General features: G+C 44.4%; 1 protein-coding gene across 2 annotated transcripts; it reads right to left on the bottom strand.

Moving 5' to 3' along the window:
- Nucleotides 1-16,065: 16,065 nt before the first annotated feature.
- On the bottom strand, nt 16,066-50,957 carry LOC133628456 (transitional endoplasmic reticulum ATPase). Of its 2 annotated transcripts, none has more exons than XM_062016625.1 (17): nt 50,690-50,957; nt 40,587-40,698; nt 40,054-40,226; nt 35,558-35,700; nt 34,312-34,442; nt 31,660-31,791; nt 31,163-31,265; nt 27,136-27,269; nt 26,723-26,858; nt 25,904-26,016; nt 24,536-24,700; nt 24,306-24,428; nt 21,519-21,731; nt 19,496-19,804; nt 17,379-17,534; nt 16,907-17,061; nt 16,066-16,502 (listed from the first exon to the last, which is right to left on the bottom strand). In XM_062016625.1, the coding sequence occupies exons 1-17, from the start codon at nt 50,704-50,706 to the stop codon at nt 16,397-16,399; spliced, it is 2,421 nt and encodes an 806-aa protein (XP_061872609.1). In that variant the 5' UTR covers nt 50,707-50,957; the 3' UTR covers nt 16,066-16,396. The 2 variants fall into 2 exon arrangements, with proteins under 2 accessions (XP_061872609.1, XP_061872608.1); XM_062016624.1 differs by lacking the exon at nt 50,690-50,957 and adding an exon at nt 45,592-45,660.
- Between the last annotated feature and the right edge of the window lie 21,132 nt (nt 50,958-72,089).

Here is a 72,089-nt window from a genome sequence, read left to right on the forward strand (position 1 = left end):
GAGTTCAAGTGTATGCTGAAGCTGATGAGTTAAGAAGGCAGCACTATAAATGGAGACTACAAATTGGAAAGATCTTAGTACAGAAGGAGATGTTTGTGGAAAATTTAATCTTAGTAATTGCTGTTTAGAAATTGATGGTGAAGAAAACACTGTAAATGAGCTTGTAAAAGAAATGAAGAAAACTGCACATGTTCCAGTTCAGACTTGGAATGGAATTGATCTAGGAGGATTATGGGGGAAATGGGGGAACTTTATGAATATTATTTGGGATATTTGGAGGATTGTTAATAATTTCATGTTTAATACTAGACTAATACACTTGGTTATACAAGGAATGCAGATAACTGCAGTGCCTGTCGATCCAGAACCAGGAAAAGAGAAAACTAATTTCCTGATGATACTAAAGACAAAAGAAGATCAAGTATTGACTTGATTAAAAACCAAAACACGTATCAATATTATAAAAAAGAAGATAAGGGACTGTGAAATGTGTTCACCTGATTCGTATCAATGTGCCTTGTATAACCATAGGCTTAAGATGTATATAGTTCCCACTTTTTGCAAGACACCCATTTTTATTTTTTTTTCTTTTTCTGCAGCGGTTAGCTTAAGCCAGTTTTGTTGCTGGTCGCCTGATGCTGGGCAGAGGCAACCTGTCTGTCAGCATGACTCAGCACGGTTTGGTTATATTGGGCGCATGCGTAGGACATAGCTATGATTATGTATTAGCCTAGGAAATAAAAACCGAAATTGGGAGCTGTGCGGTGTGTGTCTTGGTTGAGCAGAGACTCCTGGCGCACCCAGCGCTGTTTGCTTGCCTTTATTCATTTAATAAATTGTATACTATAATTGTGCGAGAAATGCTGATGTTGTTTTTGCAGAATTAGAAAAGAAATTAAGACAAAGAATTGGTTTTTTTTCTGTTATCCATTTCTGTATAGTATTAATCAGCGAACTGGCCTTGTCCATTTCTGTGTACTGTAAATCAGTGAATTGGCCCTGGGACTGTTATCTGTTTCTGTGTAGCAACTAACATCTGTTTGTTTGAAGTGTTAATTAGAGTTTAAATCTTAGGACTGTGGGGGGAATCTACGATAGGATACAAAAACCAGACATCCTCTGGGGAGGATTTTTAGGCGCCTCGAGAAGTTGTAAATCTTGGAGTACCTAATCAATGGGGAAACAAGGGAGGGACCTTGCGGCCGGGATAGGGAATAAAAAGCCGAATATTGTATCTATCAGGTGTGCCTACTAGCTAGGACACCCGCTCTTGCAAGAACGCTTAATAAAAGTGCTTCACTGCAGAGTCTGACCTGAGTCTTTCGTGAGAAAGCTTGTTTTGTTTCTCACAATTGGAATTCTGTTTGGGACTAAATAATTTATAACACAGTCACCTACATATTCCCCCTTAACGCCACCAAAAACATCAGCAACATTGCAGGTGTCAGGGCCGCCAACCCGGAAGCCGAGCGCGCGCGCCGCTTCTCCTCTGCACATCCCCACCCTCCTGCCCTGTCTCGTCTCGCTGCCGTTTCAGAGGGAACCGTTGCAAATGAGCAGATAGCGCGCTTTACTAATACTGACGTGCCTTTACCACCCTTTGCTCCACTGACTCCGGTTGCAGCTTGCTCTAAGGAAGCTCCGGAGAGATGGGTGGAAGAAGTGAATAAGAAATTGCAACAATTACAGGAGAATATGGAAAAATGGAGACTAGAAACTGCTCCAGCAGCTCCAGTTCCTATGAGATCTTCAACAGCACTGCTACAACAGGAACCAGTTTTGCCTGAACCAGGACAAAAATGGAGAGAGATTGTTAAAGATGCTTTAATGGATTATGTTACCTGAGGTATTTCCTGTGATTATGGGGAATCAGAATCAACCACATCAGTTGGTAAATCTTGACTGGAAATTGTTACAAGAGCTTAAATAAGCAGTTTCTCAATATGATTTAAATTCTTCTTATACTCAAGGTTTTTTACAACACATATTCCTGGGTATGTTGTTAACTCCATCAGATACTAATCGTATAGTACAGTTATTGCTGTCGCCAGCTCAAAGACTTCATTTTCTTAATGACTGGGAGAATCTTTGTCACGAAGCATCCGTGGAAAAATTAAACTGGGAGCAAAATGATCCATTATTTGGTATAACGCATGAAATGTTGTTGGGAAGAGGTCCTTTTGAAAGTGAACAAGTACAGGCTAGGCTTGTTGTTCAGGCTTTGCAGCTGTCTCAATCATTAGCTTCAGAAGCATTGAAAAGTGTTCCAGATCTAGGGAAGAGAGTTCGGCCCTATATAGCATCATCCGCCAACAAGATAAGGAGCCATATGGGTCTTTTTTAAACAGGCTCACGGAAGCCTTGGAAAAACATCCAGACTTAGATAATGAAGTGAAAGAGAAACATTTTGTATCGCTGGCACTGGAGAATGCTAATTCACAATGCAAACGTATTCTTTATACATTGCCTAAATCTGCTACGCTTGCTGAGATGTTAGAAGCCTGCTCACAGGTAGGGTCTAATGAGGAACAAGCAGAGCTTTTAGCCAATGCTTTTGCTGCAGCAGTAAAGCCTTTAGTACAGCAAGGGCATGAAGGTAGAGGATTAAAGTGTTTTAAATGTGGAAAAATTGGTCACACTAAAGCTCAGTGTAAAAACAAAGCAAAAGTTTCAAACTTGACAGAAACAAGAAATACTGGCTTTGCAAGAAATTGTGATCGTTGTGAAAAGTTTGGTCACAAGGTAGGAGATTGTTTTTCAAGGTTTCACAGAGATGGCAGGGTGCAGACAAACTCGATAACCAGCACGACTGCCCCGCGCACCACGACACAAGTACAAGGTGCCTGGGTTGCCTCTCCTCCACAACCTCAGGGAGTGCAGGAGTGGACTTGGCAAAAACAATAGACATTACTATAGTAGATAATCAAGTTCATTGTATTCCATTTGAAATGAGAGGTCTGTTAGGGTATGGTTTATGTGCATTGCTACTTGGTCAGTTGTCAACATCGCAACAAGATATATTTGTATTGTCTGGGGTAATAGATGCAGACTTTGAAGGAGTCATTGGTATAATGGTGCAGACCCTATGTCTACCTGTGTCAATTAAAAAAGGGTCTAAAATTGCTCAGCTCATACTATTTAGATCTATGGTGCCAAATAAAGGAGAGAAACATAGAGGGAATGGAGGTTTTGAATCCTCAGATTCAAAAATCCTCCTGTTTGCAATGGATACTCGTAAATCAAAGCCTGAAGATCTGGTATTACTAACCAGTCCAGATCAACAGCAGTTAAAAATACAAATGATTTTGGACACTGAGGCAGATGTTACTATTGTACCAAAGTCTCTTTGGCCTGTGACATGGCCCTTGGACAATAAGGGTGGAGGAATTTTCGGAGTTGGAGGTATCCAATCAACTCAAATCAGTAAATCAGTTATTAGCTTCACAATGTCAAATGGTTCAATTGCTCAGACACAACCATATGTTTTTAATGTTAATATTGCCCTAGTTGGCCAGGATATATTGAGCTAGCTAGGAATGAGACTGACTAACCAGCATTTTTAGTTGCAGCCATTGGGGGATGGCCAATTGTTAAACTTCAATGGGAAACTGATACTCCTGTTTGGATTGGTCAGTGGTCGCTAACATCTGAAAAGCTGTCCAAAATTCACAGTTTAGTAGAAGATCAATCAGAGAGAGGACATATTGTTCCATCTACGAGTCCTTGGAATACGCGTATTTTTACTATTCCTAAGAAAAGTGGAAACTGGCGTTTGCTTCATGATTTAAGAGCCATTAATACTGTAATGAAAGACATGGGAGCCTTACAATCAGGGTTACCCTCACCAGTTATGCTACCTGAACATTGGGACTTATTGATAATTGATTTAAAGGATTGTTTTTTTTACAATTCCATTACATCCTGATGATTGTGGAAAAATTGCCTTTACAGTACCATTTGTGAACAAGCAGGAGCCAGCAAGACGTTATCCCTGGGTAGTGCTTCCCCAAGGGATGAAAAATTTGCCAACCATTTGCCAAATATATGCGGCTTGGGCATTGGCACCCATCAGGTGGAAACATTCTGATTGAATAATTTACCACTATATGGATGATATCCTTGTAGCAGCCCAAAATTTAGATGTGAATGTTGTTTTACCTTATTTACAGTCTGGGTTTAAAAAAATCTGGATTGCAGATTTCTTCTGAGAAAATTCAAAAACAAGCACCATGGTCCTACCTTGGTTGGATGATTACTGGTGCTCAAATTCAGTCACAAAAAATTCAGATCAAAACAGATATCAAAAACCTAGCAGATATCCAAAAACTGATGGGAGACATACAGTGGGTACATTCTCTGTGTGGAATTACTAATAAGGATTTAGAGCCACTTATGCCTCTACTGGGAAGCAGTACTTATGCAGATGATTCTCAAGCTTTGTCTCAGAAGCAACAGCTAGCACTACAATCTATTGCAAATAAGATATCTAGTACCACCGCAAGTCGTTTTACATCACATGTCCCTATAGAGCTCACGTTAATCAATGGGGGAAACGTAAAATACCCCTATGCCCTTATAGCTCAGTGGGTGGAAAGTGAACCTCAACTATTAAAAATTTTGGAATGGATATTTTTAGCTTCTCAAATGTCATAAATAGTTTTCACTAGATTGGAGGCGTTTGGTCTTTTGATAATGAAAGGTCGTACCAGAATTATTGAAATTGCTGGCAAAGACCCAGATCGAATTCTGTGTCCTTTAACTCAAGTATATTTAGACTGGGGATTTTGTAATAGTGAGGATTTACAGACTGCATTGGAAGAGTTTCAGGGAGCTATTTCAAATGTATATTATCCACATAAGTTTTATGCAATTTTGTAGAATCAAATTTTTGAGGAAGTTCCATATCGATCAGAAACTCCAGTTGAAGGCCTTACAGTCTTTACAGATGCAAGTAAAAATAATCACAAAGCAGCCATAACTTGACAGGAGTCAGAAAAATGATCATATACTTGAGGGACAGACTGGAGACTCTTTACAAACACTAGAATTAAAAGCAGTTGTATGGGTTTTTTCTACTTGGTCAAACATTCCAATTAACATTGTATCTGATTCTTTGTATGTTGTAGGGATTGTGCAACGCTTGGAGAAAGCTATACTAAAAGAAGTCAGCAATAAGGTTTTGTGCTAACTTTTATAATGCTTGTTATCATTACTTAATAACAGACAACATGTTTATTTTATAATGCATAGCAGGAGTCATTCAGGACTACCTGGAGGTCTAACACTCGGAAATGATTGAGCTGACAGGTTGGTAGCTCCAGTCTGGTCAAGTCCTGCGGTAGATTGTTTTACTCAAGCCCGGCAAGTTCATTCCTTTTTTCACCAAAATGCTAAAATGCTACACAAACAGTTTTGAATATCTCTTAATGATGCTGTTGGTATTGTACAGTCCTGTCCTGAATGCCAGAAAGCAGGAACAGGCATTGGAATCAACCCTCAAGGTCTTGGACCACTGCAATTATGGTAGATGGACGTTACTCATATTAATAAATTTGGTCGACTGAAACATGTGCATGTTACTATTGATACTTTTTCTGCTATGATATGGATTACAGCCCTGACAGGTGAATCTGCTAAACGTGATTAAACATTTGAGAGGCTGTTTTTCAGCAATGGGAGTACTTCAAGAAATAAAGACAGATAATGGCCCTGGATACGTCAGTCAGTGACTTCATTGCTTCTTACAACTCTGGGGACATAAAACAGATATTTCACATTCTCCAACAGGTCAGGCCATCATCAAGAGGAGCTATCACACAATTAAACAGATGCTTGAAAAACAAAAAAGGGGAGAAACTGGACTATGTCCTCATGACAGACTACTGAAGGTGATTTATGTACTGAATTTTTTGCAGTTGGCAGGAAACAGGGATGAACGGCCTGTGGTAGTACATGGACGAGCGTTGGCGTTGAGCTCGGGGAGAGAAAACACAGACTCTAAAATATTGGTTCAATATAAGGACTTGAAAACAGGTCAATGGAAAGGACCTGCAGAAGTACAATTAACAGGACAAGGTTATATGTGTGTCATTACAGATCAAGGACCACGGTGGATTCCAGCAAAATGGACAAAGCCATATCAATTGTGTAATGCAGAACTGAATGGCCAGAAGGACAGTGGAGACAACGCCTCTGAGGAGAATGCCTGCTGATCCATCCTCAATCCATTGCCTCAACGAGTGTAAAAACTCTTGGCTGTGATGCTGTTCATTTTGCTGTAAATGTGATGAAGAATAGTGGCTTTCTTACAGTGGAAACTTTCTAAGGTATTTTAGGTGTCAGGAATGAAACTTGAAAGAATAGAACATTTTGACATTGACAAGTCAGTGAAACATTAAAAAAAAAAAGGTTTGTGGTAAGTGGTTCGTGTTTTAGACTCATTGGTGAAGGATTGTTTTTTTTATCAGGAATAAAAAATGGATTTTGTCATACTACTGATGCTTCAAATGACTGTGGTAAATAGTTTTGGGCAATTTCAACAACCCAAGCAAAACATGTGGGTTACACTGGCCAAAGCAATCAATCAGTCTACAATATGTTCATCAATTTCCACTCCAGATAATCCTTTTTCTACCTGTTTGGTGGGAGTTCCATTAGATGTGGCACAATGGCCTGTACCAAATGTATTAAAACCAAATCCCTCAGTTAAGGGTAATGGCAAAGTTGACAACTGGGATTTGATCATTTCATGGCTGCCAAGAAGGACAACAGAGCCACAGGAGTTAGAATTATTGGAATCTATAAAGATGGATTTTTGCGTAATGTTTAATTTTACCAGCAATACCAAAAAATTTAGACAGAAGATCTTGGTCTAGTATTGTGCCTATACAGTTACCAAAGGGAATTTTTCTGATTTGTGGGGACTGGGCATAGCCTGAAATACCCTTGAGATCACAAAGGGGACCATGCAGTTTGGGACGACTGACGATCTTGATGCCTAATCACACAATGATTTGGAAACATCATCATCCAAAATGATTTGTGCATGCATTTACTAGCAAATGTGATGACCATGTTACCTTTGGTCTCCCTCAGCAATAATAGCAACCAGCATATTTGCTCCAGGTGTAGGAGTATCTGCTTTATTAAATCAGCTACACAAATTAGGATGCTGGCTTAGCAAACAAAGTAATCAAACCTCAAAAACATTAGAAGGCTTGATTAGTGATGTAAGTAGTATTAGACATGTAACACTGCAGAATAGAGCTGCTATTGATTTTTTTGCTTTTAGACCATGTTCATGGATGCGAGGATGTTGATGGAATGTGCTGCATGAACTTATCAGATCATTTGGAATCGATTCATGCCAGTATACATAAACTGAAAGAAGGAGTGTCCTACTTACAGATGTGAGATGGGTGGAGATGGTTAGACAATTTGATATCATCATGGGGAATACAAGGATGGTTAATGTCAATAGTTAAAATGGCCATGTTTATTTTGCTGATCATCGTAGTCATATTAATGATTGTACCTTTGATTTTGAAATGTGTAACTGTTATGATTGAAAAGGCTGTAAAAAGAGTCTGGCTGGTCCAAGAAGAAAAAGGGGGAATTATAGCAATGTACCTGAAGGAAAATGGACATGTGGCCCACCCAGACTTTAGTTATATGAAACTGTAAGCTGCATGAGGCTCAGACACAGGCCTCAGATGCAGGCCTCAGACTTTGGCTACATCAGACAGTGAATAGTGGGCCTGAAGAATACTCAAGGACGAGTTGCTTATTAGAATGTAGATATTAAGGCATCTGTGTGTGTGGGAAAGAAACTGTGTAAGCTTAGAATAGAAATGAGATAGAGAAGGAATTAGGGAAAGGAATGTAGAAACTGCTACTATCAAAATACTAACATAGTTAAGCTTAACAAATCATATTAGGCACGTGAACAGAGCATGATAGACTGAGCTATCCAATCATAATAGAATACATCATGTATTTAGAAAAGAATAACATATATAATGTGATTGAATGCTAAAATAAATGGCTTCTGCATTGATCATATTGATCTGATGCATCGTCCGTGAATCCCATCCCGCGAGGTGGTCCCTGCACTGTGCCTCATGCCACAGTCCGGAACACGATCCTGGGCCTTGTCCTAGACAAGTCCTATAGCGACACGGCAACCCAGAAAGGATCGAGTCAATGGTAAGCATTTCAAAAACAATCTTATAGATACCTAGGCAAAAGAGCATAGAATCATAGAATGGAGTCTATCACATCCTCTATCATGCACCAGCCTCTGGGAAAACTGAGCGATACAATGGGCTGTTAAAGACCACGGTGAGAGCAATGGGGTGTGGGATCTTCAAACATTGGGATATGCATCTAGCAAAGGCCACCTGGATAGTCAATACAATGAGATATGTCAATTGAGCTGGCCCTGCCCTATCAGAACTTCTACACACTGTAAAAGGGGATAAAGTCCCTGCAGTACTTATGAACAATCTGTTAGAAAAGACAGTTTGGGTCAATCCTGCCTCGGGCAAAGACAAACCCATCCAGGGGATTGTTTTTGCCCAAGGACCTGGATGCACTTGGTGGGTGATGCAGAAGAATGGGGAAGTTCGATGCATACCTCAGGGGGATTTGATTTTGGGTGAGGCTAGTCACTGAACTAAATGGTATTAGCTACTAAATAACCACCACTTTGTCATAAAGACCCAGGGCTTTGTCCCATTGCAAAGGCTGTATTCTTGTACTGGAGTGCCAGAGTCAGTTTCAATACAGGCACTTCAAGTAACAGCCTATGGATTTTGGGGTCTGATTTATGTTACTGTAAATCTGCTGTTCTGCCTTGTGTGTTTTCTGGCAACCCTTTGCCCTGAGCGTGCTCTTCAGAGAAGAGGTGATCTTATACAGAAGATGCACCCAGTGCTGAGACTAGAGAAGCTGAAGCAACAGGTTGGTATCATCTGAGCAGAAAACCTGAAAGACTGCTATGACAGATGGAGCCCTGAAGTCATGGACTAAATTGACTCAATGGCCCATGGACTAAGGGAATGATATCTGTATGTATATTTATGTATATATATCTCAATGACAGAAAGATGTTGATAAATCATTAGAATGTGTGTTATCTGAGCATGACGTAGATGGTATAGAATAAGGGGTGGATAATGTCCTGGGTTTGGCGGGGATAGGGTTAACTTTCAGCAGATGCCGAAAGGGGACTGTGACCAGGCCATTCAGTACCATGCTGACATCATGCTGGGGGTGGGGGGGCATAGGGTGCCTGCAAACTTCAGTTTCTCTTTGGGTGGGCTGTGGGCAATGAGCAGTTATACTGGGCATTGCTCGTTTTCTGTATCCCTTGGTTGTCATTATAATTCCTTGTTCTCTGTGTTGTTCTATTACATTGTCCTTATCTCAACCCACAAAGCTCTACAGTTTCCTCTTAATTCTCCTCCCCATCCTGCTCCCCATCAGCTGGGTTTAAACCACCACAAAGGGAAAACTCAAGTTTGCAGGTACGAGTCTGGTCCCTTCTTGTTTTTGTAGACAAGCCTGCTGTGGCTTAGGTACTGTACTTAGGTACTGTACTTAGGTACTGTATAGCACTGAGTGCCCTTCCCCACAGACAGAGAGCAGGGTCATGTGGAGAAAGGTGGTACCTTGCCTTGCTTTAGCCAAAACCATGTTTTCTTTTGTTCTGGCTTATCTAGATAAAGAACCAAATAAATTAAATATTCAGGCAGTGAGCAGAACCCAATGCATCCAGGCTGTCAGTCCTAGAGGTCACAGTGGGGCTGGATGCAACAGAGCCAGCAAGCTATGTGAAGGGGTGAGAAGAAGGGGAGATTACCCCAGTACAAGATGTGCCATTCACTGCCCCCCCTTTTAATAAATCCCAGCTGTGAGCTGCATTTAACATTATTTTTGGCAGTTGACAGTTGCTGTTCTTTTCAGACTGTGGATGCTGTCTTCTTCATGAGCTGATTTTTTTTTTTTTTAAGACAGATTTATGTTCTCAAATGCATTTAATAGAAATAAGCTCAATGGGCTAGACCTGGGATAGGGAAACATGAGCTCATTAGTGTGCCAGTGAGTCAGGTGAGCTTTGTGATGGCTCTGCATCCCATCTGGGGCTGTGACTGGGTGTACTGGAGGCAAGGGATCAGACAAATCTGAGTGCTCCTGGAGCAAATGCACCTCAAGTTAACCTGCAGACTCAGGAGCTGAATTTCCTCCATGGTGCAAAGTGTGGAGGCTTATTCCTATGGTGGCTGGATTCCCAGGCCACTCCAGAAATACTCGGGAGAGTCTGTCTTATTTATGGAGTCATGCATGTCATATCTCAGATATTTCCTTCTGTACATTCCCCCATCTGTAAAATTAACCCCTCCCTTTGGTCTCCTTTTTTTTCCAGAGTAAACACCCCCAGCTCCCTCAGCTGCTCCTCATAGCACTTGTTTTCCAGACCCTTCACCAGCTTCATTGTTCTTCTTTGGACATGTTCCAGGACCTCAGTGTCAGTGAGGGGCCCAGAACTGAACACAATATTTGAAGTGTGGCCTCACCAGCGCTGAGTACAGGGGGACAATCACCTCCTTGGTCCTGCTGGTCACACTGTTTCTGATACAAGCCAAGATGCCATTGGCCTTCTTGGCCACACTGCTGGCTCATGTTCATCTGGCTGTCATTTAACACCCCCAGGTCCTTTTCCCACCAATTTACCTCAGAAACAGCAAATCACATCCCCCTCTTCCTTTGCAGGGTGGTGGTGGGGGAGAATGGGAAGGCTATGACATCTCCCCCTGCCCCGTACCTGACTTGGAGGAGTGAGCACTTTCTGTGCCAGGCCCCTGCCTGGGAAGCTCAAGACTACTCCTGGCGATCCTCCCTCTCACTCCAGAAGCATTGTTAAGCAGTCCTCTCCCACAGCCTTTCTCTCTTGCTGAAAGCCTGCAGATGATCCTGCCCACATGTATACCAGAGCTGTCTGAGTTAGACAGAAAGTTTTTTGTGCTGCATTTCCACATCACATGGCTTGCCAATACAGGCTGGCTTGCAGCTGCCATGGCACTCACCTCCCTGGCTACTGCCAGGAGATGGGATATAATGCAGTGGCACCTAATGACACCAACTCTTGGATTTGCAATGGGGACTGGTGATGGGGGCCAGCCCATTTGGGACCTTGGCTTCCAGGAAAGCTCGTTGCTGTGCTGTGGCCACCACAGCTGTCCTGTGCTGGCATAACCTTTTGGGGGCTGTTGAGGGGCAGGGGGGACTAGATGTTGGCTTTGCTATGGACAGCATAGGCTCTGGAGGGTGACAGCTGATGAACCATGGTTGCATCTGATGATCCCAGCTGGATTTTTGGCAGCCAGAGGCCAGAGGGGGGGGCTAAATTTAACCTGTCTTGTTGCTATGAGTGGCCAGGTGCTCACAGATAGTGCCTCCTGGGGAGACCTGGGCTTGCACTGGTGGGCATCAATCATGCTGCTCATGGGCATCATCCAAATGGAGCCAAGTGGTTTAAGCCAGGGAGCAGCGGGGGGGTGATGGGTTGGTGGTGCAGAGGTGCGACTGGTAGGGATGCTTTTGGGTAGCAGCCCCAATGGCATGTTTGTGTGTGTATGTCCCCTTCTACTCATAGGCCTTTGTCATGGTTTTGTGTAGACACATTTCTGATGATGGGGAAGGGGCTGTAAAGATGGCTCCTATAAGAAGTTGCTCGAAACTCTCCCCAGCTCTGAGCTAGACCCACTTCTGGGGCTGAGCCAATTAAATGCCTCCATAATCACATTTTACGAAGAAGCCAGAAAAGGAGGGTTCTTCCTTTTCCTTCTTGTTCTATTCTTCCTTCTTTTCCATATGGTGGTGGTGCAAGGAGTTGGTAGAGAGAGAAAAAGCGGCCATGTGGACCCCAAGGTCAGTGAGGGAAGAGAGGAGGAGGTGTGCTGCAGCAGAGAACCCCCTGCATCCTGTGGAGAGGAGTGGTGAAGCAGGGATTTGTTTGTGCTGATCCCGTGTCAGGGCCAGTGACTATGCCCAGAGGAGGCTGTGTCTGATGGGAGGGACCCCATATTTGCAGAGGCCATAGCTGCTGGGAAGAACCCACGCCAGAGAAGTTTGTTAAGGACTGTGTCCCATGGGAAGGATCCTGTATTGGAACAGGGGAAGAATGCGAGGAGTCATCCTCATCTGAGAAGAGAGAAGCAGCAGAGCCCATCTGTGAGAGACTGACCACATTCCCCATTCCCTACCCCCCCTCCCCCCAGGCTGTTGAGGGGGGAGGAGGTAGAGATATCGGGAGCAGTGAGCTGAGCCTGGGAAGAAAGGAGGGATGGGGGAGAAAGATTTTAAAGTGCTGGTTGTATTTTTCTCATCATCCTGCCCTCTTTTTGCTTTTTTGTTCTGTTGTGTTTCTTTTAGGTAGTGGAATAAACTTTCCTTACTTTTCTCTCTAAGTCAAACAGTGGAGTCTGTTTTGTCTGGAACCATAATTGGCAGTGAGCCCTTGTCTCAATCCACAACATCCTTGGTTATCTTTTTTTTTTTTTCCTCCCATTTTGCTGGGGCCTCTGTCGTCCTAAGGAGGGTGGGGGTGAATGGGGATGGGGGGCATCGAGCAAGAGGCTGTCATGGTGCTTCATTGCTGGCTGGGCAAAACCACAACAGCATTATGCAGCTGCACTGTGAACATGCCCACTGTGAACATTCCCACTATCAAGGGACAAGTGATCTTGCTGACCTGCAATGATGTCATCAAGCTGGGGACACTGAAGAGAGTGCTGCCCTTCCTCAAGGTCCCCAGCCAGTGAGGAAACTTGATCATGGAGTTCAAAATCCACTTCCCAGACAGAATAGCTCCCCAGAGGAGACAGATCCTCAAACAGCACCTCCTATGCTCCTAGAGCCCCAGGACTCTTCCTCCAAGCAGTAATACTCAACACATATGCTGCAGCATCTGGCCTGCATAGAGCAGAAGTGCTAGAGCACTTTCAGATGCAAACATACACTCCTCCCTTCCCTTTCCCAAAATTACCATCCAATCTCCCCTAATCCCTCTTGGCCCATTTTCTACTCTAGCTCCTATCCTGGCCATCATGACTCTCCTGGACAACAAACTTATTTTTCCCTAGAGGTCCAGGCTTTCCCACCTCACACAAGCAAGCAGCCTGAGCCCTTTGCCTGTGGAGGTGCATCATGTTCTGTGGAGTTTTTTTGTCATCTACTTTTAAGGCCACTTTTCCCATGAGAGGCTGGCTTTGTCAGGGTTTGTCACAATGTAAATAGTACTCCACAGGATATCACATCCCCACTGTTATTTTTTAATTCTCCTCTTTGATAGTTGCTGCTGTTCGGGGTTAAGCTGTAGTGCCAAGGAGACTGTCCCATGTATATAGGGCAGAGGAATTGCTCCTGCCTGTGGTACTCCCCCCTAAGATGAACCATTTCTAACCTGGGACCACAGTACCAAGTCCAACCACAGTCTACTCTCCTGTGCTAAGCCTACAACAGAGCTTCAGCTGTGCCAAATGATGGAGTGCAAAGCACTTGGGGATGGTCCCATCCAGCCTCCAGCCCCTGCCCAGGGCTGGGGCTGTCCCTGCCGCCTGCACCCCCTGCCTGCAGAGCCCTAGCCAGCAAGGAGTGGGGAAAGGCCAGGGTGGAGCTTTCTTGTTCAGATGTGTTGGGTTTGCAGCGATGATGATTTCTGCTTTTTTTTTTAAATCTATATATACAGATATATTATATAAACTGCATAAGGGTTTTTCCTCTGCCTATTTTGGGGTTCCTGGAGTGGCACACTGTATGTGGGTGCATGCATATGTATATACCACAAGCCTGGGTAAAAAAGCAGAGCCAAGTGTGAGTAGAGCCATGTTTCTCATATTCAACCTTTGAGATTTTACTAAGAAAACTGCATGTGAATATATTTTTCTACAGAAATAATCCATTCAAGAGGTATTTCTGGGTGTTAGGATGGAGCTAGGCACAGCAGGAGGCAACTTGGCTTTGTTCTTAAATGCTATGTTTTTTTAAAAACCTTTGGATTTCCATGAGGAGAATTTTTATAGCTCTTACCTTTCTTGACTCACTCATGACATATTTGGTTTTTCCTGGGAAGGGCTCCTAGAGAGTGGGAGACACATTTGACTTAGCACCAATGAGAAAACTACCAAAATATTCCCCCCTACCAGGAATCCTTGAATTTTAAGAGGAAGCACTGAATGAAGGGCAAGCACAGGGCATCCATCAAGGCTAGGTATACAGCTGTACACTGTATCATACACAGCAGGGAAGGCAGTGGTGCCATGGCTCTGGCAGGAGGCAAGGAAAGCAGTTAGACACTGCTTAATTTAATGCCCGGATTGACCGAGGGTATGCCCCTGGTGCCCTCTCCTGGTCCCTGTGGAGTTGGACACTGATGGAGAAAGACAGGTGAGTGTGCAAATTGCTTTATTTTTCTTAGTTTCAGTGAGACCTGAATGCTTTATAGGTTAGTGGGTTTTTTTGCAATTTTTATGTCAGTATTGAGAGAAAAAATAAAATACTTTTTTTAAAAAAAAAAAAATCTCCTTGGTGAGTGTTGTGATGGGAGAGGATGCTGGGGGCTGTGCTCACCCTGGCCTGGGTGCAGGTAGGAGGGCTAGGGAAGGGGTTCAGCCCCCACCAGGAGCGAGGGCACCTCATCAGGGTTCTGCCTCCCCTTGGGGCTCCTAGGACACAGCTGAGAGATCAGGAGCCAGTATAGGAGGGGGCTGTGAATGGTGGGGTGGTGCAGCCAGAGATGGGATAGTGAAGCAGGAGGCTCCTTCCTTGCTGGTGGAGGCTGCATGACAGGGCTGGAGAGATGCTTGATGCCCAGCTCTTCTTGGTGAGGCCATGGGGCTGGGAAAGAGGCAGCCTACTACTGGGCATGTTGCACCTACTGGTACCAAGAAAAATGTTTGTCCATGATGCCAAACAGGAGCAGTTGCAAGGGCAGATGTGGGAAACAAGCAAACAAAACCACACAACCTCTGGGCATTATGCCTTGGGAAGGGCCTAGACAGACGCTGCTAAACCCTGCCCCAGGTGCTGGCCAAGAGAGGAGTGTGCCACAGGAAGGCTCTTGCCCCTCTAGTTACCAGGGGTTGCCCCTGGAAAAGGGCAGGGGCTGAGGCCAAATCCAGTCCCTAGTGGTGCCTGCTCTCCTAAGGCTGCTGAGGGTGTGATGGCCTAATCACAGTCCCTAGTCCCTGCAGGTGCTGATGTGGGGGACACCCTCAGCTACCCGGCAGGTTTTACACAGCTCCAGCACAAGACAGATGGTCTCAGCCCTCCCCTGGGTGCTGTCCCCACACAGAGCCATGTCCCAGAGGTGGTAGGGAAAAAATACGAGGGTTGGCAGCCCTCATGCTTGATTTAATGAGCATTTACACTTACAAGAGACACACACACCCTACCATCCCCTTCCCTGGCTTGTCCCAGCCTCTACAGCACACAGAAACCAGGAAGGAGCTGCTGAGAGTTTTCTGCACAGTCATGACCCCAAACAGGCAGGGAAGAAGAAATTCACCCACTATAAGAGCTGGGGAAGGCTTTTGAGAGTCCTGAGTCTGGGTGCACAACCTTCCCCGGTGGCTGAAAAAGGCTAGTTCCTGGTTCCCTCCCTGGCTGAAGCTGCCTCTCTTAGGATAGCACTGCTGAAGGAGTAGGACATAATGAAAGCAAAGCCAGCATCTGCATCCATCTTGCTTGGAGGAGCACGGAACAGCAGAGAGAAGTGTAGGCAGGGAAGCAGCATTGGAGTAAAGGTTTCCAGGTGCCAGTTATCCCAAAAAGGGCTGATGTGGTACAGGGGAAGTACCAGCACTCCCTGCTTGGCTCTCCTGGCCCCCAGGAGCCTGACTATGCAAGGGATAAGCCATCCTTAACCCTGCTGCCATAGAAGATGATGGCCAGAATTTTCTCATAAGCACACAATAGAGACAGTTCTGAAGTAGGACAGGACAGAACACCTGAGCAGGGGCTTACACGTCCTCCTACCACACAAAGGAATTACCAGGGTCTGGATAGAGTTTTAGGGGGATCTTTATTATTTTTGTGGGATTTTTTTTTTATATAGGCTAACATTATACTCTTTGCTAAAGCTGCTGATTCTGCCACAATTTCTGAGAAATTTTCTGTTCTAGTTAAAGTCAGTTCCCCTCCTTGTTAATTCATTATCTGCCTCCCCCCCAACACCAGTCTAGGTTTTTGTTTGCAGAAAACATTCCCCATACAAAGTCTGACGTGCAGCTACACTGTTCTGACTGAGGAATGAAGAAGTCAAGTTCATTGAACATTGGATATTTTCCTGTACAGCGTGGCCAGATCTGGAGTTTGGTCCACCAAGGACAGTGGGTTAACCATAAAGATCATCATCATTGTCTTCACTGTACACGTTACCCCCACTGCTGCCTCCTGTGCCTTGGCTCGGACCAGCACCACCCTGGTTACCCGATGGGAACCTGCAGAAGGGGAGAGAAGAGATGCTGTTCAAAAGCCTCCTTGCCGCTCAGCACCATCCCTTCCCTCCACACCAACACCCTGGTGCCAAGTAGGACAGGCAGAAGAAAGGGGATGAAACCTTATGGCAGGTCACGCAAGAGGCTTATTAGCTGTTGGATTTCACTTGTGTTAAAGAAAAAGAAATGGTTAATTGACTTCAGGAGCACAACAGAGTAGCTATATCTGACCTACAGTAAACCCTACACATGCCATGTGCTCAGCTGGCTGCTGTACACACTGAGGAGAACAGGAAAATGTGGTGGAAAAGGGAATTTGTTACCCAGGATTCAGCAGTAAGCTGCCTCAGTGTTTTGTTCTGGGGCTGGCTGAGCCACACTGCCCTCCCCCACTCCCCCCTGATTACCTGAAGCTGCCAAAGCCACGGCTCTGCTGCAGGGTCTGTGCAAACATCTCATATTTCCTGATGTCGTTGTCACTGACAGAGCGGCGAGCAAAGCGCATGGCCTCCTCAAAGTGATCCCTGCGTATCTCAGGAACTGGGTCATCCTCCTCCACTTCCTGCAGCAGGACAGAGGGCCCAGGTGAGCTGCATGCCTGAGCTCCATAGCCCAACAGTTGCCCACAGCTTCCCGCTAGGCCAGGATGCTCCAACACCTGCCAAAATAGGGGCTGGAGAGGAACATTGCGGCAGACTGAGTTACAGCTGCAGCAGAGGCCTTCTGAGCAGTGCTGACAATGAGGGACCATAGGAGGGCTTCGACCTCTCACAAGATGAGACTGAAGCGCTCCAGCTCCACACTGTGCTGAGAGCCCACTCATCCCCATCCAAGGGTTATGAAGAGAAATGCAGGGAAAGCTCAGAGTGCTCCACTCACCATGGCAGAAGGGTTGGTCTGCCTCTCACGTTCTCGCCTGATCTCACTCTCAATGGACTCACGGATGGCCAGTTTGCAGGCACGCTGGCAAATTTCTGTCAGGTCAGCCCCCGAAAAGCCATTGGTCATCTTAGCTAGGAAATCCAGGTCAACATCCTAGTAAAAAAACCACACAAATACAAACAAAAAAAATCCCATAAAACAAACACACATAAAACCCAACCAAACAAAAAAAACCCCGACATAAAGTCATAAAAACCAAGTCAAGAGAGGCCTGTCCTTACATGTTAAGCTAAACCCTTAGGTGTTACCCAATTTTGAAAAGATGATCCATTATGGTTCATCTTCATCAACACCCTGGATGAGGGGACAGAGTGTACCCTCAGCAAGTTCGCTGATGACACCAAACTGGGAGGACTGGCTGATTCACCAGAAGGCTGTGCTGCCATTCAGTGAGATCTTGACCGGCTTGACAGTTGGGCAGAGAGGAACCTCATGAGGTTCAACAAGGACAAGTGCAGAGTCCTGCATCTGGGGAGGAACAACCCCATGCACCAGTACAGGCTAGGGGTTGACCTGCTGGAGAGCAGCTCTTCTGAGAAGGACCTGGGAGTTCTGTTTGATAATAAACTAAATATGAGCCAGCAATGTGCCCTTGTGGCCAAGAAGGCCAATGGCATTCTGGGATGCATCAAGAAGAGTGTGGCCAGCAGGGCAAGGGAGGTTCTGCTCCCCCTCTACTCTGCCCTGGTGAGGCCTCATCTGGAGTTTTGGGCTCCCCAGCTCAAGAGGGACAAGGAACTTCTGGAGAGAGTCCAGCACAGAACCACCAAGATGATCAGGGTACCAGAGCATCTTCCTTATGAGGAAAGGCTGTGGGAACTGGAACTGTTCAGCCTAGGAGACTGCAAGGGGATCTCATCAATACTTACAAGTATTTGAAAGGTGTATGTCAAGAGGATTGGGCAACACTTTCTTCTGTAGTGTACAGTGACAGGACAAGCGGTAATGGACAAAAGCTGGAATAAGGAGTTACTTCTTTCTTTTAACAGTGAGAGAGCACTGGCACAGGCTGTCCAGGGAGTGTGTGGAGTCTCCTTCTTTGGAGGTTTTCAAATCCCACCTGGATGCGTTCCTGTGTGACCTGATCTAGGTGGACCTGCTTCTGCAGGGGGGGTTGGAGTAGATGATCTCTAAAGGTCCCTTCCAACCCCTATCATTCTGTGATTCTGTAAAAAGTCCCTCTCTCAGCCTGTCTTCATAGGAGAGGTGCTCCAATCCTCTGATCATCTTCGTGGCCCTCCTCTGGACTCACTCCAACAGCTCCATGTCCTTCTTATGTTGGGAGTCTCAGAGCTGGACACAGTACTGCAGGTGGGGGGGGGTCTCACTAGAGTAGAGCAAGAGGAGGAGAATGTCTCTGCACTGCTCACCTTCAAGAAGGGGCAGGTTGACTTGTGGATTTAGATTATGATTTGCTCATGTCTGAGGAGACACATAAAATAGTAAAGACTGGAAATGGAGATAAGGCACAGGCAGACCAAGACAATCAACTTCCTCCTTCCCCTCAACTGAGGGAGTAGTACTGCAATCTCCTTTGAAGTTTTCTTTCCCAACAGCACCTAAAAAGGTAAGCTTGGCATAAAATAGCTTGAGCTCTCAATTCACATCTGCTTTTCTCCAATTAACTATCAGTTGTATTATTGCTTGCCACCCAGGAAAGGGACATAGCTCTTGCCTATGATAAAGTTCAGCAACAATTAACTGCAATGGTTCATCTTCAATTTTCATTTACCACCTCATTTACTTTTGTTTCAGAGTACGGGAATCTTTTCCATCTTGCCATAAACAGGCTTTTCCCGTTCCCACACCGCAGGCAGAACTCTGCTATGTGAGACCTTCTGTGCTTATCATTGAAGCTACATGTCATTGTGTATCTAGGCTCAGAGCTTCAGCTTCCTCCTACCTCTTCATTTCTATCCTTCAGGGACTGAAAGCTTCCCAACTCTATACTGCATGGAGCAGTCACCAGCCCCCTACTCTGTCCCCAAGCTTGCAAGGAGCACATGTGGCACACAGCAAACACAAGTCAGACACACTCAGGGTGTAGATCCTACCTTGGCAACTGGTGATTTTCTCAGGTTGGCCTTAAGAATGGCAACCCGTGACTTCTCGTCAGGCAGGGGGATGTAGATGAGCTGATCCAGGCGGCCAGGGCGCAAGATGGCTGGGTCAATGATGTCTGGCCTGTTGGTAGCACCAATGATGAAGACGTTCTTCTTGGTGGACATGCCATCCATCTCTGTCAGGATCTGGTTGATGACACGGTCCGCAGCACCACCACCATCGCCAATATTCCCCCCTCGAGCCTTTGCAATGGAGTCAAGCTCATCAAAGAAGAGCACACAAGGGGCTGCCTGGCGGGCCTGTGAAAAGCAAACAGGAACAATGAGTCTGTGTTAATGGAAGCCAGCAAGGAGCATGCTGATTTCACACTAAGTCTATCCTACCATTCAAGCAGCTCAGAAGAGTACCGGAGCACTGCTGCTGCAAGGAAAGCTTGGAGGAGCTGCTCCAGAACAGTCTCCTGCCATACAAGCCCTCAATTAAATTCTCTTAAACAAGCAGCTTAATTTCCCCAAAGCTGAGGGCATTTTAAGCCAGGCAGAAGGCTGTTAACTCCAATGGCTAGAGGGAAAGCTGGAGCCAATTTGCCCAGACCAGAACTCTCCCTGCAAAATCTGGGGACATGAATTGGTTATTTAGGCACTCAAGGTAAGATATATCAAATGGAAGGGGGAAATCCAATCACTGTCTTTTCCCTCTAACTACCCATTAGGTAGCCAAAGGGAGCCAGATCCTTCTTCAAAGATGCACAGTAAAAGGATGAAAGACCACAGGCAGAAATGGCTGCAAAGAAAAACCCAGTTAGAAACAAGGAAAACAAAATTTCTTTATAATGAGAACACTCAAACACTAGCACAAGACCCAGAGATGTCAGGGATTCTCCATCCCTAGCACACGTTGGGAACATAAGGCCCTGAGCAACCTGATTGAATTTCTGAGTTATCTCCCTGCTCTGGACAAACAGCTGCCCTTGTAAAAAGTCCCTTTCAATCTTCCCTGTAGGCCCCCTTTAGGTCACACCATCTATGGAGGAACTGGGCAGCAGGAATGAGCTCCTTTCTAAGTCATATATTGCATAGAATAGAACAATTTTAGTTCAAAGGGAACTACAATGATCATCTAGTCTAACTGCAGAAGATGGTTGGCTGTAGAATCAAAGGTCTTTTCCAGCTGAAATGATCAAGTCCAACCACTAATCTAACACTGCCAAGCCCACCACTAAACCATGTCCCTCAGCATCTCATCTACATAGCTTTTAAATATCTCCAGGGATGGGGACTCCACCTCCCTCGGCAGCCCGTGTCAGTGTTTAACAACCCTCTCAGTGAAGAATTTCTTCATAATCTCCAATCTAAATCTCCTCTGGTGCAACTTGAGGCCATTTCCTCTTGTCCTATCACTTGTTACTTGGGAGAAGAGACCAACCTCCACCTCGCTACAACCTCCTTTCAGGTAGTTGTAGAGAGTGATCCTGTCTCCCCTCAGTCTCCTCTTCTCCAGACTAAATAACCCCAACTCCCTCAGACCCGTTTTCTAGACCCTTCCCCAGCTCTGCTGTCCATCTCTTGGACACACTCCAGCACCTCAATGTCTTTCTTGTAGCAAGAGGCCCAAAACTGAATATGGTATTTGAGGTGCAGCCTCACCAGTGCTGAGTACAAGAGGATTTTTTTTTTTCTTAGGATTAGAAGGTGGTGGCTAGTGAGGTGTCAGTAAGTTTTCAGGGATGCAGAGAATATTTATGTCATCCTAATACTAGCTTCACTGTTAAAACACTGGGGCATTTATCATCCTGTAAGAACAAATTGCAGAAGAAGAAAACTATTTAAATAGCTATGTTGCCAAAGAGAATTAATTACCTAACATCAGGAAAGCAGCCTCTGCTCTCAATGCAAGTGGAGAAAATGCAAGACACATAAACAAGAACCAGGTCAGTAAGACAGGTGCAGTGGAGACAATGTTTTGGGGATCTCTCAGCACAAACATAGTACAAAGAGTAGAAGATACACTTACCTTGTCAAAGATCTCACGCACATTAGCTTCAGACTCACCAAACCACATAGTGAGCAATTCTGGTCCCTTGATGGAAATGAAGTTTGCCTGGCATTCATTGGCAATGGCTTTGGCCAGCAGCGTCTTACCACAACCAGGTGGCCCGTAGAACAGAACCCCTTTTGATGGGGTCATCCCAAATTTGAGGAACTTGTCTGGGTGCTCCACAGGATACTGAATGGAAACAAAACAAACAAAAGGTCTCTTGTGTTGAGCCAGAAAAGGTTTATACCTTAGAATCACAAAAAGGTTTCTATTGGAATGGACCTTCAAAGATCATCTAGTCCCTGCCATGGACAGGGATACCTTTCACTAAAACAGCATTGTTTCTGCTCCTACCAAAACACTGCCTGAAATATCTTGTGAGTTAAACACAAGATCCTGCCTTCTCACCGATACTGAAGTTTTTAAGTGAGCACTGGTTTGAAAAGCCCCACAGCTAAATTGTAAAGCTGCCTTAAACAGTCTATTTCCACCTATGAATTAAATTGCTTAGTTCAAGTAGTTTTTCCAGCACATTTAACCCTAGCTTCACTCTGCCCCACAGAAGCAAAAAGGGAACAATTCATTATCGAATCTATTTCCTCTGCCCTCCAGATTCAGGCAAGATGTCTGATGCAAGCATTTATCCTCTGCAACAAAGTCGGAGATAGGTGATGATTTTAACACCAGAAAAATCAGACTAAAAAGTAGATTCTTTTATCCACAGACAGGATTGTCATGGTTTGACATGACACCTTTTCTGGTAAGGGGGAAGGGGCTGTAAAGATGGCTCCTGTAAGAAGTTGCTCAAAACTCTCCCCAGCTCTGAGCCAGATCCACTTCTGAGGCTGAGCCAATTAGATGCTTCCATGATCACTTTTTAAGAAGAAGCCAGAAGAGGAGGCTTCTTCCTATTTTTTTCCTTCTTCCGTCCCTTCTTCTTCTCCAGCTGGTGGTGGTGCAAGGAGTAGGAAGAGTGAGAAAAACAACCATGCAGACTCTAAGGTCAGTGAGGAAAGAGAGGAGGAGGTGTGCTGGAGCAGAGACTCCCCTGCATTCTACGGAGAGGACTGATGAAGCTGAGATTTGTTTGCATTTCTTTAAAGACCCTGCATCAGCAGTAGAGACTCATTTTGATAATGACCCGGAATCAGGGGCAGAGACTCATTTTGCTAAGAACCCTGAGACAGGGGCAGTAACTATGGCTGGAGGAGGCCGTGTCCCGTGGGAGGGACCCAATCACTTCACTACAGACCCCAAGCCAGGGGCAGTGATTTTCTTCATTAAAACTATGGCCAGAGGAGGACGTGTCCTGAGGGAGGGACTCAATATTCACAGAAGCTGTAACTGTGGGGAGGAACCCATGACAAAGCAGCTCACTAAACCTCTGCCAAGAAGAGGCCTTGTCCCAAGGGAGGGACCCTGTATCTGTAGAAACTGCAACTGTGGCGAACAATCCACACCAGAGAGATTCACTAAGGACTGTATCCCGTGTGAGGGACTCTGTATTGGCAGTGAGCCCTCCTTGCCTTTGTCTTAATCCACAACAACCTTGCTTATCTTTTTACTCCCATTTTGCTGGGGTCATCCTAACAAGGGTGGGAGTGAATGGGAGGCACCGAGCGAGAGACTGTTGTGGTGCTTCTGTGCTAGCTGGGCCAAACCACGACAAGGATGTTTCTACAGTGCCAACAGAAAGAAGGGACATAAAAAACCCTAAACCATGTCAATGCAGGCAGGCACCAGAAGTTTCCACAAACCATTCGTGACACTGTTCCAGTCTCTCCTTTCATAGAGGACTTCATAATTACTTCTCACCTGCCTCTATGCTAAACTGTGGTTGTTTTCTGTGGCCAGGTTTTGGTAGCAGGGCCTACAGAGATGGCTTCTTTAAACAAAGAGCTGCTAGAAGCTTCCTCTGTAGCTGATAGGGCTAATGCCAGTCAATTCTAAGATGGACCTGCCACTGACTAAGGCCTGGCCAATTAGTGATTGAGGTAATGCCTCTGTGAATAATGTATTTGAGAAGGGGAAGAAGTTGCTGTGCAGTTGCTAAACTGCAGCAGAACAGGGAGTGATAATGTGAGAAGAACATCTCCAGAGACGCCAAGGTCCATGGAGAAGGAGGGGGGAGATGTTTTAAGATTCGGTTATTTCTCATTTCCCTACTCTGTTCTGATTGTTCATTAATAAATTAAACCATTTTTCCCAAGTTGAGTCTGTTTTGCCTGTGACACTAATTGCTGAGAGATCTCCCTGTCCTTATCTTGACTCACAAACCTCTCGTTATATTTCTCTCCCCTGTCCAGTTTAGGAAGGGGAGTGATAGGACAACTTGGTGAGCATCTGGCACCCAGCCAGGGCTAAACCACCACACTAACACTGATAGAAAGCCCTTCAGAGACTCTCTGTATGAGAATCTTCATACACTTTCTGGTATATAAAGCCACTATGTAACAGGATTCTCAGCAATGTTGCCACTGTTGGTCTCCACCCAAGAAAAGCAGAACTGCTGCTGTTTCTGCATGTAGCAAAACACCCATCTGAGATGTCACTATAGACTCATCTAAGGAAAGCCTGATGTTGCTTCCCAACACTTTCCTCTCCCTAAGATGAAACATCATGGTGTTTTCAGCCTGCTAAAAGAAAACAGCATAAAAATTCTGCATTTACCCTGTTCACAGCCCAAACAGGAATATGAAGAGATTCTGGATTTTATTATTATTTTTCAAGTTGACTAGGCAAAAATCTGTTGAAAACTCTTACTTGTACAAGTTCCTGAAGTTCTCGCTTTACATCTTCTAGACCACCAATATCTTCCCAGGTTACTTGTGGCACCTCCACCACAGTCTCCCGAAGAGCAGAAGGGTTGCTTTGGCTTAGAGCCCACTAGCAGAAAAAACAGTATAATATGAATTTTAAAACGTTATGTTCACATGCTTCAGAGAAACCATTAGACATTGCACCCAAATGAAAGAGGGGCACTCCTGCATTACCCTGAAGTCATCCATGGTCACAGACAGAGAGTTCATCACTTCAGCATCAATAGTTTCATCTTCCAGGTCTATGAGATCCATCTTCTTTCTAATAGCTTGAAGAGCAGCTTCTGAGCAAAGAGCAGCCAAGTCAGCACCAACATGGCCATGGGTCTCATTTGCCACCTGAAAGCAGAGCACTGATTATGACTCAGGGATACAAGCAAGTAAGGGCAATGTATGCTCTGGTCATGCATTTCACACTCAGAGGGTGTGTCATGGTTTAACCTCAGCCAGCAACTCAGCACCACACAGCCACTTGCTCACACACACACACACACCAGTAGGATTGGGAAAATTGGTAAAAATGTAAAGCTTGTGGGTTGAGATATGAAAAATGTAATAACTAAAATGAAATAAAATTTGGTATTAAGAACAATAGCAATATTTTCTTATTTTAATAATGAACAGAAATATAACAGAGAGAAATAAAAGGAAAAAAAAAAAAGCAAAACAAGAGACTCAAACACAAAACCCCTACAAACCAAGTGATGCACAATGCATCACCACCACTCACATCACAATGCTCACCACCACTGACAGATGTCCCTCCCCATCAATTCCCCCCAGTTTATATACTAGGCATGATACTCTACAGTATAGAATAGCCCTTTGGCTAGTTCAGGTCAGTTGTCTTGGCCATGGTCCCTCCCAGCTTCTTGTTACCCCCCACCTACTTGCTAGCAGGGCAGGGCAAGAAGCAGAGAAGGTCTTGACACCATGAAAGCCCTGTTCAGCAATAAACAAAACATCCCTGTAATATTAACATTCTTCTCCCCAAAACATCAGTCCTGTAGCAGCTACTAGGAAGAACATGAATTCTATCCCAGCCAAAACCAGGACAAGGTGCAACAAAACTCTGGAGGACAGAAACATCAGTGCTTTGCTACAAATTCAAGACAAGTGCTATCACATATTTAACAGGCAAAGACAATACTGTTCCACTACCTACTTGAGATCAAAGCTGCAACTGGAATTCAGATGGTATGCAGAAAGAGAACCCCAAGGATTGTAATTCTTCATTCAGGACAGAGATTACAGTAATTGTCCAATATCACCACAATGTTCACTCAGCTCTTTGCTGTTTCAAGGCTTGCTTTATTTTTAAGAGTGCCACAGCAAAAAAACCCAGAAGGACATTGGCAAGACACTTCTAAGACTAGATTGATATATGTTAATTTCCTTTAGCTATACCATTCTTCACTAGTGAGTGAGGATTTTTGGTCACTGGAAAACTAATTAAGAGGAAACCCAGAGATCACACATTTGCCCAGTTTCACACCATCATAAACAAGCAGAGACAAGCTTTCCTAAGAGCATGCTACTCACCTGTTCCAGATCCACATCATCAGCCAGTTTCATATTTTTTGTGTGGATCTGCAGGATCTCCAGGCGTCCAGTGGCATCTGGGATACCAATATCTACCTCTCTGTCAAAACGACCTGGGGAGTACAAAGCATATATTGAGCTGCTGATTCTGTGAACTAAAGAAGCTGCAGTTGCTGCCTTCCTCTGACAGAGGAGCATGATGAACCATATGTACACACATACAACTTCAGAAAGTGCCAGAGCTTTGGGTTTCTTTGCAGCATCTATCAACACAGTAACAGATCAGTGGAGGAGGAAAGGCTTTAGCCATTTAGGGAGAGGAAGACTACTGCATTAGCTAGAGTTCAAGATTATATAAACACAGAGGATTTTTGCTTTTTCCAAGTCTCATTTACAACAAAATATGCTTCCCCTAACACATCATGAGGCATTTTTTTATTCCTATCTTTGTGTCTTCAGCACAGGAGTCCATAAATACTGAGATTTAATTTTTCAGAACTTTCATAGCAGTACCCAAGTGGTGAAAAAAATGAACTGCTCCAATATCTGGGGAGGCAGGACACCTATGTATTTTGTTATTTCTACAAGTTCTAACATAATAACACACAGAAAATGATATCAAAGGCTAGAAGCCTAGAAACTAATTTCAAAGAATTAGCTGAAGACAACTCAATAGTTTATGTAACACAGAGATGTTTAATATTCATTTCATTTCTGCTCAATCTTTCCAAGGCCCCTGAAACATATCCCATAACAAAGTATCTGATACACACACACACACACACACACAAAAAAAAAGAAAAGGGCAATCATGGTTACCAAATCGCCTAAGCGCTGGGTCAATGCTGTTGGGTCTGTTGGTGGCTGCCATAACAATCACATGTGCTCTCTGTTTCAGTCCATCCATAAGAGTCAACAGCTGAGACACTATGCGACGTTCCACCTCTCCATGTGTCTATGGATAAAGTAATGATTAGACCAAAAGCTCTAAAACACAGCACAGGAGCTAGTACTGCACCAGGGCAGACAGATACAACAGACACAAGCTGTTAAGAAACATCATGAACTTTATCAGATTCCTCCGATACTCAACTTCTGACATATAACTGAATTCAAATATTAAGCGAAATACTGCTTTACCTGCAGTCAGATGCAGAGATTCACATCAGCTGCTAACAAAAAAAAAAAAAAAAAAAAAAAGTACTCCTTTACCTTCCATGGGCTTTCTTTACCTTCTCTCTCTTAGGAGCAATGGCATCCAGTTCATCGATGAAAATGATGGCAGGAGCATTCTTCTCTGCTTCTTCAAAGGCTTTCCTTAAGTTGCTCTCAGACTCACCAGCCAGCTTGCTCATGATCTCAGGACCTGAAAAAAAAGGTCACTGTGGCACCCAGAAGATAGGCAGCTAGCCCCAATGCATGCAACTGAATTTTAGTACAACACTCACATGGGAGTATCTATATGTTAAGTCAAAGCAAATACTATCAACCAAGTTCACTAAACTTGCAGCTGAACAGGCAAGAACAGCATGCAGGATCACTTTCTATCATTATTCTGGTGTTTTCAATTTACTCTAAACACACAGTATTTGAGTAACAGCCTTGCCAGTGCCAAGTACAGGGGGACAATCACTTTCTTGGCCCTGCAGGTCACACTATTTCTGAAACAAGCCAGGATGCCATTGGCCTTCTTGGCCACCTGGGCACATTGCTGGCTCATATTCAGCCAGTTGTCAATTAACAACCTCAGGTCCTTTTCCACCAGACAGCTTTCCAGCCACACATCCCCAAGCCTGTAGTGTTGCACGGGGCTGTCACTACTGCTGACCAGCCACCAAATTGGCTTAACTCTTCCCCACCAGTCTCTAGGCCTGGCCATCCAGCCAGTTTTCCACCCAACGCAGAGTGGGTCTGTCTAAGCCATGGTCAGCCAGTTTCTCCAGAAGGATGCTGTGGGACACTGTGTCGAAGGCTTTACTAAAGTCCAGGCAGACCACATCCACAGCCTTTCCCTCATCCACTAAGCAGGTCACCTTGTTGTAGGAAGAGATCAGGTTGGTCAAGCAGGACCTGCCTTTCATAAAGTCATGTTGGCTGGTCCTGAACCGTTGGTTGTCCTGTATGTGCCTCAGGATGGTACTCAGGATGATCTGCTCTATAACCTTGTCCAGCACTGTGGTCAGGCTGACAGGCCTGTAGTTCCCAGGATCCTCCTTCCAGACCTTCTTTGTTCACAAACATCAGGTCAGCAACGTACTTTGCCTCATTGGCTCTCTCATCAGCTGCATGAGGAAGTTATCTTCCACACACTCCAGGAATCTCCTGGACTGTCTCCTCTCTGCTGTGTTGTATTCCCAGCAGACATCCAAAAAGTTGAAGCCCCCCATGAGAACAAGAGCCAGTGATCTCAAGACTTTTCCCAGCTGCCTAAAGAATGTCTCATCTACCTCCTCATTCTGGCTGGGCGGTCTATAGCAGACTCCTACCATGACATCTGTCTTCTGGTTCTTACCCATAAACACTCAACCCTATCCTCACCATCATTGGCCTCTAAACAGTTGAGACACTCCCTAACACAGAGGGCTACCCCTCCATCTCTCCTCCCTTGCCTGTCCCTTCTGAAGAGTCTGTAGCCATCCAGCACAGCACTCCAGTTGTGTGACTCATCCCACCACGTTTCTGTAATAGCAACGATGTCACACTGCCCTTGGTGCACAATGACTTCCAGCTCTTCCTGTTTGTTGCCCATGCTGCGTGCATTGCTGTAGATGTACTTCAGATAGGTTACCTAACTTGCAAGGGAAGCAGCAAAATTATATGGTGACGAATTATCAGGGCAGAGAAGGAAAAAACTGTAAGATATTGAAGCTGTCATTAGCTTGCATTACACAGGTATACACAGGCAAGATCCTAAAAATTAGTTCCACGAAAACACCCACAAATCAGAACACACAAACACCAAAAATCAATACCCCAACATTCCAAAATCTACCTCCTCTCAAAGAATAATTAAAAAAAAAAAAGTGTAAGCACATCAATCCCAGAAGGAAGGACAGCATTTCCCCGAGATCTCCTACAATTGCTGAATGCTAGTGTAGACTCAGATTTATTGTTTTTACAGATTTTTCCATCGTGCTGATAGAAGTGGTAATAAAAAGTATGCTTCTAAGAGATCCAAGAAAAAGAAACCTGATCTGAGTGAAAAGTTGCCAGCTGACTGAAGTGTACCAGCTGCAGAGCCACTGGTGCAGGCAGGTACTAGAGTGTTTCTTAGCAAGTAACTCACCAGTTCATACCAACTCCATCTAAAACACTGTCTGCAGCTCCATGCTTGGGACCACCAGACAGAGAACATATCACTAATTCTGACAAAGTTATTTTTACTATGCCATAGAAGTACAAGTGTCTAAAGAAATACCTGGCTCATTAGCATGCAGTCACACCTTCCACACATTTAAGAAGTATATGACAAGTGCAACATTTGGTTAAAACCAGTCCATTTCATAGAATCATAGAATGGTAGGGGTTGGAAAGGACCTTTAGAGATCATCTAGTCCAATCCGCCTGCCAAAGCAGGTCTACCTAGATCAGGTCACACAGGAACACATCCAGGCAGGTCTTGAAGACCTCCAAGGAAAGAGACTCCTCACCCTCCCTGGACAGCCTGTGCCAGTGCTCCATCATCCTCACAGTGAAATAGTTTTTTTCTTATGTTTAAATAGAACTTTTTTGTGTTCCAGCTTCAACTCATTACCCCTTGTCCATTCACTAGATACAATAGAAAAAAGGGATGTCCCAACCTCCTGACACCCACCATTTATATACCTGTAAATATTAATAAGATTCCCCCTCAGTCTCCTCTAGACTAAAAAGCCCTAGTTCCTGCAGTCTTTCCTCATAAGGAAGATGTTCCAGTCCCCTGATCATCTTGGTGGTCCTGTGCTGGATTCTCTCCAGAAGTTCCCTGTCAGGTACTGTGTTCCAGGTCTCACCAGGGCAGAGTAGAGGGGGAAAAAAACCTCCCTTGCCCTGCTGGCCACAGTCTTGATACCCCCAGGATGCCATTGGCCTTCTTGGCCACAAAGGCACATTGCTGGCTCATATTTAGTTTATTATCAATCAGGACTCTCGGGTCTCTCTCTGCAGAGCTGCTCTTCAGCAGGTCAGTCCCTAGCCTGTACTGGTACATGGGGTTGTTCCTTCCCAGATGCAGGAGTCTGCACTTGTCATTGTTGAACCTCATGAGGTTTTTCTTTGCCCAACTCTGAAGCCAGTTGAGATCCTGCTGAACAGCAGCACAGTCTTCTGGGGAATCAGCCAGTCTTCCCAGTTTGGCGTCATCAGGGAACTTGCTGAGTGTACATTCTGTCCCCTCACCCAGGTTTTTGATGAAGATGGTGAACAAGATTGGCCCCAGAACCGATTCCTGTGGAACTACACTGGCCAGAGGCCTCCAACTCAATTTTGTGCCATTGATCATCACTCTCTTGGTTCTGTCATTCAGTCAGCATTTATATCTGGTATCTTGAGATACAAAGCAAGTGACTTCCCTACCGCTGTTCACTGCTGTGCTGTACTGTACACTCCTTTGCTTTCACCTTCATGGGTCTAAGTGATTGAAATCAGACAAGCAAATGAGCACTCAGTACAAATGTACAGTTATTCCAGCACTGACTGTAAAATGGGACAGAAAAAACAGCAAGGAAAATTCGGAATCTGGTCTTCGCTGGACATAAACCAGTATATATCTCAAGTGCTACAGGTGATGAATAGGAGGTTCTGTCACTTGTAGCTAAGTCCCAATGTACTCAGGACAGTTCCTCTCAATTAGTGTTCCATGAAACAGAACAGGTCTTGTGCTTTACTTGAGGGGGTGAATAAAAGGAAATCCACAGCAGACCAGTTTCTTTTCTGAATGGAACATGCTGTCAGCAACAGAAACAAGTGTCCTGCACCCATATACATAATCTTACCACTTCACTCCCAGCTCTGTCTTTATCAACATAAGTGAACACCCAGACAGACACGTCCCTGCATTGTAAAACTGTCTTTCCAATCATCCTGCTACAAACCAATCCAGCTTAAGGGAAGTGCCACTACAGATGGACCTCCAAGTGTCCCCATAGGCATAGTTCAAAGATCTAAGGAAGGATGTCAGGGAGAAAACGTGGCTCTATAAGCTCTATTAATACCATTAATTACTATAAGATGGATGAAATGAGAACACAGATTTGGAGCCAAAGCAGCCATAAAACTTACCGTTGATCAGGAAGAAGAAGGCCCCTGTTTCGTTTGCCACTGCTCGGGCAATCAGTGTTTTACCAGTGCCAGGAGGACCATACAGCAAGATCCCACGTGGAGGCTGAAGACAAAAGCAAGGGACTTAGGTGGTGAGCTAGTATCTGGATGCCCAAGTAGCTTCACAGTGAAGCTGTAAGTATTTGATAAAGCCAGTCTGAAATTATGATGCAAATTCAAGCAATGTTGGGATGGCAGCTGTTGCAATCAACACCCTTACTACTTCACATGACAAAACCACCTTGCAGAAACTGACAGTGCTGATTCAAAGCATCCCTTTACTTTGCAAATTGCCAGTTCTGTGTCCAAAACATGTAAGGAAATATTTTCCTAACACTAGCATTTTAAAAAAAAATCCAAATTACTTATGTCCCTCCCAATACCTCATTACCCTCTGACATCAAGATTCATCTACAAGGGCAAGCCCACTCATCTACCTGGTACACACAGGGATTTACCTTCACCCCTATGGCCTTGAAGAGTGCAGGGTGTCGGAGGGGAAGTTCCACCATCTCTTTGATTTGAGCCAGCTGTTTCCGGCAGCCACCAATGTCATCATAGCCCACTTCATTCAGTGACTCCTCTTCATCCTACTCGGAAGGAAATACATTAAAAATTTAAGTGAAAACAATAGTTCAACAAATCCCTCACAGTCTACAGAATCCAGGTTTTTGCTCATTGACACTTTGCTGTCTTGAGTCTCACTTTCAAGTCTTCCTAGTGTCTTCTACAATTGTTTCTTACTTCTCTCTTCCCAGATATGCAAAGGAAAATGCCTGCACATTACCTAGATTTCACTGAAGTTCACCAACTTGAATGACAGCCAGGACCCCTACAGACTCTAGTGCAAAACAAGTTGTATGACCCTCTGATATCACTAACAAAGATAACAATAGACAATGAAGTCTGGTATAAAATATACATATCCCTTAAACTATAAGTGACATTTCTAAGTACTTCACGTACCCTTGTTACTGTACAGTTCTCTAACATTTTTTTTTGGGATTGACTCAAATTAACAGAGAAAGTTAAGATCCAGATGTACAGATAAGATCAACTCTTGCAGTATAGCTCTACAGCATCCATTCATTTGGCTGTCTAAATTTTTACTGGCCTTAGTTATCTATAATAATAGGCCACACTAAATTAATAAAATAACATGGCCTGAAATCTCAGATCAAGCCCCACAAACAGGAACTACTATTTCAAACAGGTAGCTCAGAGTATGGCCCTATCAAGTGCTGAAGGTCTCCAGGCCTGGAGATTCCTGCCTTCTATAGGTCTTGCTCCAGGCTTTGGGGAAATCTTTCTCCTAGTATCTATTGGGAGTTTCCCTTGATCCAGCTTGTGCCATTGCCTCTAGTCCTGTCCCTAGGCACAGCTCTCTGAAGAGCCTGGTTATTCATCCCTTCCCATCAGGCAGTTGCCAGTAAGCCTGTCTTTTTGCCTTCCCTTCTCCATACTGCATCAACCCACTCTCCCAGCTGTTCCTCACTTATTCTGACCTTCAACTTCTAATCATTTTGCTGGCCTTGGCTGAATTTGCTCCTATCTGTCTCTGCTATGTCCTAAAGAACCCAAACTGGACTCATCCAGTGCCTAGACATAGTCTCACAAGTGCCAAATAAGAGAATTTTTCAGAATGTAGCTAACCACAAACCAGCACTCACCCCAATTTGCAGGCAGTAAAAAGGCACTTACTTAATAAAGTATACAACCACCTTAGTTTATTTCTCTAATATTTCCTACTTTGTAACAGTAAGGTGGCCAAGACCTGACAGACAATTGACTCAGGCTGCCTCAAGCTTGGGGTGATCAAGGCTAGATACCTTACAGGGAAAAAAAAAATATTAAAAAAGCCAATCATTTAGATATTTCAAATTTTTCACCAAAAGAGCACCAATTCTTTTTACATGGCATGAAATTTCCAAAATAATGCATCTCATCAGCAAACTTAAGCATTGGTGCTTGTTGCTCAGCCATTCACTTGCTCACTCTTCCCCCATTTGGATGGGGAAGAGAATCAGGAGAAAAAAGTAAGACTCGAGTTGAGATTAGAACAGTTTAATAGCTAAAATGAAATAAAATATAACAACAATAAAAAATAATAACGAAAAAGAATATAACAAAAGAGAGAGAAATAAAACCCAAGAAAATCCAAGCGATGTCCAATGCAATTACTCACCACCCGCTGATCGATGCCCAAGCGGCAATTGACCCTTCCCTACCAACTCCGCCCAGTTTCTATACTGAGTATATACTGAGTATGGAATAGCCCTTTGGCTAGTTTAGGTCAGCTGTCCTGGCCACGCTCCCTCCTAGCTTCTTGTGCACCTCCTTGCTGGCAAGAGCATGGGAAACTGAAAAGTCCTTCATTTCAGATAAGTGCTACTTAACAACAGCCAAAACATCAGTATGTTGTCAATATTATTCTCTCACTAAATCCAAAACACGGCCCTGTACCAGCTACTAGGGAGAAAAATCAACTCTTTCCCAGACAAAAGCAGGACAGTGTTATCTCAGCATCTGAGGAAGAATACTGGAAGCACATCTCTCCGACTACCTTCAGCAGCAGCTCATCTCCTGAAATCAGATACTTTATTCATTATATTCATAGAATGGTAGGGGTTGGAAAGGATCTTTAGAGATCATCTAGTCCAACCCCCCTGCCAAAGCAGGTCCACCTAGATCAGGTCACACAGGAATGCGTCCAGGCGAGTCTTCTCCAAGGAAGGAGACTCCTCACCCTCCCTGGGCAGCCTGTTCCAGTGCTCCATCACCCTCACAGTAAAATAGTTTTTTCTTATGTTTAAATGGATCTTTGTGTTCCAGCTTCACCCCATTACCCCTTGTCCATTCGCTAGATACAATAGAAAAAAGGGATGCCCCAATCTCCTGACATCCACCATTTATATACTTGTAAATATTAATGAGTTCCCCCCTCAGTCTTCTCTAGACTAAACAGCCCCCCCCCCCCCCCCCCCAGCAGCCTTTCCTCATACAAAATGTCAACAAAGGAACTGCAAACACTGCTGCTCTCAAGGACTGTCAGTAAAACAGATTTCAGACAGAGGAGATACAGTAGAACCACGTGACAGGATTCTACTCACCTCTCGTTTGATAGGCTCTCCTTCACAATGGATCACTGTGTCCGGAGCCACTATGCAGTATGGACTTGGATCTGTCTCCACCACTTTGAACTCCACTGCACGCATTCCTCCACGCACCAAGAAGATGTCACCTGTAAAACCCCATATTTCAGTAGTCTGCTGCAACAGATGTCTGTAAAATGTCAACCTTTGTACAGGAAACCCAGAGGACAAGGAAGTGGGTTACATAGGCATACACTGTTGGCATTTTTAACACTGCTCTTCACTTTTAACTCAAGAGCTGCATGTATTGTGACTAGTGAAGCACCATTTAGATCTGTAGCAGTTGAAGTTCTCAAATTTAATCCAGAAACAAACAGCAAACAAAACCAGCAAAAACACTCTGCCTAAGTACAAAACACAAAGACAATAAGTCACATTTCCACTCAGTTTCAATTTAACATGTCTAAAACAGGCAAAAAACCCCAACTTAATAAAAATTAATTTTCAAGTTATCATAACTAATTGTTACTAGTTATAACTGGTTGTCTCCAGAAGCAGAATAATATATAATACTGCACTATGACTCCTGGCTAAACTGGGTAACACCAACTTGTGTTTATACTGTATTAGAACCTATTTGTTCTAGCAGAAATGCTACTAGGACAATTCTAATGTATAGTTTTTTATGCACTCTCACAGTTATTAAATTACTTCAAAAAAGTGAATTTAGTCAGAGTGCCAGCTAGTATATCCAACCAATTAATTAATATGTACATGTCTCCCTAATCCCCATCAAGCAGTAGCAACTCAGGAGAAAACTTTAAACTGAGTTCTACCTGAATCTTTTTTGATGCTCTCCCATCCTATGTAGAAAAAAACCCACCACACACCAAAAAAACCCTGCAACCACAAAAAAAAAAAAAAAAAACTAATCAAACACACACGTGCAGGAGAACTATTAAACTGCTCTGCCAGTCAGCAACAGATAATCTTTCTTCTGAAGATTAGGAAAAAATTAAATCAGCACCAGAAAAATCTCTGTCTATAGATGTCAGTCTAACACTTTGTGGAAATCCGTGCAAGCTTCTAGAAATTCTTTATTCAGTCTCCAGACTAGCTCACACTGGCATCCATAAGGACTTCAATAACATAGAATCACAGAATGGTAGGGGTTGGAAGGGACCTTTAGAGATCATCTAGTCCAACTCCCCTGCAGAAGCAGGTTCACCTAGATCAGGTTGCATAGGATAACAGGTAATATTACCTTTCCTGATGGGTCTGTATGCTTCCAGAAAGTATGGCTTGAGATAGACCTCAAACAGATTCCCTGTGATCCCTTCTACCGTGTCATCAATTGGCAGCACATGGATACGTTTGCCATATTTCACATCTGGGCAAGGCTGGATGCTGCAACAGAAGAAAACTCCAGATAGCAATATATCCTGGGTTTGGCTAGGATAAAGTTAATTCTCTTCCTAGTAGCTAGTACAGGCCTCTGTTTTGAGTTTATGCTGAAAAGAATTTTGCTAACATAGCGATGTTTGGGTTATTGCTGAGCAGTACTTGCACAGTGTCAAGGTCTTTTTTGCTTCTCACATTGCCCTGCCAGCAAGTAGACTGGGGAAGGGGGGGGCACAAGAAGCTGGGAGGGAACATGGCCAGGACAGCTGACCCAAACTAGCCACAAGTCTATTCCATACCACAGAATGTCATGCTCAGTATATGAACTGGGGGATGTTGGCCAGGAGGGGCAGATCACTGCTTGGGCATCAGTCAACAAGTATTGAGGAATGGCATTGTGCATCACTTGGATTTTCTTGGGTTTTATTTCTGTTATATTCCTTTTCATTACACTCATTATTATTATTCTTTATTTAATACACTGTTCTTAACTTACAAGATCTGGGTTTTTTTTCCTAATTCTCCTCCCCATTCCACTGGGGGGAAAGGAAGAAGACTGAGCTGCAGGGTATTTAGTTGCTTGCTGGAGTTAAACCATGACACCATATCATCCTGGACTTGCACCTGAGTCTGGAAAAGGCAATATCTCTTCCTATGCCAGTACGAATGCCAAAAAGGACTCTTCAAAGCCCTGGTGAGGCTTCCCATATGCATAAGAATCCTGACAAGGCAAAAATGCCCATCAGAGATCTAGTCTTTACAATACATGCTTTACTTCATTTCTCTCCACCCTATCCAAAACTATTGGGCAGTTTCATATTTAATTCCTTCCAACCCCCTGCTCTTCTGAAGCACTCCTTGCCATCCCCAAGGCACATTTACAAGTTACTAAGTGTAGTGGGTCTGGGGTGGTGGTGATTTTCCACAGCAGCTCTTGCAGTGCTGTGCTTACTGTTGGTATTGATAGCATACCAATGTTGAGACTTCTGCTCACACAGAATCAGGGCTGTCCCTCCAGCATTCCTTCCCCAACCTTCACTAATAGCTGTGGGTGGTGTTCTGGTTTAGCAAGGAGCAGCTTTTGGCTTAGTAACAGGGGGAGCAGGTTGCAGTGAAGACCAGGTAAAGAGTTTGCAGACTCTCCCCCGGCTCCTGGGTTCACACCCACCTCCAGCCCAGCTGGGCCAATCTGGCACCTCTGCGATCACTATTAAGGGGACTGGAATTTGAAGTGCTGACAGGAAGTGTTTGAGTGATACAAGATGGAGGTGACCACGTGGACCCTTCAGCCAGAGGAGGAGGAGGAGGAAGGAAGGAGAAGCAATAGACCAGAGACCCCTCTGCAAGCCATGGCGAGAATGCAAGCTGTGCCCCTGCAACCTATGGAGATCCATGGCAGGACTGAGAGTTACCAGCAGCTCCATGTGAGTGAGCCCGGACGGGCGAGGGACTGTGTGGGGAGACGGCCATGGCCCAGGCCGTGTTGGAGAGCCTGCACGCCGCAGAGCAGCCCCACATGAGAGGCAAAGAGGAGCTGCAGCCTTTGGAATAAGTGGGCATTGGAGCAGCCTGTGCAGGGCTGCTGTGTGTGTGAGTTACCCCACAGACTTGCAGGGAGGACTGGTGCAGAGCACACCTGTCCTGAGGAGGGACAAATGGCAGAAGCTATCAGGAACAGACTGAAACCCCCACTCCCTGCCCCCCCCCCCCCCCCCAACCGTTCAAGCGGGGATGAGGTAAAAACACTGGGATCAGGGCTCTGAGCCTGGGAAGAGGGGAGGTGTGGCAAGAAGGTGTTCTTAAAAAGGCTGGTCAGACTCTTCATTGTTGTATTACTCTGTGTTGTTTTATTTTGGTTATGTTTTGGGTTTTGGGGGTATGTTTTAGTTGATGTTGCATTAAATTGTTTTTCTGTTTTCTTCCCCAAACCTTAAGCGTAGCCTGGTCTGTTTTGTCCTGAACCTTAAGCGGCAATTAAGCTCTCCCTGCCCTTGGGCAATTCTCAGCCTGGTACTGGAGGCTAATCGTGGTCTTTGTTCCCTGAGGGGCCTAAACCAGGACAGGTGGGCACAATCTTGGGAGGGACTATGGCCAGGACAGTTGACCCAGGCTGACCAAGGAAACATTCCATACCATATGACATCAGGTCAGCAATATAAACTGGGGGAGAGGAGCAGGAAGGGGGGGGGGGGGGGGGGGCAAGACTCATTTTTGGCCTTCCAAAAGTGCAACTGTTACGTGTACCGAAGCCCTGATTCTCGGGAGGTGGCCGGGCATCGCTGCTGATGGGAAGTAGAGAGTAACAGCTTATTTTACTTTTGCTTCGCTTCCCACGTGCGTGACTTTGCTTTCTACTTATTAAACTGCTTTTATCTCAACTCACGAGACTTCCATCTTATTTTCTCCCCTCCCTGCTTGCTGAGGAGGGAGTTGATAGAGTGGCATGATGGGCACCCAGCATCCAGCAAGGGTCAAACCACCACACTAAGGCAGTCTAAACACCTGTGAAAGTCAAGATAACATTTGTTTCAACAAGGAGCTACTGCTGAACCAACTGTAAGGGAAAGGGACCTGAAGGAAACTCCTTGTTGCTTCCTCTGTCTTATAACTTACTACACAGAATAGAGCTCCTGTTGCTAATAACCCTGATTCTGAGCAAAGGCTCTCAGTACCAACCAGGGGTAGCCAGGTGTCTGTCAATTCCCCTTTGTGGGGACTGATATTTAGGTTGAAGTCCAAAGGCTCCTTCCTCCTTTTTAAATAAATATTTCAGCTATTATTTTACAATGTAGGCCAACAGCCTACTGCAGTGACACCTTAGAGTGTCAAGCTGTAGCAGAGGCAAAAAGCTCAAACTGGCTTTGCCAGCTAGGAAAAGCCTATGCAAACTGCAGCTGAGCATGCAATTTTCCAACTTGTTCAAGACTTAATAGATTCACCTCTGTAAAGCATATGGTAAAAGATATAGCAGAAAGGTAAAGGAAAAAAAACAGACTGCCCATCATGGTTTAAGCCCAGCTGGCAATGAAGCACCACACAGCTGCTCTCTCACCCCCATACATATCCCAACCCTCCATAGGATGGCCCCAGAGAGATGAGAGGAGAAAAGATAACCAAGGGCTTTGTAGATGGAGACAAGGGCAGGGAGGGCTCACTGCCAATTATGGTTTCAGGCTAAACAGGCTCAACTACTCAAGAAAGAAAACAAGATCAGGTTAATCCACTACCAACTAGAAAGAAAGCAGACAAAGTAAAATAAAGACAGAGCAGGATGATGAGAAAAATACAACCAGCACTTTGAGATCTCCTTCCTCCACCCCTCCCTTCTTCCCAGGCTCAGCTACCTGCATCCAGACTGCCTCAAAGCACTGTTCTGCTCCACCTACAGCTATGTTTAAAACTTGCATTTTCTCGTGGTAGAGAGATGGGTGGAACAGACTTGTTTCTCTCCTCTACAAAATTTACATGAAACACATTTTGCATTTAAAGATCATTTCATTTATCACTCCAGAAAGTCTAGTGTCAGAAAGCAGGCTCCAATTTAGTCAGGATATGCACATTATTCCAGATTAGGAAGATGCTCAGGAGCAAGAGCTGTCAGCCCTCACATATTTAAGCCTACAAATTAGCATTTTTATGTTTAATAAATGTTCACATTTTTTTCTCCTCACTCCCATCATAGAATGGAACCTGTCTCCTATAAGCCAAGATGTATACTTCAATGCTTTCCTACTACCTTCTGCAAGCATTGAATAAAATTCCTGCAACACTGTTAAATAATTCCTAATTTTAAAATTATTTTAACAAAAATTGGAATAAAAATAACCTTTTAAAATTTTTAATCTTGCTATTTAACTGCTTCATGTCTTCGTCACTCATTTCTAGCAAGTTAAACTTCTGTTTGTCATAGGGCAGCTCAGTACTTGAGCTAATCATACTATGAGATCAATTACAATGTTACTTACTGCTTTCCACAATTTTTGTGGGCATTAAAGATTTAGATGGGAAAAACTTGAACTCATCTGACAATGTAAATTTGAGAAGACTATGACAACAGTGGGGCAATTGAACTACTTAACTAATGACCGGACCTAGGCTCGTAAAGGTCTTGAAATCAAGAATCTTTAGCATCATTTTTTAGTATTAATCTGAATATGTATACAGCCAGAAACACATGCAAAAGTAAACTGAGATCCCTGACATAAGACACACACTTGTAAACATTTCTTTGATTTCCTCTGGGAGACGTAATAATACTTCATGCAGGCCACATCTCTACTATAGACTTAATTCAGAGTTAGTACAGAAAAAAAAAAAGTAACTCAGGAATATGAAACAATTAGCAAAACTAGTCCTCACCTGATCACGTCACCCAGACGCACTCTCAGGTTGTTGCGAACAACCCTATTCATGCGAATCTTCTCATCTGAGCAGGTATCATCTGACAGAACAATGCAGACTGCTTCTCTCCTCTTCTTTCCTTTTAGCAGAACAGTGTCACCTCTGAATAACTGCAATTCATCCATTTTTGCCTGTAATCAATAATAGCATTAAAATAAGTTTTTGAGAAAGCAAGAATTCAAACATTTGAAGAAGAGTTCCATCTTGGAAGTGATATACTAGATCTACAAAGACAGAGGCTCCCACTTCACCAGTCAAGAGCTAATCCTGAAGCCAGACTAAGGGCACAAGCTCTACTGAATCCTAAAAGTTGAAAACCAAAATAGATTTTATGAGTGTTAGAAAACAAGACAACCCACCTCCCTCACTTGTAACTGCTGTAGCTTCTGACAACTGCTTAGATTCATGTTGCAAAGTTGCATTTCAAGTTAATAGACAGCAACAGCTTGCATGTTACCAGATTAAATGCTTTGTTTTTATAAATGACACACCTGGGACAGTGACACAACACTGTTGTCTTCATTGATGGCTTCATCAACAATTAACCGATTGGGCCTGTTCTTCTGCTTCAGAATAGCAGTTGATAAGTCATCCACTTTAGAACTAGCAAAGAAAACAGAAGTTAATCAGTCCAAGTGATATTGCTTCTCCTTTTCCAGCTACTCCCCTATTTTGTTCTCCATTTTCCACAGGTTTCTTTGTTGTCTTGTCTTTTACAAACTATACTTGTAAGACAAAGGAGACCATTATTCCTAGATACCACTTTCAGGAATTCAAAGCAGAATGTTTTCTGTCACTAAATGTAACCACTTTACTAGCCTCAAATGGAAATATATATAAAGCTATCTATGAAAAAAAGTGACCACTAAGATGTTGTTGACTGCAAGATGTTTTGCATAAAAGAATTAGTCAGATTAATCTGAAATTACATGTAATCAGTGCCACTGAAAGAAAAGTTCAAATGTATTTGGTGTCAAATCCCAGATAAACAGGAGAATTAAAGGTTAATGCTGGAGCACCCCAGACAGCAAGAGTTTTAAGACTCTAGCCTGTTTAGGTCTATTAGTTAAACCTAGCAAGCCAGTAGAAATATTAATTAATTATCCCCTGGTCAGGGCAGTGGATGACCAAATTCTTAGGGTGGTTCTGACAGTCAGGCACATCCCACACTGGTGAGGAGGTGCAGAGGCTTTCTTGAAGTTTTGCAACCAAGAAGATATTCTCTCCACTGTTGGTATATCCATATCTGGGTGATACACCATTGCCAAGATATTAGAATACGTAGCTGGGGCACTCTGAATCACTTTTCTCAACATGACCCGTGTACACTGGACATCGTCTGGATCTGTGGAGGCCTCAGCATTATCTAAATCACCATAGATGACTTCCAGTACAGCTAATTCCCTTAGGTATTGGATGCCTTCATCTGTTCTAGTCCATTTTCCTTGGGCATTTACAAGATCTTCCTTGAATGGGTATCTTGCCCTTACACTTGAGAGGAGCCGTTTCCAGAGACTGCAAATTGAGGTCTTCTTTCCAATGCCTCTATCAATTCCCTGGTCCCCAGCAAGAGATCCCAGCTGTTGGGCTTGTCTACCTTCCAATTGCTGACTGTCAGCCCCGTTATCCCAACATCGGAGCAGCCAGGCACCGATCTGCTCACCTGGCTGGCGACTATAATCTTTTAGCATATCTCTAAGTTCTGTTGAGGTGAGGGACCGAGTAGTTTCCATTTCCTTTTTGATTTCTTTCACTCCTTCCCTAATCTCCTTATTGAATGACCAGCTTCTTCTTCTAACCTTTCCTCTTCTTCCTCTTCTGCCCTTACTAATCAATGATATGGACTTGTTGACATCCTTATCCACTGTTTCTTTTTCACTACTGGGGCAACCACTATGGTTGTTGTTTGATTGCCTGACTCAACCATGGTGATCTCAGATATAGTTTGAATTTCCACCTCAGCCATAGTTCTCTGAGAGGACTGGAGTCCACACATCCTGCCACCAAGGGACTGGCTGCTTCAGGGGGCATTTTCACATCTTTCCATCCCAAATTTGTCCTCTCTGATACCCAGATGAGTCCAGATTCCACAAAATATGTAATATACCAGCCATGTTAATTAGTAATATTAAAACTCTCATATAAGGGTGACTAAGGACCTGGGAAGTCTGTATAACAAAACTGTCTACATCCGTCTGAGCTGAGGGGAAAGAGGTGCGTTGCCCCACGACCTCCACAAGATAGCTCCCACAGCATAGTAAATCCATCAGTAACAGAATGAGACTCACTATTATTATTTGGGCCATCATGTTCCCAGGCCCTTTCATCCTTTTCAGAAAATCATACAGCCAACTTAGCAAAGCTATTAGTATTAGAGCGCAGCACAGAGTCAGTGTTATTAGCAGCATGTTCCCAAACATTACAAAGTGAAAGATAAGCTGTATTACACCAAGGCTCCATGACCAGCACAGGAACTTTAGCTTACTCATTAGCTTACTCTAATTACAATGCATTTAATGTATAACTGCTATTATCTCGTCCCACGTTGGGTGCCAAAAGGCTGTGGTAGTTTGACCCTGGCTGAATGCCAGGTGCCCACCACACCACTCTATCACCCACCTCCTCAGCAAGCCAGGGAAGGGGAGAAAATAAGATGAGAGTCTCCTGGGTTGAGATAAAAGCAGTTTAATAAAGAAACAGCAAAGCAAGAGCAGATAAAGCTGTTACTCTCTACTTCCCATCAGCAGCGATGTCTGACCACCTCCCGAGAAGCAGGGCTTCGGTACGCGTAGCGGTTGCTTTTGGAAGGCTAAAAATGAATCTTGCCTCCCCTTCCTGCTCCTCTCCCCTAGCTTATATTCCTGAGCTGACATCATATGGTATGGAATATCTCCTTGGTCAGCCTGGGTCAGCTGTTCTGGCTGTGGTCCCTCCCAAGATTGTGCCCACCCACAGCTATTGGTGAAGTTCGGGGAAGGAATGCTGGAGGGACAGCCCTGATGCTGTGTGAGCAGTAGTCATAATATTGATACCAACAGTAAGCACAGCACTGCACCGAGCTGCTGTGGAAAATCACTACCATCCCAAATCCACTACAATCTAATACAACTAATAATTAACTGTAGGAATGCATTGGGTCTGGGGCGGTGCTTATTTTCCACAGCAGCCCTTGTAGTGCTGTGCCTTCTGTTGGTAGCTAAAAACGTGTATTGATAGCATATCAATGTTTTCACTACTGCTCACACAGCATCAGGGCTGTCCCTCCAGCATTCCTTCCTCCACCTTCACCAGTAGCTGTGGGTGAGCAGGATCCTGGGAGGGGCCACAGCCAGGACAGCTGATCCAGGCTGACCAAGGAGACACTCCATACCATATGACATCAGCTCAGTAATATAAACTCGGGGAGAGGAGCATGAAGAGGGAGGTGTGATTCATTTTGGCCTTTCAAAAGCAACTGTTACGCATATCAAAGCCCTGCTTCTCGGGAAGTGGCTGGACTTCGCTGCTGATGAGAAGCAGAGTAACATCTTTATTTGCTTTGCTTCTCACGTGTGGTTTTGCTGTTTCCTTATTAAACTGTTTTTATCTCAACTCACGAGACTCTCTTCTCATTTTCTCCCCTCCCTGGCTTGCTGAAGAGGGGGATGATAGAGCAACATGGTGGGCACCTGGCATCCAGCTAGGGTCAAACCACCACAAGGAAATAAATGTGAACTTGAACTAATCGATTTCCAAGGAGCAATTAGAACTTGTACATTAGCCAGTCAGAATAGCAGCAGACGATTGTAACTTCCCTTAGTGGGCATCTCACTGCTCTCTCAAAGTAGTCCAGATAAGCCAGTGACCAAGGTCAGAACAGAAAATGTTGCAGTTTGGATTGTTTCTCACCAAAAAGAAACAATTAAGTCTTCCTTTGTCCTAAGCTAGTGGCAAGCACCAGCAAAGAGTAGGAAGCTGTATGGAAAACAATGCCGGCCATATATATATTTTGGCTCCATTTTGCTGTTTTAAGGACAAAATAACTAGAAGAAATCAAACCTTCAGTGGAAGTGGCAGAGAAAGCAGATACACAGCCCAAATGCGGACTGTGGCAACAGTGCATCACTTGGCATGCTCACTCCATTTTTTAAAGTACAGAGAGAGATGACATAGCTAGAGTGTGATGTTATCCAAGGTTCCCTCACCCCTCAAGATAGAGGGTTTTCCAAGGCAGACTATGTAGTATTGGCTCCTTTCTCTGACATGTAAAAAGAGGAACACCATCAAGCAAGCCTATGAAGGCAGACAGCTTGTTTCCAAAAGGGTTTCAAGCTTTGTGTAAGCCCTAGTAGCATAGAAAACATTAAAAATGAGAGGCAACATTATTTTAAGTGAACAAAAGGAGTTGTAAAACATGTCTCTCCAGGACTGCCAGCACTGGGAAAGTCACCTTTTTCCTCTCTTCGTTAAAGAGTGCAAGAGGTAAGAAATTAACATCCATCCCTTTCAATGACCATGTGAGATGTTACAGATCCACTCTCTGAACCCAAAAAGACACAAGAAAGGCTGCTAGATGCATCCAGGAACTCATTCGTGAATTCCATCTTCAATCTAAAACGTGGTCTTGGTAAAGTCCTAAAGGGTCTGGGATTTCCAGAAAAACTCAGTGCTGTGAGAAAACTGAAACCAATACATTGTCAGGCCAGACAGGATCTTGAGGTTAAAACAGTTGATAAAAACAACCTACTTGTAAGGACCTTGCTTCAGCATGTTCCTGGATACTGGAAACTAAAATCTACCTGATAAATTAAAACTTGAGCTAAGGTACACCAGAAAGAAACAACTTAGCCTGTCCAGAGCGTGAATGTAAATCACTCCCCTCAGCACACAAGATGTGGATCCCAAGGCCTTTTGATAAGAAACCACTGCCAAATTTTGGCTACATAAATTGTCACTGAAACTGAGCAACTGTCCCTCATGATGCAGAGATTACTATGAAGCCTAAAAAAAAGGTCTGGGACAGAAGATAAAAATAAATGGAAGAGGAACAGAACAGCAAGCAGAAACTTTTGGACCAAAGTTTTCAATAAACAAAAGCTGTATAAGTCTGGAAAAAAAAATCAAATACCTTCTGATACAAAGCAGTGCTAAACAGCACAGCAAGTAGTTCACTTAATTCTGATGAATGCAGGGAAAAAGTTTTAGTACTGAAGAGCTGAATCTGCAGTTTCCTAAGTAAAGAAGCGAGAGCTGGACTAACACTGACAGATTACTACACTTAAAGCAATTGAAAAACTTTGAGCAATTAAAAATGGAACAAAGGTCTCTAAAAACAGCATGCAGACATCTAAATGCATGAGGTCAACTTCAGTTATCTGACATGACAGTTCTGCAGACAAAGAAATTACATGACAGTTGCACAGGAGAGTGATGTTATTTCTCCTACAGACAATGGTAAGGACTTTGACAAACAAGCACTACCCATCTTCCAGTAACAATTTAGAATATTATAATCACCATTTGCCTTTGCTGCATCTCTCCTGGGCATTCCTCATGCTGTAACTGAGATGACAGAGCATCTGTGGATCTCAATCACACTCAGTCAATCCCCAACATTTACGCATCAGGAAAGGAGAGCCTGAACTGAAGGAGGAAAGCCTAAGGCACAGGTTGGTGTTATCTTCTGCTAATTTTCCTATGTCTGCTGGTAAAATTCAGTGAAGGTCTGTGGGAAACCAAGATGCAGGACTCAATACAGTGTGAGAAAGAAGTGGACTGGCACGTGAACACAGCGTGCACATGTAGCTGATTGGAGGAGCCTCCACCTGAACAGGAGATGCAAGAAGCAAACAAGTTATCAGCACAGCTGCTCTGAAGGCCACTGAACAAAACCAATCCTGATTAAAAGGAACTAAGGGGGGTATAAATAAAGGGGATGCTTGTACAATAAAGGATTCCGATTCTGCTTCTGCTTGCACCATAACTGGGGTCCACGTCTTCACTTGCTGCAAATGGTATCCAACGTTGGGCTCCCCTTATATTAAGGGTCCCTGTAGGGCAATCCTTACATTAAGGATCCCAGGTGAAGAATTCACTAGAGGATTCCAGAAGTGCGCTCCTGCAGCATAGCCCAACCAAACCACAGAAGGATCAGGATCACACATCACGCATGCTCACATCTTTCTGCAGGACAGAAGGTGAGCCGTGGGGAACCTTCAGTCACCTGGGAACAACAAATAAATCTAGATGTTTTACATCACATCTTGGATAGCCAGCAGCAAACTGGGACTATGCTGTCTTTAGTAACTTTTCTTGATTGGGTTCAAAAGAATGTGCCAGACTTCCCTCCTAGGGGTACTTTGACAGGGGAATGTGGACTAAAATAGGTGAAAAGCTCTGGAATGTGGCCACTGGGACTGATAAAAAAGCTGGCAACATCTACCCGTGTGGCCCCAGGTGTCCAAAGCCTTAGAGCAAATGCTTAAAGAGTCAAAAGATAAGTGGCCACGGTTTTCCGCAGTGGGTAGCTCGGATTCCAAGGAGGAGAATCTTTTTCCTTTTGACCCTGGCTCTATTGATTCTGAGCAAGGACAGGATTTATTTCCCCCGATGACGAGTCTAAAGAGGTTAACCGGTTGGGGGACATGGAGTTTGCTCCGTCCGAGAGGCGCGGCGGGAAGGAGCCCAGGACGGTTTTGTGCAGCGGCGGCGGGTGCTGAGGCAGAAGCAGCTCTCCCGGTCCCGCCGGCCGGGAAGGGTCCCCACAAGATGCCGGGTCCCGGAGGAAAGGGGGCGGTGGCCGGGAGAAGCCCGGAAAACCCCACCTCCCCCCAGCCCGCGGGGCGGTTGCGCAGAACGGCCCGGCGGCTCCCCGAAGCCGAAGGCGACGCGAGCCCGCGGTGGAGTCGAGAGAAGCCCGGCAGCCCCGGAGCTTCCCCGCCGCCTGCTAAAAAATGGCCATAGACTGCGAGACGGTGGGGACCGGGACCGGTGGGCGCACCAGTGACACTTTCACAACTAGAGATGTACTCTATATTGATCCAGAAAGGAAGATTATGTTTCCACGCTTTAAAAGCATCAGATCTTGATGTCATTTGTATACCTAGTAATAAAAGGGACCTGGACTGGATGATTGCAGAATCAGCGACTGCTCTTGGAGATTTTACTGTACATCTACTGTACAATTTGTACAGTACAAATACTGTACTTTACATTTACTGTACAATCTCTGTACATTTACCTAAACATGTATTGTTAAGTTCTCTCAATGATTTTCCTCTAGGAGCTAAAGTTCTGTTGTCTCATGTACCTCTTACCTAAGGTATCATTGTATTTACTGATGGGTCTGGGAAAACACATCGTGCAACGGTGCTCTGGAGGACAGAAACACATGAGTGGAAGCAGGACATTCAGATAATCAAAGGCTCACCTCAAGTGGTTGAGCTTGCTGCCGTAGCTCGAGCATTTCAGTTATTTCCAACAATTAACCTTAATATTGTCTCTGATTCTCTTTAGGTTACAGGTATAGTGAAGCAGATGGAAGATTCTTTTTTTGAAGGAAGTCAATAATCCTGAACTGTTTATTCAGCTTAAAAGATTGTGGTATTATGTTTCAAGGCATTCACACTCATATTTTATCACTTGTGTGATCACACACATCTTTGCCTGGACCTTTGATCGTATTGCAGATCATGCTACAGTAGCTTTGGCTACCCCTCAGTTATTTCAACAAGCTAAACTTTTGACTAAAACAAGAGGGGGAATATGAGAGATATGCCTTCTGAATGATTATGCAAAGCCACATTTGTGTTAAATGTTTTAAATCACGATCATGCAGATATGACACGTGAATTGTCATTTTGGGGTTTCTCCTATGTTCCAGACACAGCCTTTGGTCCATGTCCAAGACACGGCTACGGGACAACAGGAATGACCCTTGCATTTAATAACTTGGGGATGGGGATATGCTTGTGTTTCCACAGGATCAGGACCAACGTGGGTTCCTTCACAATATGTTCGGCCACATCTGACATGATAAAATAACGCTAAACAGAGCAATACCAGAGGAGTTAACATGAATGGGATTTTTGTCTTTACAGGAACACTGTTATGGGTAACAACAAAAGGATGGGCAGTCACACAGCCCCGACAGAATGTCTGGGTCACTTTAGCAAATGTCACAGGAAAAGACACACTCTTAGTACAGCTACACCTACTAACATTTTTTCTAGTACTGGGACTGCTCAAGCTTTAGCAACACTTATGCTGGCTTGCAAAATTTAGCAATAGTACTTCACTAGCACTAACTAGGTTGTTATCTGATGTATATTTAGACATGCTACTTTGCAGAATAGAGTGACCATAGATTTTTTTATTGCTAGCACAAGGATACAGTTGTGAGGATTTTGAAGGCATATGTTGTATGAATTTAAGTGATCACTCAGGGTCAATACATAAGAGTATTCAAGATTTGAAGTATCTCACCAAACAACTTAAAGTTAATAATTAGAATCCCTTTTTGGGGCTGAGCTGGTGGTCAGGACTGGGTGCTTAGTTAAAGCAAATATTAATGATGGGAAATGTGTTCTTGTTAGCACTGTGTGCATTTGCTTGTTGCTTGCCTTGTATTGCAGGATTTGGCTGGGATTAAATCACAACACCTAGGTAACTTTTGAAGCTTTTCAATGAGTTTCCCCTGTCAGAGAGCCTAGTGCAAGTCTTCTAGATGATCCTCTGTACTCACTTCTTTTGTCAGCTCCCTCACACATTTTCCTCCTGCTCCTTTCTTCCACTAACTCAGAGAGATAAACTGAACTCAAAATATGGCTTTAGAGATATTTTGTAAATAAAAGTAAATTCAAAGCCTGCATCAAGATCCTGCCCCTAAACAGAGGCCAGAATTGAGGACATAATGGCACAGTTAAGGGCCAAACTTGCATATCAAGGGCAAGACATCAATAAAATCAAAGCAGATATGTACTAGCCCTAAAGACCAACAATAATGAGTTCTCAGTTTCCATCCTTTGCCCCCTTCTCTCTCTCAGTAAAGCAGCCAAACAGCCCCCTTTGACACAGGGAAGAAGTGGGAAGGGATGTTTTACAACTTACATAACTTCATCAATTTCTGTGTCAGAACTCCCCTTGTTCAGCATGTGATAAAACACACAGATGCTATACATTGTGATGGATGGTTCGAAGAGTGAGAAAACCCTAATCTCGGTAACTACTAATACTTCTGAAAATTACTATGACTCTCCAAAGTTCCACATTAACTAGAGAACTAAGTTGTTCCTGCAAATCTGTGCAAAATATACAATGAAAAGTCACCAACTCAAAATGATTCCAGCTTGAGAAACAAAAGTGAAAATAGTCGTGTCTTATGTAAATCGGTGTGCCTTTCTATCAATATCCTCATGAACTCACTTCCTAGTTAAAACCTGTGAGTGGTTTCTTCCTGGCCTGAACATCCATGTTACAGACTGAACTACTTTCCCCAAGTAAAAAAAAAAAAAAAAAAAATTAAAAGTCCATTGAAGCAATTAAGTGAAATATTTTATGATTACAGCCACTGATAGGCTTTATTGACCCAAAAATTGCAACTAAAAAGTAATTGTTTTCCAGTTGCAGAATAACTTTAGTTTATTACTATGTAGTGAGAACAATTTTGCAAAAGTAGAAATTTATTGTTAAAGACACTGCCTCAGACTCAAACTATGCTTTTGAGGCCACCACTTCTATCACAAGCTCTACCATGGATACTAAGTTCTTGGCATACCTCGCTGGAACTGACTTAGTAGGACCAAGTAGGTCTAAACTGAAGAAGTTACCAAAGAAAATGAGAAGATAAAGCACTGAAACCAGCAAGTCACTTAAAATATTCTTTGATTTGGGAAATTACCTTTAGGTTCTAATTTTACTCTGCTCAAGGGGCAATGAAGTGGCTTGGGCACGTAGGCTGGGAGCTGAGAGACCAGTATTACTCAACTCATTTTTGAGGAGCACAAAAGATTACCCTCAACCTTGAGCTAAAAACAGAGCAAAGCAAGATACTAGAGACAAAACCATCCGATTGCCTCAGTTGACACAGAGGCCAGCCCAACACAACATAACCACACTTTCTAATGTTAAGCCACTTCTAGTCCCGAGGGCCGCTGCGGGCAGGAGAGCAGGATAGTACCTCTCTCCCCTCGCCGCCTCACTAGCCGTTCTGCCGCTTTCCCCGGCCCTCTGGGGCCTGGAAGACAAAGCCCTCCCCGTCTGAGGCCTAGCCTAGCAAGGCGGGGGCACGGCCAGGGCCCAGCCGAAGGCTCGGCCTGGCTTTGCCTCACTCCCTCCCATGACTCGACACTTCGCGGAAAGGCATGGCCCAGGCGAGAGGGAGAGGGGCGGCAACGGCCCCCCCTGCGGGCGCGCGCCTAGCCGGGCGCGCGCGAAGAGCAGCCTATCCCCCTTCAGGCCCCACCCCCACCTCCTCAGAGCCTGTATGACACAGTGGGATCAGAACACGGGTCGGGCCCAGCTCGGCCAGCGTCGCGACACGAGAGGAAACGAGGTAAATAAAGGTAGGCCGAGCCGGGCCCAGGCCGAAGCCTGCCGGCGAGTGGCTCACACTTACTCGGATCCTGAAGCCATGGCGCTGGAGGAAAAGGGACGAGAGGATGCGGCTGGTGGCAGCTCCTCAGGGCGGGCGACGGTGGATCTCGAATAGGTTCACAACAATAGCAGCAGGTCAAAACACTTCACGCTGAACCTCAGAGCTGACTCATCAAAAGGGGAAACTGCCTCGCCCTGCCTCACCTGCCTAACAACAGCGTGCGCTGACCAATCGGAAATTCTGCCCGGCCATCACCTCAGCCAATCAGGAAGGTGTAAGTGAGGGGACGGGGAAAAAAAAGAATGAGCGCTCTCCCTCCTTCGCCCCTCCTCTTTCTTTTCCTTATCATCACGAGCCAAGCGCAACACTCGTCAACCAATTGCAGTGCCGCTTCTGCCTTGCCTGCTCTACAGGGTAACACGGGTCGGGCAGCCAATAGCAAAAATCCACCAATGAGAAAATCCAGGAGAAAAGTCTCACGCGACAGCCATCTGGGCTAGCTTCGCCCCGCGATTGGCTTGAGGAAAGGAAACGCGTGGAGAGGATTGCAGCCAATCAGGAGGAGCGAGAGGTGGGTGCTCGGTGAGCAGCCGGAGTACGCTGAGTGTGGTCGGGCAGCAGGGTGGATGTGGTTTCGTTGGGGGCGGTTCTGGATCGGATGCCCTCAAGAGACTTCCTTTCTTCCTGGGTGAAAGAGAGTGGGCGAGGTCTTGGCTTTCTCTCTCCATTCAAAGGTACCTGTGAGGCTCCTTTTCCTCTTAGGTTTGGGTTTTTTTTGGCGATTTTCTTCTCCGTGATTTTTTTTTTTGGGGGGGAGGGGGGTGGTTTTTTTTGTGGTTTTTTTTTTTTTTGTAGGGCTGGACTGCCCCACCACGCCCTGCCACAGGACTCATGTTCCCAACTCCTTGTCCCAATACAGACCCTCCCCCATCAGGAGTTTGGTGCTCTACCTGCCCTTGAATCACCCAAAACAGCCTTCCCACAGCTCTTCCACTATCACCACTCCATGACCTGCTGCCCTCCAAGCACAGCTTCCTGGTCTGTTTTGGCACTCATATCTCCACATCCCCACCTGAATGGTGTTTCCTTAGGACCAGAAACATTGCTGGAGCCAGTGTCATTGCACCCCCAGCCCTGCTCACATCAGGGGAAATAAGATGTGTTTCCCCTGAAATGGGGTTGCTTAGTCTGGAGAAGAGGAGGCTTGTCAAAAGCTTGGCTAATATGATTGTGGGACCTTCGTCACCCAAAATTAACTGCACCAAACACCAGGCAGGAGCAGGTGCCCCTCACCCCCACTCACTGTCACACAGAGGGGCCCAGAGCCATGTAGTGTGGTTAGCACAGACCCCCAGGAACACAGGGGACACAAAGGCGTGGGTATCAACACTACCACCTTCCCTGGCTAGTACAGGGTGGTAGAAGTCAGACCTAGACCTGTGTACTTCAATCAAAACCACTTCTCTGGGCTTCAAGCTATGGTGACCAAGTAAAGTGCCAGTATACAAAGTACAGGTAGGATGGACAATCTGACAAACTCTGCTTTATGAGACTGTTTGTCTCTGATGGAGCAGGGATCGCAGAGCTGACCTTGCTGTGTACAGCAAGCACAGCTGATGTCAACTTCAAAGGAATGACAATATCTCTGCCCTTGATCTCCCATGAATCCAGGGCACAGCCCACAGGCTCACAGCAGCTCCAGGCAGCATCAAGGCCATAATTACAAGGATTCACTCTGGAAAAAGGACACAGTAAAACTTAAATAAAAGCTGCCCCCTTCTCCCCTGACAGACATTCATACTTGGTCTCTGGACTGCTAGATACAGACACACTGCTTCCTGGGATGAATCAAAACTCCCTCTCTCCAGTGCCTCAGTTCTAGGAAAGCAGACTTTCTGTGAGAAAGCTGGTTATACCATGCTTGTATTTGAGCAGGAAGAAGAGAAACCTGCAAGCTGTCTCAGGACACAGGTTGTGGGCAGGGTTCTGATATACTCTGACAATAGTATTGATTTGCTTCTCCAGGGAAATGAGTTGACCTGGCCCCAGTGGAGCATCTCAAGTATGTAACATTGTTAGTAGCCCTACTTGGCATTCAAATAAGAGTGGTCTAAAACATGAGACCTTTCTGCTGAAGACAACAAAGCAACCCAGGAAAAAATTGTGGAAATCCTCTCTGTTCCTGGCCACCATAACAGAGTCCGACACTAGGATCCCACTGATTAATGTAGGTTTCCAATTCCTCTTTTATTAGTTCTCAGGTTATAGCTTGAGCTGGGTGCCTCCAGAGAGGGACTCCTACCCTAGATCATGCCCATCAATTATACCCGCACCACCCAGCACTTGATCCCCAAGTCCGATCACTTAATTCTGGTCAATGGTGTCTTGATTTCTTGTTGGTTTTCACTGTCACTGGGCCTTCTGAAGTTACCTCATTCTCTTGGATTTTAATTGGTCCTTATCTTCTTCATTCCACTTGCATCTATCATATTCAGCTAGTTCTGTGGTAGCAGCATTAGTTTTATCAAAAAAATTATTCTCAAGTCAGGTCTCGTGGCCTAATGCTTCAACTACTTTAGGTACTAGTGCTAAACTACTAATGTGTCATTGCTTTGTGTGGAGCTGCTTTTTGCTTGGTAATGGGGGAGGTAGCTGCAGTGCTGTCCCAGTAAGCAATTCTCTAAATATACCCCGGCTCTGAGGTGGACCCACCTCCAGCCTAACTGAGTCAATCTGGCGTCTCTGCCATCATTATTTAAGAAGGGAAACCTGAGCCGGAAGAGGAGGTGCAGGAGTGGTATAAGATAGAGGTGACAATGCGAACCCCACAGTCAGAGGAGGAAGGAAGGAGGAGCGCTGGACCAGAGACCCCTCTGCAATCTGTGGTGAGAATGCAACTGTGTCCCTGCAATCCATGGAGGGCAATGGCAGGACTGAGAGCCACCAGCAGCTCCAGGTGAGTGTGCCTGGACAGACAAGAGACTGTGTGAGGAGGCGGCCATGGCGCAGGCCATGCTGGAGAGCCTGTGGGTAAAGAGGAGCTGCAGCCTTTGGGATAAACGCATGCATGTCGGAGCAGCCCATGCAGGGCTGCCCTGCCTGTGAGGGACCCCGTGCTAGAGCAGGGAGGACTGACAAGGAGTTCACCTGCCTTGAGAGATAAACAGCAGGAGACATTGGGAAAAGACGTGGGATCAGGGCTCTGAGCCTAGGGAGAGGGGAGGGATGGGGGGAAGATGGTCTTTAAGGGCTTGTTGCACTCTTCATCATTGTACCAATCTCATTTGTACCATTGTCATTTTCTGTTTATTATGTTTTTGGGTTTTGTTTTTGGTTGGTGGTGGATTAAATTAATTTTTCTTCCCCAAGTTGAGTAGCCTTCTCTGTTTTGCCTGGGACCATAACTGGCAATTGAGCCCTTCCTGTCCTTAGGGTGTTCCAAAGGCCCTTGGTACTTATGGCTGATAGTGGTCCTTTGTTCCTAGATGGGCCTAAAGCAGGACATAATGCTCAATGAGACTATTCAGAAGGAAGAATATAGTTAATCAAACTCCCATAACAGTCCTCCCTTTGTTTTTTGGAGGCATCACTGCCTATCTATAGATGATCTTGTATTAGGACTCTTTGATACACTTATCATCACTTATCATAAGCATATTCTGTAAACAATCCCAAATATAAAAGTACAGCAAGCTATCAGAAGCATAACCATAAGTAAAAGATGTTTTAGCAATGAACTAAATAAGCTACTAAACCATGATGATAATCCCCATCCAGAGAACAAATTTTGTAACCACTTTCAGGGGGGTTGTATGCACTTTTGGGTCTGAGGTATAAATTGGGTAGGCGGTCAATGAGTTGGTGGTTGCCATCTCCACTACCACAATTGCCTTCTGTGGAGTTTCTTCATAATTTGGCAGACACAGGCAGTTCATTGCAGTCTCTTGACTCTACTTCCCATTTTTTAGAATGGTAGGGGTTAGAAGGGACCTTTAGAGATCATCTAGTCCAACCCCCCTGCAGAAGCAGGTCCACCTAGATCAGGTCACACAGGAATATGTGCCTCAAGGGGGCAGGGAGTGGGGAATGTGGTCAGTCTCTCACAGATGGGCTCTGCCGCTTCTGTCTTCTCAGATGAGGACGACTCCTGGCGTTCTTCCCCTGCTCCAACACGGGGTTCCTCCCCCGGAACACAGTCCTTCACAAACTTCTCTGGTGTGGGTTGTTCCCAGCAGCTGCAGCTTCTGCCAATACAGGTTCCCTCACACGGGACGCAGTCCTTGGTGAATATCTCTGGTGTGGATTCTTCACCACAGTTTCTGCAGTTGCAGGGTCCCTCTCTCAGGACAAGGCCTCTTCTGGGCATAAGTTTAATGAGCTGCTTTGTTGTGGGTTCCTCCCCACAGTTACAGCTGTGGATATTGGGTCCCTTCCTTGGGACACGGCCTGCTCTGGCCATAGTGATAAAGGGTCCCTCCTTCGGGACATGGCCTCTTCCGGCCATAGTTTTAAAGAAGAAAATCACTGCCCCTGGCTCAGGGGCTGCAGTGAAGCGGTTGGGTCCCCCCCACGGGACACGGCCTCCTCCGGCCATAATCACTGTCCCTGGCTCAGGGCCTTTAATGAAGTGAATCGCCGCCCCTGGTCTGGGGCCAGCTTTAGCAAAATGAGTCTCTGCCCCTGAAATGGGGTCATTATCAAAATGAGTCTCTACTACTGATGTGGGGTCTTTAAAGAAATGAAAATAAATCTCAGCTTCCCCAGTTCTCTCCACAGAATGCAGAGGAGTCTCTGCTCTAGCACAACTCCTCCTCTCTTTCATCACTGACCTTGGAGTCCGCATGGTTGTTTCTCTCACTCCTTGCATCACCACCAGCCAGAAGAAGAAGAAGGAAGAAGATGGAGAAAGATGGAGGAAGAAACCTCCTCTTCCGGCTTCTTAAAAAGTGATCGTGGAGGTGTCTAATTGGCTCAGCCCTAGAAGTGGGTCTGTCTCAGAGCTGGGCAGAGTTGTGAGCAACTTCTTACAGGAGCCATCTTTACAGCCCCTTCCCAGAAAAGATTATCATGTCAAACCATGACATGATTCAACTTGTCCAGTTAATTAATATAACAATTGTCTGTTTCTGTACGATGCTATAGGGTTTAGCCTATAGGTCCAGTCAATTTTTACTTCTGCTCCCGGATTTTTCCACGTCATCATCTATTTCTGATCTCTTTTCCTGTGTTAATTGTATTTTTTCCAAGTTTCCTTTAAAAGGAGACTTTTTTCCCAGATAGGACATAATGTGGGCATTCCTAATGTTATTTGCTTAACTTTTCTATCCAATGGTAAATGAGTTGTCCAGGAGCCATCACTCATTACCCAGACCAAGTGTCCAGGGCTTGGAATCACAGACCTTTGGCAACTGAGTTTTATTCCCGCTTTTTTCCCATATTGTTTTGTCATGTTCAGATCATTTTTTATTCCTCTACATAAACATCCATATTTGAGTGCTGCTGCTAAAGGGAATATGTGTTCTATAGCTTTGCTTACCGTGCTGCAGATATAGATCTGTTCACATTGCCACCAGGGAACCATTTCCTCTTCTTCTTTTGTGGGTGTTCCCTTATCTATCACAAAAGGATCTATTGAAAATACCAATCCAAAAACACCATGGAGTCTTAGAATCGGGAGAGTATACTCATAGACCAAATGGAATCCCTTATTACTTCTTTCTCTACGTTTTGAGATTCCTTACATTTCCATTTTAGAACAATTTTACTTGCATTTCTTTTCCATTGTTCATCATAAGAACAATAACCCCTGTCCGAATCATCATGTTGCACCACTGTAGAGAAAACACATCATAACTCTTGGTCCTTCTCTTAATGATTCAAAAATAAATTTGGTAATTTATGACAGTCTGCTCTTTTTCTTGGATATTTCCATTTCTTTCAAATGTTTTCTACTTGTTCCCACCATTCAATTACAGGCTTGGGTTTGCAGGAAACACTTGTATTCTTTTATTTTGTTGTGGTCAAATTCATGGTCAAGATTCTCCTACTTGATTCTCCTGCTCGGGGTATTGGCAGACAAGCAGTGATTTGTGATACATTCTGTAAATTTGCAAACTCCTTGATCAAGCTTATCATTAAATTTTCCTCTTGGATTTTGTCTGGCACGGATATTGCTTGTTCAGTGTTTATTTCCTCATTTATGTCTCGTCTTTTCCTAATCTGTTTTCCACATATTGTTTGTACTGTTTCATCCACATTTACCCACCAACCATTTGGATCATGGGTTTGAATCTGAGTGTCATTAGTTACCCACACTAGGCCTGATGATGATCTCTTCTCCATCCAGGTTTCCACCATCATAGACTGCAGAAATAACAAAAAACAGAATACAGACAGTTAATCATGTTTCAGAGTCAACTTCAAAGTTTCCGAGTCTCCCGCTGTTCTCCAGTTTGGGGATGGTGTTTTCTTCACTCTGGTGTAGTGGATCCAAGCATCTGATTCAGCGATCTTGATTGCAGTGAATGTAGTCAGTAACACTTGATAAGGTCCCTTCCACTTTTCTTGTAAGGGTTCTGTTGTCCATGTTCTCATATGGACATAATCCCCAGGTTGGAAGTCATGCATGGGATTCTCCAAGGCCAGAGGTCAGTTCCATACCACTACACTCTGGAGTTTAGCTAAAGTTTTTCTGAGAGAAATAGTTATACACATCTTGTTTTCCTGTTCCATGCATATTTGGATTCGGTTATGGTGATTCGCATGGTTTCCCATACATTAATTCATATGGACTGACATCCCACTTCTTGGCTGTACTCTAATATGCAGTAATGCCAGTGTGAGTGCTGGAGGCCACTTCAAATTGTCTTCCTGACAAATCTTACTTGTTGTTTCAAAGTTTGATTCATTCTTTCTACTTTTCCACTGGACTATAGTCTCCAAAGAGGCATGCAAGTCTCAGGTTATTCCTAGGGCTTTGCCCATGTCCTGCACCACAGCTGCTATAAAATGTGGACCTCTATCTGAGGATATTCTGAGGGGCACTCTGAACCTTGGAATTATTTCTTGTAACAGCCACTTAACTGTTTCTTTAGCTTGATTGGTATGACAGGGAAAGGCTTCTGGCCATCTGGTAAAAGTGTCAACCCCTACCAGAATGTATCAATACCTCCCACATCTGGGCAGTTCTGTAAAATCAGTTTGCCAATCATCACCAGGTTCTATTCCAGTCCTCAGATTACCCATTTGAACTTTATTTTGCACAACTGGATTATTCTTCAAGCATGGCTTACACTTAGCAGTAACTGATTTGGCTATTTCTAACATTTTTAAAGATACTATGTGCCTTTTTGGGAACACCATAAGGACTTCCACATTCCAATGGCATTCCTGATGTTTTGTCTGTAATATTTCTCTCATTATTAAGGAAGGCACGACAACCTGACCTTCAGAGTCATCCACCATCCATCAAAATTTTTCTTAGCATTTAATAAATATGCAAATTTATCATCTTCTTTTGAATATTTTGGTGGTTCTGTGGGGAGTGTTACAGTTCCAGTAGGAATCAATGCCACCTGTTGTAGTGGTGCAAGCAATATCACTTGAAGACGTAGAGAGTCTAAGTAATGCATATGCAGAGATGTACATAGACATTATAGTACAACCAACAGAGTTGACTCAAAGCCACCCTTCCTTTGCTAGCTACCTCCTTATATGCTGCTTCTGCCCATGAGATCACCCAGGGCCCAATTGATTAACTTGCAGCACCTGTTTCTGAAGTAGCTTGCCAGCTGCATTAACTTGTCCCTACCATCTTTATTCAAGCTGGCTGGTCCAAGCTACATTTGTGCCTACAATTCCCCCCTTTTTCTTTTTTTTTTTTTTTTGACCAGCCAGCCTTTAGCCATTTAAAGGTAAATGAAGAAAACAAATATTTTTACCCATGGCCATGAGTTTACAACAAAAGGTCAATAACAGCTACATTGCTGAACAATATAATACAGAAATCCATAAACTAAAAATAAACATAATCTGATACGTGTTGCTATGAGGGACACATACTGGCAGGAAGGGATGAGTTCCTGGTAACTCCATTGATATTTCTGTTTCCTGAATGTAGATCCGGAGTTTTCTTCAGATTCTTTAACATGCTGATCTGTGAGCATTATCTGTAAGATGCAAGTATCTCTTCATCCGTAGAAAACACACCATTTTTGCTTTCAAGTTCCCATTGGTCGCCTTGTTAAGTTCTTCAATTCTTTTAATGCGATACAGATTGCTGGAGGAATTTACAGCAGCATATGTGGTGCCACAGTAGAGAGGGTTTACATATTAATAGGGTGATGAATTGAGGGTGGATCACTTGGTTCTTTCCTCAAGATTGTTCTTTCCATTGCTCTTACAGTCATTAAGTCCTTTCAGCTGATGTGGCTTGATCCATTTTGCCGGAATGCACTGGGGACCTTGATCTGTAATGACACAAGCATAACCTCTTCCCCACGTTAACAGATCTGCAGGTCCTTGCCACTCTCCAGTAGTGGGATTCTTATACCAAACTTAAGGTTTGTCAGTAAAATCTAAATCCCGACTCATTTGGGCAAAGTGTGTTAATGCCGGTGGTTCATTCCAGTTTGCCACAATTCTGAAATGATTCATTGTATAAAGGGCTTTCGTTAGTCTATCTTGAGGGCTCATCCCCTCTTCCCCCGTTTTTTGTTTTTCTAGCAGTCCTTTTAAGGTTTGATGTGTACGTTCGATAATGGCTTGACTGGTGGAATTTCCTGGAATTCCAGTAGTATGTTTAACACCCCATAAGTTCAGAAATTTGCATGTTTTACTGGCTATGTATCCTGAGCCGTTATCAGTTTTTATCTCTCTTGGAACACCAAGGACTGCAAAGCAATTCCTCCAATGCCTTATGACCTCTCGAGAACTGTCACTGCTTAAGGCTGTGGCCCAAACCATGGCCGAATAAGTATCAATAGTGACATGTATTTGTTTAAATCGTCCAAAGGGAGCATAGACAGTGATATCCGATTGCCATATTCCTAATGGTGCCAGACCCCTGGGATTGACTCCTACTCCTAGGCCGATCTGATTCTGGCATGCAGGGCATGTGGAAACAATACCATGAGCGTCTGATATGGTCAGGTCAAACTGCTTTGCCAGCATTTTCGCACCTTGATGAAAAAATCGATCTTCGGGCTTGAGAAAATTTGTCAATTATTGGCCCCGTAGATATCGATAAAGGAGCTGCCACTATCTTGTCAACAATTTCATTGCCAACTGATAGGCCATCTTTTAAGCTCGAATGGCTTTGAATATGTCCAATATAATAAGCAGTTTGACGTTCATTTATCTGATGCCAGAGCCATAGAAACAAGTTATACAGATTCTGATTAGAGATCTCTTTCAACAACGCTCTCTCTAATCGAGTGATGGCATCGACCACATAGAGGGAATCAGAGATGATGTTTAATAGGATGTCTGGCCATTTCTCGAAAGTTGTAACTACAGCCATCAGGTCCAGCAGTTGAACTGAACTGCCTGGGGAGTGAACAGTTAGGTTTTGCCATTTTCCATTCTCCCACCAAACCACTCCTGCTTTGGCTTGGATTTTACTTGCAACAGTAAAAACAGTCAGGCCTTTAACGGGTGCTGCTGATCTCAACGGCCAGTTTTCCATTTGAAATTTAACAGAAAACAATTTATGGGTCGGATAATGATTATTTATAGTCCCTGGATATGACAATAAGGCCCACTGTAATTCATCAGATGGTTGCAGTGCCCAGTTCAAGAACTCATCTGTGAGAGTAACGAAAATGACATCTGCCTCAATCCCTGCTATTTCCAGCAGACATTTTCTGGCTTTAACTATCATCTTTGCAATTGCCTCTAGTCTCATGGTAATTGTTTTTTGCAAATTATATGGCAAAAATATCCACTCCAAGATCTTCAATGGCTCTTTCGCTACTGAGTCCCATTGCATCAAGACTGCCATTACATGCTGTTTTTGACTTATCACAGCAATGTTAATTGACAAGTCAGGATCATATTGATGACTGTAGTTATTGACTATCTTGTTTCCTATCTTTTCTATTGCTTGTATTTGCTGCCGGGACAGTTTTCGCGCACTGTCAGCCTCTAGTGATCCTTTTAACAGAGACATTAGTGGCACAAGATTCTCATTCATGATACCACATATGGTTGGTACCCATTGGATATCACCTATTAGCTTTTGGACGTCTGTTAAATTAGCAATTTCTGTTTTAATTGCCACCTTCTGAGGATAAATGCATGCACTGGTGATAATATTACCTAAATGTTTCGAAGAGGCGTGCATTTGTACCTTCTCTGGCACAATCACCAACCCAGAGATGCTCAAATGTCGCTTCACTTCTTGTAGAATCTGATGCTGGTCCAGGTCTTTTCCTGCAATCAAGATATCATCCATATAATGGTAAAATAAAACATGAGGGTATTTTTTGCACAGAGGTGCTAGCGCCCAGGCAACATAAGTTTGAGATATAGTTGGCGAGTTCTTCATTCCCTGAGGTAAAACAGTCCATTGATATCTTTTTGCTGGCTCTCGTTTGTTAATAGATGGTACTGTAAAAGCAAACTTCTCACTGTCATCCTCATGTAGGGGAATTGTGGAAAAAACAGTCCTTTAGGTCAATCACCAACAGGGGCCATTCTTTTGGAAGCATTGCAGGAGAGGGTAATCCTGGCTGTAATGCACCCATGTCCTGCATCACTGCATTAACAGCTCTTAGATCATGTAACAGCCTCCATTTCCCTGATTTTTTAGGGATAGTAAAAAATGGTGTATTCCATGGACTAGTGAATGGCTTAATATGACCTTTCTCTAATTGTTCATTTACTAATTAATGAATCTGGGCGAGCTTTTCTTTGCTTAGCGGCCATTGATCAATCCAAACTGGTTTATCTGTGAGCCAGGTTAACTTCAGGATTGGTCACCCATCAATGGCCGCCATTAAAAATTTTCATTCAACAAACAAAAGCCCATTTGGCTTAAGGCGTCTCTACCTAAAAGCCAAACTGAAGTATTCATTACATAGGGTCTAATTTGCACACATCTATTCTCTTCATCCTGTATGCATACCAAAATCGGGTCTCTGCTAATTTTTGTCATCTGTGTTCCTCCTACTCCAATAACAGGAGTGTCTAAATTCTCTAAAGGACAGCGTTTTGGCCAATAGGATAACGGAACAATGGTAACATCTGCTCCTGTATCCAGTAACATATTGTACCCAACCATGTGTTCACCATTTGGATGTTGGAATACAACCGTCTGAGTGGACTTTCACTGCAAAAGTGGCATTGCCAGTCTTACCTCAGGTACTCCAGTGGATCCAAAACCACCATCTCGACGCTTACGACTTCCTGCAAATGGAACTTTAGCCCTGAAAGGAACTAATTGAGCTATTTTAGTTCCTTTAGGTATATGAACTGGTGGCTGCCAAACTTTAACCATTATCCCAATGTTTCCTTCATAATCCGCATCAATAACACCAGGGAGCACAAAAATACCCTGTCGAGAGGCCGATGACCGTCCTAAAAGCAGAGCAGGTACCCAAGGGGTACAATAGCATTGGATGAGATAACCGTTACCTCTGTGTTGTGGATGGTTACATCTACTGCTGTTTCCACATCCACTCCTGCGCTTCCTGCAGTGGCTGATCTGAGGCCATCCAGGCAGCCATTGTTGTTGAAGGGCGTTTTTGTGTCATTGAGCTCACACTTTTTGCACTTGTTAAACCGTTTCCCTTAGGTGTTGTATGTTTAGTCACTCAAGAACGGCACTCAGTGGCTCTGTGTCCAAACTTGCCACATTGGTAACAATTGCCATTAAATATGCCGTTAGACCCAGGTGGTCTGGTGGAGCTGTTTGTCCATACCAATGGTCTGGACCGACATTGATTTTTCACATGTCCTATTTTTCCACAGTTAAAGCATTTTGGCCTCTGATTTCCTTAGTGAGGTTGAACTAATGGTTTCAATGCTGTTGCCATTGCTTCAGCTAAATGTGCTGATGATCCTACCCTAGAGCAGGCTTCTATCATGTCAACCAAAGTTGCTGTCCGCAGGAGAGCCTGCAGGATCTTTTTGCAGTCACAGTTAGCATTAGCAACTGCTAAGCGTAACCCTATTTCCGCTTTTACTTCAGCTGACATGTTTGGTATATGATCCAGAGCTGCTCTTAGAAGCAGCTCTGACTTTCCAGAGTCAAAGACGTATCCTCATGGAGGTAGAGTCAGTGCTCATTTATTAGTAATACATACTGATATTTATACAATAGTACAGAATTCAGGTGATAGTAACATAACATTTATTGGTTACATCTGCAAAGCAATATGCTACTTGGTACAAGCTAATTGGTTAATTGTTAAAGTTCACACTCTTAGTTTAAGCAAAAACTCAGTACAGCTGTGGTTAAAAATATCCTGCTTTTACTTCTTCTCAGCTGCTCACTGTTTTCAGGCAGCCTCCTCCTGGCATGTGCCCAAGGTCAAGCTGACCTGGCTATCCGTGTGAAAGCTTGGATTGTGCAAACATGCTTCTAACAAAACTCTATATCTTGTATTAGAAAGAAATGTCACTACTAGTTTGTCCAACAGTTCCCTGACTATGCAGGTCTCCTGACTCCCTTTCTTGATTTCTTACCCTCTTTACCTCCTGAAGTGGTAATGCAGGTACCTCTTGCCTCCATGCTATAATGGTGCCCCATATTTATATGTCATCATATGTGTTAAGAAACATCATTCTCTATATTTAATGTGACAGGCCTAGGTTGTGTTAACCGTGTTAAGTCTGAAATCACATACCACGCTCTCAGATATATGATGATTTTCAAGACTAGGCATAACATGTTTAGTATCAGCAACACTGTTTCAGGATGTAGTGTTTTGTTAAAGATTCCAGTAGCAGAGTCCATTCAGACAAAACGTCCCACCAGTGATATTCTCCATCCTTTTTCACCCGTTCCAGCACATGATCTATATCTTGTGTGTCATGGTGAACTGTAACCAGGAGTCCCTCCTTCAGTCTTTCTATTAAGTTGTGTAGACCAGGGTGCTCTAGTAGCTTTTTCACCAACGTGGTGTTCATTCTTATAGATGTTGGTGACAAGGCATCGTATAATACGTAGTTGTGCTGTATATTCTGGTATATACTGTATATACACAGTCCTCAGCATAGAGTAGTTAAAGTCACACCCTGGAATGTAAGTAAAATTGCAAATCACAGGATCACAGAATCACAGAATGGTAGGGGTTGGAAGGGACCTTTAGAGATCATCTAGTCCAACCCCCCTGCAGAAGCAGGTTCACCTAGATCAGGTCACATAGGAACATGTCCAGGTGGGTCTTGAAGACCTCCAAGGAAGGAGACTCCACAACCCCTCTGGGCAGCTTGTTCCACTGCTCCATCACCCTCACAGTGAATTAGTTTTTTATTATGTTTAAGTGGAACTTTTTGTGTTTCAGCTTCATCCTATTACCCCTTGTCTTGTCGCTAGCTACAATAGAAAAAAGGGGTAGATTCAAGTGATTGTTAAGTGATGCTTCCAGATTGTCTATTAAATTATCACAAAGTATTCTCAGACATATACAACCTTTGCCAACATACTCTAGGACAGACTCTGGATCATTAGAAGAATACATTTCAAAATGACAAATGCTCTGTTCAGTGTCTAAACAAACATCTTGAACTTTTAAAGTATTGCTTTCACATATATATTCTTGTGTTCCCTTTCAATGCATAAATTCAAATGCATCAAAGATATGTATTCAGTTACAACGATCTCTTATTTCTAAGCAGCGAAAAGCATAAGTAAAGCAATGCACCTAACCATTACTACATGAGAGTAGCGATAGTGATTAAGAAAGATACATAACCCATTGCACTAATACTTTACCATCATCCAGCGCCGCAGTCACTGGGGAGCCCCTGTTACAGTGAGAAGTCGGGGAACCTGTCTCAGAAATTGAGAGGCCCTACGCAGTGCATCCACTCGTAGGTGAGGTCTCCAAAGTCAACTGTAAGAGGGTCCAGCTTCTTATATTGTTGAATAATCTTAAATAATTTTACTGGCAGAACATCTGGTTTTATTCTCTGTTGAGATGCCACCTGAAGCTCGGCCAGGGCCCCAGGAGGAAAAAAGGGAGTTTCCTTATCTATTTGGTTCTTGTTCGTATACTATTGACCAAGGCTAAACATCTGATTTCTCTGCCTCAAACACCAACCCCTGTACATACAGAAATAGACACATCAAATAATACATTCCAATAAACATTTTAGCTACATTCTTCACTAATCATTGGAAACTTTATCCTCATCATTAATTATATTTTTTCTAAGCTACATCTTCTGCTAATAATCATGCATATTTCACTAATGATTAGCTACTACGTTATATAACGTTTAGTTGGGAGGTCCATCTAGAGGTCAGCTTTGGTTTAGGGCCTGTGCCTCAACACTTCTGTCTATGATGGTAATCTGATAACGGCCAAAACTATTGCTTAATTGTGCCTACAAAATGTAAGAATGAGTTGCACAGATGGTGACCTCCTGATCTGTAGTGAAATTTCTTTCTAATACAAGATATAGAGTTTTGTTAGAAGCATGTTTGTACAATCCAAGCTTTCACACAGATAGCCAGGTCAGCTTGACCTTGGGCACATGCCAGGAGGAGGCTGCCTGAAAACAGTGAGCAGCTGAGAAGAAGTAAAAGCAGGATATTTTTAACCACAGCTGTACTGAGTTTTTGCTTAAACTAAGAGTGTGAGCTTTAGCAATTAACCAATTGGCTTGTGCCAAGTAGCATATTGCTTTGCAGATGTAACCAATTAATGTTATGTTACTATCACCTGAATTCTGTACTATTGTATAAATATCAGTATGTATTACTAATAAATGAGCACTGACTCTACCTCCATGAGGATACGTCTTTGACTCTGGAAAGCTCCCGTGCATCACTGATTGATGCTGCTATCATTGCGAAGGCTATAAATTGTGTGGTTCCACATACAATGTTATGTTACAATATGACTGATTCTCTGCATCTGGAAGAGGAAGCAAAGCTCCTCCAATCTACTGTGTGTTATTACTGGCTTTTGGTATATTGAGGTCCCACCAAATTACCGGGGCAAAAATGGTGGATTGATGACGTGTGCCCAATATATGTGACCAATTACTTCCAGCCAAAATAAAAATTTATACTTACTGCCAAGTTGATTGAAATAAGGGCCAGATAGGTAAAGAAAGGTATTTTCTGATGTTGACATTGCTTCTACCCATGCCATCATGTTCTCTGTTTTCTGTTAGAGTTGTTTCAGACTTCCTCAAGTGACAACTGCAGTTGTTGAGTTCCTAGGAATCCGTTACCTGCATGTCGATTCCTGCATCATCAGTGGGGAGGTCTGGGGTACTGGTTTGAAGGATTGATCCTTCCAGCTCATGATATGGCTTAACTTTTCTTACTGGTGTCCACCAAGGACCTGTGGGTGGTAAAACACACCCCACACCAACAGATCTACTGGCCCTTTCCAGGCTGGGTCTCCTTCAGGATCCTTATACAGAACCTATGGTTTAGCTATAAGGTCCATTGTAGTGCTGAAATGGCATTCTGCTGTTGTCAGGGCAAAACGATTTCTGTTTAAAAAATTAAGAGTATATAAAGCCATTTCTAGCTGATTATGCGGTGTGTCCGGAGTATTCTCCTTTCTTTGTTTTAAGATCAGGACTTTCAATGTAGCATGTGCACATTTGACTATTGCCTGTCCTGTGGGGTTATACGGAATACCCGTCTTATGCCGAATCCCATATTGTTTTAAAAATAGTTGTATATTTCGAACTGTGTAGCCAGAGCTGTTATCGGTTTAATTTCTTTCGGCACCTCCATGTTTTCAAAACAGCTCAAACAGTGACTTTGTATGTGCATGACCTTTTCCCCAGAGGCTGCAGTGGCATGTATCATCCCAGAAAATGTATCAACCATTACATGAACCCACTGTAGGTGGCCAAACGATGGTTTATATGTGTTACATCTGTTTTCCAAATTTCATTGACTTCCAGGCCTCTTGGATTCACTACTGTTTTGGTTTAGCAAGGAGCAGCTTTTGGCTTAGTAACAGGGGGATCGGGTTGCAGTGAAGACCCGGTAAAGAGTTTGCGGACTCTCCCCCGGCTCCTGGGTTCAGACCCACCTCCGGCCCGGCTGGGCCAATCTGGCGCCTCTGCGATCACTATTTAGGGGACGGGAATTTGGAATGCGAGGCAGGAGGTGTATGAGTGATACAAGATGGAGGCGACCACGTGGACCCTTCAGCCAGAGGAGGAGGAAGGAAGGAGAAGCAATAGACCAGAGACCCTTCTGCAAGCCGTGGCGAGAATGCAAGCTGTGCCCCTGCAACCTATGGAGATCCATGGCAAGACCAAGAGTTACCAGCAGCTCCATGTGAGTGAGCCCGGACGGGCGAGGGACTGTGTGGGGAGACGGCCATGGCCCAGGCCGTGTTGGAGAGCCTGCACGCTGCAGAGCAGCCCCACACGAGAGGCAAAGAGGAGCTGTAGCCTTTGGAATAAGTGCACGTCGGAGCAGCCTGTGCAGGTCTGCCATGCGTGTGAGTTACCCCATGGACTTGCAGGGAGGACTGGTGTGGAGTTCACCCGTCCTGAGGAGGGACAAACGGCAGAAGCTATCAGGAACAGACTAACTGAAACCCCCACTGCCTGCCCCCCCCCCGCCGAACCGTTCAGGAGGGGACAGGGTAAAAACCCCAGGATCAGGGCTCTGAGCCCGGGAAGAGGGGAGGTGTGGCAAGAAGGTGTTCTTAAAAAGGCTGGTTGGACTCTTCATTGATGTATTACTCTGTGTTGTTTCATTTTGGTTATGTTTTGGGTTTTTTGGGGGTATGTTTTAGTTGATGCTGCATTAAATTGTTTTTCTGTTTTCTTCCCCAAACCAAGTGGCCTGGTCTGTTTTGTCCTGAACCTTAAGCGGCAATTAAGCTCTCCCTGCCCTTGAGCAATTCTCAGCCACTTCAGTACTCGAGGCTAATCGTGGTCTTTGTTCCCTGATGGGCCTAAACCAGGACAACTACATTGACAGGGTGGGTACCCCTGCTCTGCTGGCAGTCTGTGCAAGCTCAGATGATGTATGCTCACGTAAACATCTGTTCCTGTGTCTATAAGACCTTCAAAAGTTCTGCCCTGAATTTATCACCGAATTTATTGGCAGGACACATGGTGGTGGCAAGGCTCGTTTATTTGCATCTGTGCAGCCAATTGAGGTAATCCAGGGGTTCCTGGAGCACGGGGAGTGGAGAAGTGAGGAGAGCTGCCAGGAGCAGGCAGCTCTTGTGAGGGGGACGGTCTTGCCAGGAGGCAGAGACACAGCAACTGCAGGGGATTTAAACATCCCCCAGGGTGCACGGCACGGCAGTTTGCGCGGCAGTTCACGCAGGCAGGGCAAGCAGGGAAGACAGGCAGGGAACGACCCCACAGCCCGCACAGAGAGACGGAAGCCAGAGAAGTGCCCCTGCTTCAGTCTAGCAAGATGGTGGGTACTCACCTGAGGGCTAAAGCCTTGGCTCAGGTGGACAACACCCTGGTGAAGGTCGATGCATCCACCCAGACAGAGACAGTAGAGACACTTCAGTCCAGGTGGAGTGCAGGGAGTGTGTAGGATGCTCTGGGACCTATGCTTCTGAGGTAACCATGTGTCATAGGTGCCCTCAAGTTCAAGAGCTGCAGCGCCTGGTGAAAGAGCTGCAGGAAACTGTGAGTAGACTCTGTAGTATTAGAGGGGCAGAGGTAGAGATAGAGGCTTCCACAGTCAGGTACAAGCCTCCAGTGAATCCGATGTGCCTTGGACCATGGTAACAAGAAAAAGAAGGGCAAGGACTCATCTTCAAAACCCTCCTTCCAGAGTGTCCACTACAAATAAGTACGAGGCACTGGCAACAAGGGGCTTCGACGAGAAAGCTCCAGAAGAGGAAAACCCAACAAACAACTCACCATCAGCTGTTCCACCTGCAACAGGTAATGGGCACCATAGAAAGAAGCGATGAGTGCTTGTTGTGGGTAACTCATTGCTAAGAGGCACTGAGAGACCCATCTGTGAAGCAGATAAAGAGTCACAAGAGGAGTGCTGCCAGCCAGGAGCCAAGATCACCGATGAGACTGAGAGAGTGCCACGGCTCGTCAGGGATGCGGGCTACCTATCCACTACTCTTGTTCCATGTGGGGATGAATAATGTAACGAAAAACAGTATCTCCAGGATGAAAAAGGATTTTATAACCTTGGGGGAGCAAGTGAAAAGTAGGGGGGCTCACTAGAGATAAAGGAGGAGTCTACAATGAAAAAACCAGACAAGTGAACTCCTGGCTGAGGGGCTGGTGCCAGTGGGAAGGTTTTGGATTCTACAACAACAAATCCTTCCTTGGGGACCATAGCTTGATAGGACAGGATGGGATTCATCTCTCCCATAAAGGCAGTAGAATATTTGGGAATAGACTAGAAAACTTGATAAAGAGGGCTTTAAACTAAGGGACTTGGGGGATGGGGGGAGAAGCAACATAGAACAAGCTGTCCTCTCTAGCAGGGAAACAGGGCAGGACAGGGAACACAATGATAAGTGCCCTTCATCCGCACACTGTGCTGAGATGCAGAAGGCTGACCACCCTGAGGGAGAGCCAAAATGGGGAGGATCCTCCTGCATCTCTCCAGGGAAACCTGCATCTTTGAGTAAGCCCCTGCACTGCCTCTACACCAATGCACGCAGCCTGGGGAATAAGCAGGAGGAACTGGAGATGTGGATGCGGATACGGGGCTACAACCTCATTGCGGTCACAGAGATGTGGTGGGACAGCTGCCATGATTGGAGTACAGCCATGGAGGGCTATGTATTATTTAGGAAGGACAGGCTGGCAAGGCAAGGAGGTGGAGTTGCTCTCTATGCGAGGGAGCAATTAATGTGTACCAAACTGTACCTGGATGGGGATAAGGAGCGGGTTGAGTGCTTATGGGTAAAAATTAATGGGAAGGGCAAGGCAGGTGATATTGTTGTAGGAGTTTGCTGCAGGCCACCTGATCAGGAGGAGGAAGTGGACGAGGCCTTCTACGAACAGCTCAGAGCTGCCTCACGATCACAATCCCTGGTCCTCATGGGTTGGACTAGATGATTTCTAAAGGTCCCTTCCAACCCTACCATTCTATGATTCTATGAATTTCTGGTTTTTTTAGTGGTGGCACAACAATGAAACACATTGTTAAAAGATCTAAACCTCCTTCAATGTAAAAGGCAGATTAATTAGTTACAGTAGAGACTGAATTAAATATTGCCATAGTGATCTTGAAGAAATATGTGCAGTGTATGTGCTTGTACACAAGCATAACAAGCCAACCTGTGATAAAAGAGAAAAACAAGAGTATCATCTTTCAGTAATAATCATTCAGTAAATTCAGTAAATCATCTTTCACTGTTGCTCCAGCTAGTTTAACTAATATTAGTTTGGGTTTGATAACCTGATGTGGGGTAGTTGTCCACACATTGGAGAGCTGTGGCTTCACTTTTTCAGATTGGACTTCAATTCGATGTTGGGTTCATGATATGAGCAATACTGTTCTAATACCATCTCCTCTAGATCAGACACAGCTGTTTGTCAAAGATATCTGAAATACAAGAACCCGAGAATCTGATATCAGCAAAGGACGTAAAATAAGAGAAGTTGGGGTACAGAATCATATAACATTCTTAGGGTTTACTATATGAATCTTCACATCTAGACTAATAGATCTCAGTCCCACCATGCAATCTGTAGGTGTAAATGATTCCATTTCCCCTGTAGTTTCTGTGTGTGTTGTGCTTCAATAAACCAGGCATCTTCTTTGTGCTCTTCTGTTAACTTGTCATAAGGGGATGCCTCCTCCACAGGATATCTCCACGGTAGGGAGTTTCCCCTAGCATGGGTATAAAAGTTCTACAATACCCTAAATGTCCCAAAAAGGTTAGTTTTCATAGCGACTGAGAATCACTCGTAGAGATGAGTTCAGTTCATGGTGCAGCAGATACTTTATTGCCAAAGCTTCCCCCTAATATACCCTGATCACGCACAGTTTATTCTATGTTAATTGGATAACAGTCTCAAAGCACGCACCTATGCTAACATAATGACTGGTCACTCTATATTGTTCATGCGTCACTCTCCCTGCTTCTTTGGTATGCTCGCATCCTGGTTCTATGCTTCAGTTCTTCTGTCTTATCACTTCTTAGTCAGAGCTGTTTATCTGTGTGCTTCAAGGGAAGAACTGGATTTCAAGGTAATATAATAATTCTGTAATATTACCTCATTTTTGCCCACAATCTCATAATCTGAAGATCATTTTACATTTTTTGCTAATTACCAGTTCTTTATTTCCACAATCCACTACCAACCAAAAACATAAAATCAAAAAAATATAACAAAACCAAAAATTACAGAGTGGTACCATGATAAAGAATGCAACCAGTCCTTTAAGACCACTTTCCCCCTCCCCTCCCCTCCCCTCCCCTCTTCTTGGTCTCAGACACCTGATCCTTGTGTCTTTACCTCCTCCTCCCTGGACTGACTCAAGGGGGCAGGTAATGGGGGTCTCAGTCGGTCTTTTCCTGTTGACTCCTGCCACTTGTCCCTCTGCAAGGCAAACAACCTCCTTGCTGGCAGCCCTGCACAGGCCGCTCTGACGTATATTCATCCCAAGGGCTGCAGCTCCTCTCCACCTCCTGTGTGGGTCTCTGTGGCCCGCAGGCACTGCAGCAAGGCCTACGCCAGGGCCGTCTCCTCATACGGTTTCCTGCCCATCTGGGTGCACTCACTCAGAGCTGCTGGTGGCTCTCAGTCCTGCCATTGCCCTCCATGGATTGCAGGGGCACAGCTGCATTCTTATTGCGGGCTGCAGAGGGATCTCTTGTCCAGTGCTCCTCCTTCCTTTCTCCTTCTCTGACTGTGGGTTCCACATGGTCACCTTTATCTTGTACCACTCCTTCACCTCCTCTTCCGTCTCAGATTTCCCTTCTTGATGATGATGGCAGAGGCCCCTCCAGGCTGGAGGTGAGTCCACCTCAGAGCTGGGGGAATGTTTTGAAATCTGAGGTGTATTGGGTCTAGGGTGGTGGTGATTTTCCACAGTAGCCCTTTTAATGCTGTGCCTTCTGTTGATAGCTAAAAACGTGTATTGATAGCACATCAATGTTTTGGCTACTGCTCACGCAGCATCAGGGCTGTCTCTCCAACATTTCTTCCCCCACCTTCACCAGTAGCTGTGGGTGAGCAGGATCCTGGGAGGGGCCACAGCCAGGACAGCTGATCCAGGCTGACCAAGGAGATATTCCATAACATATGATGTCAGCTCAGC

This window comes from Colius striatus, chromosome W (genome assembly GCF_028858725.1).
Source record: "Colius striatus isolate bColStr4 chromosome W, bColStr4.1.hap1, whole genome shotgun sequence".
Classification (NCBI taxonomy): domain Eukaryota; kingdom Metazoa; phylum Chordata; class Aves; order Coliiformes; family Coliidae; genus Colius; species Colius striatus.

Excerpts from the sequence above, each read along its gene's own strand:
- LOC133628456 (XM_062016624.1), bottom strand. The coding sequence starts at position 45,653 with ATGCTCTGTCATCTCAGTTACAGCATGAGGAATGCCCAGGAGAGATGC. Across the intron at positions 31,792-34,311 it reads GAGAGCCTATCAAACGAGAG|GATGAAGAGGAGTCACTGAA; the intron begins GTGAGTAGAATC and ends CCTTCCGAGTAG. Across the intron at positions 19,805-21,518 it reads TGCGTGAGATCTTTGACAAG|GCCCGCCAGGCAGCCCCTTG; the intron begins GTAAGTGTATCT and ends TGCTTTTCACAG.